We start from the raw sequence: 61,438 nt of genomic DNA on the forward strand, positions 1-61,438 counted from the left end.
CATTTACTTCGTCATCGACACCTACAGCAAGATGCTTCCGAAGTTTTTACGATTGGTTTTCCAATGTCATTGAAATTGTTCCTTTGGCATTGCTGACATCCGGTATATTGAGTGCATATCAGATAGATGAAAGGATTCGTATGCTGCTATTGTTTCTTGGTACAGTACCGATATTTTTTCCACTAGCAATAAAACAGAAGGAAAGCCAAATCAGGAAACTGCGTTTTTTTACCAATATTACTGTCGTGCTGCAAATACTGGCGATAATGATACTCGGCTTGAAAAACGGCAATTATAATGTCATTAGTTTAGTTGCTTCCTATACTTTTGAACGTTTCTTCGTGGAGGAATTTTGTTATCGGTACAGTATACCGTATACCGATTTGATGCAGTATTGCATATGCTTTGTGGAAGTCTTCACAGTATCAACGCTCAAGGAATTGTAACAAATATGAGACTTGAACTTTTTACTATTCATCTATCGCCTATATTTCAGGCGACTGTCATTCGAGGTTCAACACACTGTTCGATTATACTTGATATAAAAAATGTCAATTTTAAAAATGGTATAAAAAAATCTGTGCCATTATAGTTATAACATTGGTTGTTTTGCAACAATTGTTCGATAAATAGATTATCCCTATGATATACAAGGATAGCGTCAATTTTGCTATCAGCTTGCGAATTAATTGACATAAGTCGGAACAGAAATTTTCCTATGTATTTTATATGTGTCAGAAAGTACTGCCAATTTTCAAAGCGAGATATAAATTACAATACAATGCAATATAATATGCGAAAATCATCATTCTTTTTATCTCTTTTTCATATTTATTTTTATATAGTAGGTAAATAAAATTTGTACAATAATTTTCTTGTAACAATTTGTTACATTTTATACGATATAATTAAGTTTTAGCGAAAAAAGAACAGCACTGAACTTTCTGACACAGTTAATATAGTTAATTAATAAACAATTCCAAGTGTTGCCAATAATCTAGGATTTACCGAGACCGCTCTTTTAATGGACAAATTAAAAAAGCGCACGATAAATTGTGTATGAATTCAATTTATATAGTCGACTTTTTTACTTATAAGACTTGTGTATATAAAAAGATAATCGATTTGATCGGCCTATTTAAATATTACAGATACACAAACAAATGATTACAAGTATGATCTTTTCATAAGTATAATAACGATTGATGCTGATTTGTTTGACTTTAATATTAATATCAGTAATGTGAAGACTGTTTGTTATCTTGACTTATTATTTAGGCAATTTTTTGTCTAGAACAACTAGAACTAGGACTTATAAGAAAATGACCTATCCCGATAACGACGCCATTAAAGTACAATTGTTCAACAAAATAATTGCTCCAATTTCAAGACTTACGTACTGCAATTTAAATTTACTGTATATCAGGATTGTACACATCATGACATTTTGTCTATCATATTTTGATACGTGATCTATATGATAATTATTTTCTCCCGCAAAATTTTGCTATGAATTTACTGGAAATGTACATCGCATTTTTTAAATATAAACTTTTTCTTACAAACTTTATCGTGTTTATTCATTCAATATTATCACGATTCTCAAAAATGTTTTCAATATAAGAATTCTTTATCGATATCATAAATTACTGCACATACCAGCACATTGAAGTCCATATGTTTAATGTTAAATAAATGTAACCATTATCATCACGTTTGTTATCGAGAAGCTGTCCTTGATCTAACGAATGTATTTCGTATAATATGGTAGAAAAATTCAACGATTTTCCATGAAAATCTTCGTATTCGTGGAACAGAGTGGAATATAATCGAGATGATTTTAGAAGCGACTTTTGCTTGTCTATGTGCCTAGTTATTCTTAGCTGTTTCTAGCATCTTCATACTTCGAAGCTATTCGTACAATCGGTATATTCACCTTACTACCTATTCACCTTATACATATTATACGTATGTGTATTATAGGCACGCTTATGACACGCTATCGGTATAACTAAAGCTCATTTATTTGGAGTCTAAGTGATACGAAATTTTCACGTGTTAAAACATATAGCAAATTTATTGCATAATAAATAATTTATTATCAGAGATTTTAGTGACGCGACTTTTTTGTTTGTACTTTTTTATATATACGATTCCATTTCTTTGGTAATTTCTATCTTTCAGTTTTGGGTCCATTGTAAATTGTAAATGCTAGGATCCTTAGCAAAAGTAGCGAAGCTAAAGATATCGATATATTATATATATTCTCATATTATATTGTTTTATATTTTTATATTCTTTACTATATCGATTCCACTTCAGTGTTGCATATGCGACATATTATTACTCGAGCCAAAGACTATCTCGATTCACTAATATTCCGATATTCGGATAATTAACTCATCAAATTATCTGATTACTCAAATTCGGTTACTCATATTCGAACGATCCGAATGATTTGGGTTGTTAATATTTGAAGGGTCGAATTTATTAACGGTTTTAAATCATCCGTTACAAAAGATAGAACGGAAAATTAATTGCTCAGCGTTAGAGTTAGGCTATATATCTTATAGCTATTCCCCCGTTTCTTCCATTCAGCTATTCCTGGCTCTGAAGGAATATTTTCCACAGCGGAAAATGTTACGTCCAAAGAAATTATCTATCATCATAAATGCATAGTTTTCGTAAAACTAAGAGGTTTCAACACCCTGTATATGTGTTATCGCGTATTTTTATCACTTATTTATTCATTATATTTATATTTACTTTTATAGCTATAATTATTTGAGAGAGAAGGAGAAAAAATATGTCAAAATTTTACAAGTGCAAAAATTTCTCTAGATTGACTGCTCGGAATAATTCAGCGATCCAATTTAGCGACCCAATATTGACATCATGTGGGGCAGTTTTATCAAAGCTGGGCGATATAAAACGAGCGATTAATGGCTATAACGTGACAACAAGCTACCCAGATAATAAAACATGAGTGTGCAAAATCGCGCAAATTATTGCTGAAAACAATTTATGTATTGTTATCACAAACACGAGTCAGATCCGTTTAGGATTCATATTTATGGTGTTTTTGCAGCCTCCGAGTTCCGGGGGTAAACTGTTGCTGCAAAAATGTATCGGATATTATATAAACCATTGCACAAATTCAATACTGTTGCTGAGCATTTGCGGACGCAGCTTTACACGTTATTTCACGTTATTTGCGCAAACACTCGTCACGATCGTTTACGCACACATTTCGTAAATATGACAGACGCTTTGCTATCTGGGTATATTCCAGTGAATGAAAACTCGAGCCTCATAAAATTCGAATCATATTCAATTTAAACTTACGTTAAAAGCGAAATATATAGATTCCGTTTTATATATTTGCCATTGGCATAGAGAGAGCTAATAAATACTGTTGCGACAATAGTAATTAAACGGTAAGACGGTAAAGGCTCAGTCACAATGAGAGGAATAAGGAATAAGATAAAGGAATTAGGAATAAGGCATATTGCATCTCACTTTAATGTACGTGTACTGAAGTGAGATGCGACATTCCCTTATTCCTTATTCCTTTATCTTATTCCTTATTCCTCTCATTGTGACTGAGCCCTTACGATATCATTCTTTTATGTTACAGTTTCGCCCACTTTACTGCAGGGGGAACTATGGGGAGAGTTGACTCTAAAAGAGAGGTTTATTCATCCAACTTTATTCTTTTAAAAAAGGCGGGTGAACTTATATAACAAAGATATTTTGAATACATCAATTTTATAATATACTAGGGTGGGTCAACCCTCCCCAGTTTCCCCTAAAAGATGAAACATTTTAATTCTTAGAAATGTCCGCGCGCGTGACGTTGGGATTGAGAAATTCCGTTAATTTGGTCCGAGTTGAAATTGCATCGTAAAATTTGGCACGATAGTGCAATAGCCATCGGATTTATTTATCTCGGTCGGCGACGCGTGGTTACACCAAAAATATTTCTAATAAGACTATTTAGCGTGCGTCACGCGCGGTAATGGCTCACGGCTCACGGGCGCGATAATATTGTCATAACGAGTAATTTGTTTTTGAAGATGTAAATGAATATGCCATATGTATGCTCTCCGCCGATCAGCAGCTTCCGATTGATAATAATCTCGGCGATCGGGCAACGGGGTAACAGATGAGGAAATATCTCCGGTTTTTTCCCCTCGTCTGGAAGATGCGCGAACGATGATGAATCGTTCGCGTGAGGCCGCCGCGTCGGAGCGGAGGCGCGAGAGAAGGAGCGGCCCGATATATTTTTACATCGTTCCGGCTGCATGTTAGATATATAGAGTCGCGTTGTAACGGTTTGCAACTACGAGCCACGAGTACGCGTAGGCAGCAGCCTAAGAACGGCAATACGTTGCCCCATTTCAAACTTGGAATATCATCCGACGCCGACGGACGATTTCACGGCGCGCGGCGGGATGGTCCGATTCGAGCGAGGCCAATTTTCGTTTCTGTTTTAGCGCGAATATATACCGCTTGGAATTATTCTATTTGTCTATATTTATCACGCGGATATAAAAATATCACTGTATAGTTACGTAAATGCCGTACAGTTACGACAATTTTTCTCTCTCTCTCTTTTTCCTCATGTACGGACGTAGGTACGAATTCATTCATAGATTCGCACACTTCCAATACGCGCTAATGTCCTACGTGTATCGTTCGCCTGACGATAATCTGGCATTTTAAAGATCGCCCGCGAAGCTTCAACCGCGTCAACAGGCGGATATAATTATTGGAATATGACGATTTTTCGCAAACTTTGATCTTATATAATAGCAACATATATCTCAGACAGCACGCATGTCCAAAATCCAAATGCAAACTCCATCGGGACATATGACGTGCTGTCAACGATGTTTCATCGCTAAATAAATGCCGTGTAGGATTATAGAAAAGATCCCCGACGTACAAGGCATAGCAAGGGCTATATATCTTTACGATAAAAATGTTTCGTCGTAACGTTCGGTGAATGCCAATTTTCCCTCTAGCACGAGATCTGTTAGCCGCGTCGAAATTTATCGGTAATTGCGCGATATAACAGCGTTTGTACATACGACCTTCGCATAAATGACAACGCGGATGAGAGGCCGTGGTATTCACTTATAACATATTTCATTTTTCGTCGGCGTCGCCGCTCTATTTTTGCGTGCGTCGTCTTTCTAGCTGGTTTAGCAAATGCGGAGAGGAAGTCTTTATACTGGGACGGAAGAACCAATTCTCTTCAAGTCCGCCGTTCGTTCTCCATCGTGCGCCACTCTGGTGGTTTGCCTAATACGGTGTAAAAGTTCTCTGGTTTATAACCATCATGGTAAGAATATTAAAGAGATAATCTCGGTTTGGCGAAAAAAGAAACCTGTGATTTAAATACTCGATTCGTAGGAAAAGACTATATAAATTCCACATTTTTTAGAAAGCAATACGTAAAACGCTGTCTTATAGGTGCTACTTATAAGAAAAGTATTTAAAAATCACCGTAAAGAGATTTAGATAATATACCTCAAAATTGTTGGGATTTTTGTTTTCTTTTATTTTTTTATTTTTATTATAAATGAAAGTAAACTCGAGATTCTCCCTTGGACATTCACAGGAGGACGATGATCAAAAAGTGGCTGTGATGCGTAAGGCGTTCCAAATGTTCGACACAACGAAAAGTGGTTTCATCGAGACTATGAAAATCTCAACGATACTAAATACAATGGGACAACTATTTGACGATGGCGAATTAAAAACCGTGATCGAGGAAAATGATCCCGAAGGTGTCGGCAAAGTGAATTTTGACGGTTTTTGCAAGATTGCCGGGCGGTTTCTCGAAGAGGAAGATGCGGAAGCGATGCAGGAGGAACTGAAGGAAGCGTTTCGATTATACGATCGCGAAGGTAACGGATACATTACCACGGCTACGTTGAAAGAGATTTTAGCGGCGCTCGACGATAAACTTACTAGTTCCGATCTCGATGGAATAATCGCGGAGATTGACACGGATGGTTCCGGTACGGTAGATTTTGACGGTACGTGTAATATATCATACAATACAGTAGTATAGATTAGAATATAACAATACATTATATAATTAATGTGTCTTTTATAAGACACTCCTGATAGAACAGAAAGTGACAATGATGATGGCAAAATGACCTAAAAATCATTATTTTGCCAACATTTTGACATTATTTTGACTTTATTGTGACCAGCTGTTCTATCTGAAACATTGCTTGTAAAATATATATGTATATATGTAATATGAAAAAAAATAGTTATAATACATATATAATACCTTAATATTATATAAAACTTATTATTGAAATGAGCTATTTTATTTATCATTTATTTTGAAATTATTAATGGAAAAACTTAAACCTGTTTATAGAATTTATGGAGATGATGACTGGAGAATGATTGTACGTACATGAAAACGATGACGGCTTTACGTCGCTCGAAGAGGATCGCTAAGAAGACAATAAACTAATTTCTTAATAAAATAATATTTGTGCAAAAGACCGTGAATTTTATTATCATTAGTTAATCTTGACTTGTACGTGTATTATAATAGGTAGGACATTCGAGGAAGCGCATAAGGAAAATAGGTACATAGAAAGAGGAACATTGCGTTATAATAAGTAAATATATTCAGAAATTTGCGTTTTAGGGCAATTTATTAATTGCATTTGCTACAATAAACTGACAAATCTTTTTTTTTACATTGGATGAAAAAATAGCTTTTGGTCAAGCATCGTAATATCTAACGATATCATACATCTATTATATCTGATTTATAGGAACATTTCACTGATAGTGATATTGCACTTCGTTGGTGGGCTGGCCTTCATGCTGAATGTGGACGGTTTGAACATAGAGATTAGGCACGGAAAGGGCACCGGGGGTCAAGGGTCTGTCCAACGGGTAGCCAAGAGGTTTACCGTCGAGAGAGATAGCTCCACCGATGATTTCAGAGATGTGCTTATTCTGATAATATTGGCTGACGAATGCGTCCTGAGTTTTTTGTCCTTGACCTTGACCCAGGATGTTTTGGAAACCACCGGCGTGATATTGTCCGCTACCGGTATATCCTACACCCAATCCTTGCTGTTGTTGGCTCTGTCCTTGATAGGTAACGGGGTATTTGCCCTGGATTCCATGCTGAATACCACTCTGGACGCCCTGGTTTCCCTGGGAGTATTGCGCACCTTGGACACCTTGTACACCTTGGATACCTTGTAAACCTTGTACACCTGACTGCACTCCTTGGATTCCATGGATACCCTGTTGCAAGCCATGTACACCAATTGGTACTCCACCTTGGACTCCTACCGTACTTTGTTGGCCGTGTTGATTCTGTCCCTGCTGTCCTTGGTAGATACCCTGATGTTGACTCCATTGTTGCTGTCCTTGGATGTTTTGTCCATGTTGTCCTTGTTGTCCCCATTGTCCCTGTTGTCCATGCTGGCCTTGCACACCGTAGACGTTATATCCCTGTCCTTGGCCTACTTGGTACTGAGAGTGCGTGTACGGGTACTGTCCGTGTTGTTGAGTGTAGAGGTTAGCAAAATGGTTCCTTACAACTGTAAAGAAGAAATTGTTTATTTTTTTATGCTACTCAATAGCAAGAGGCCTTGTCTCTCTGATATCGATATAGCGTACCTTGATTCTGTTGCTGATTGATCGGCAGAGTTTCTGGTACAACCTCTACAGTCTGTTTCACACCGACTACTTTGCCAGCTTGGTGCTGGATCTGTTGATAATCCTCGGTACCAACTACTTGATATTGGCCTTGTTGGTAGGTCTGATATTGTTCTGGGACCACCGGTCCGTAGGGCACGTTTTGTTGTCCCGGTTGAGAGATCACAACCAACAGCTGAACTGGGAGTCCTTGACCTTGTTGACCCTTGGGAAGAGCCAGCCTAGCTGGGAAACCGAAGAGCTGCTGTGGCTGAAAAAATATTAACGTTTAGTCTTGCATCACTCATCGAAATAATCGTCGATGCAAAACATCTATACAAAATAGAAAGAGAGAAAAATAATTACCTGGGTGATATAGTATGGTTCTTGGGCATTAATAGCATTGTTGACACCCTGTTGAATTTCCTGAACAGACGGCCAGTCGTGGCTCTGGCCTGGTGCCTGCTGGGATTGTCTAACAATGACATTCTGTCCTTGTTGAACTGTAAAACAAAGAGATTAGACAATTTAATTGTTTAATAAAAAAATCAATGAATGTGTGTGTGTGTGTGTGTGTATGTGTGAGACGTTGTATGTATGTACGGTGGATAACCATGCAATCGAGTACATACGATTAGTTATGAATTGGTCAAGTTCGACGAATTGGTGCCTGTGTTGAGAAATGCTGATGGGTTTGCCATTATAGTCGTATTTCGGTCCCAAGTAGACGCGGACAACGGCATCAGGGACGTTCTGCTCGCTCTGAACAGTGATCTGGTATTCGTAGGGTTTGTGGTCTAATCTCTTCACTTGCGCTTGGATGTGTTGTTGCTGTTGTTGTTGATGCTGCTGCTGCTGTTGCTGTTGCTGAAGCAGTTGTTGTTGTTGTTGTTGTTGTTGGACTTGCTGTTGTTGACCGACTTGTTGTTGTTGGCCGACTTGGTGCTGAGTAACTGCATCGAGATCAACATAGTAATTGTTGAAGAGAGTTACCAGTGGGCTGATTTGAACGTCCTGGATGCTGACGCCAGGCAAGAGGATGTCGTTATATTGGTACGCGGGCAAAGAGTTTTGGTATTGTTTGAACAGTTGAATAACGTTCTGGTAAAGCTGATAGAAAGCTGGGTCGCGAACAGCAACTTGTCCCAATTCGAGAACGGAAGGAGTGTAATCGTAGATATTCTGTGCTTCGGGAGCATTGCCGAGAAGTTGACGCGCGGCGGCTTGAAGACTGCCGTAGTATCTGCGGTAGAAAATTTATTGTCATAAGTATTGCGATATTAGTAAGTTATACTGATATCAATCAGTCAAATGATCAATTGATGATTAACCTTGGGTTAACACTTCTGCCGGTTCCTTGGATAAGTTCTCCAAGAATGTTCAAACCTTGCGGCTGATAAAGAGAGAGGAAGGCGGCTTGCGGAGTGATGACATGTCCAGAGTCAATAGCTTCGATCAATCTTTGTTCAATCTTCCTGACAGTCTGGATAAGTTTGTCGTTTTTGGGGCTGAGCTGCAGATTCTGAGGACGTCCAGGGAATTCGAGTCCGTTTGTGTGACGGAGGTGCGGTTGATACGGTGCTTGTACGTTGTCGTAGTCGATGTCCTGGATTGGACCCAATCCGTTCGAGAGACGGTTCAGTTCGTAATGAGCCAGCAGTTGTTGGTGAAGATAATAGTAAATAGATCCCTGACCAATTTGACTTTCCTGATTCTGAATGCCTTGTTGTTGCGCAGGCGTTTGCTGACCGTGCTAGTGTGTTATATATTTAAAGAATGTTTAATATATATACATAAAACGCGAATTTCAATGAAACAAATTATAAATATATATTTTTTTCTTTTTATATGAGAAATTGTTTTTATTTGTATTTAAATGATGCACGCTTACCGGCAACAAATATCCAGCGAGATTCACGAGGCCGTAGTAGTTGGCGAGGCCGACGTCTTGCGTGAAGTAAGAAAGTTGTTGTTCACTGTTGGACAATTGGGCGGAATAGTTAACAGGAATTACAACTTGGTTGTAGCCTTGTGCAACACCTTGTGAAACACCTTGTATAGCAATGTTCTGGGCTTCTTGGATAATCCTAGCATCGAAATAATGCTGAGGAATGATTTCGTACAGAGGCGGCAGAACGACACCCTGCGTCTCCGGATGCTGAAGAACGGCTCCAATGAAAGCCTTGAGGAATTGTTGTTCATTAACGTGAACGCGGGCCCATGCGGCGGTTGCCAGTAACGTCGGGTAGTTCTTAGTGCCTAATAAGATTCTGTGCAGGAGGGAAACTTCCTTGCGAAGCTGGCTGATGGAGCTCGAATAGGCAGTGCCTTTTGGCTGAACCAAACCGGCCTGTACAGCGCCAACATAGTATTGGACAAGGATCGGATTTTCATATTGTTGGATGTTGTTTTGGATGTCATAGGTGGTACCAAGGATCTGCAGCTGCTCGTTTGGGATTTCTTGAGTAATCTGTTGTAGCAACAGTATAACGTCTTGTTGCTTCTTCAGAAGATCTTGATCAGCTAAAGAAAAGTAAAGAAATGATCACATGCAATCGCATTCCTCGATTTGAGTTCAATATAAACATTAATATTTGACTCTATTAGACAAGTATTTATTATATGTATATTACATGTATAAAGCTTAATAGTCTAAATCATATGAAAAGTATAGAAACGCGATAAAAGCAGCAGTATTTTTTTTCTCAAGTAGGTATTTACGAGGATTATTATACAGTGTCCTTTAATCGCGAGAAATAAGGAGAGATATAGAAAAAGAAGAGAAAAAGAGAGTGCTATAGAGAGAACATAAAGGTAACCGGATGGAACAGCGATCACTTACCAGCCTGTTGTTTCTGCTGCTGTTGCTGTTGCTGTTGCTGGGGTAGAGCCGCCCCAAAAGCTGCCAGAGCCAGTAGAACGATCGCGCACTTCATTGTGATGCCGTTAATGCCGTTTGCCGCATGCTGTCTACCGAGCGGTGCGGGTCTTTTATACCAAAATCGTATCGAACAAAGACATTATCGGCGACCTGTTGACCTACCACCGTGCAAGATTTCGCTGTCTACGCGCGATATCCCTTGTTATTTCGGATGGATCGAAGTTAATCGAAGGTTATAATGATAAAAATTCTTTTGAGCAAGACAAAGTTGCATCACTAATTATATATGGGGTCAGAGCTTTGTACCTTTATTTTTGGCAATTTCTTTCTCTTTAATTTTATACCGTTATTAGTATAACAACATTTGTATGTAAATATCACTTTTTTAGTTGTATATAAACATAAGTTTGCCTTTGAGCTTGGTTATTTTTCTATTCTCCTGTGAAAGTGAAATCTCACTTCATTAAAACAAAAGCGAGATATAAATGATTCCGAGAGACTCTCGTCTGTTTGTATAAATATTTTGGAAATCTTATTTAAATATACGTATTTTTAATATATGATTGAACAAAATCTTTGAACAAAAATAAAAATTAATTAATTCAAATCAATTTCGAGAAATTTACTTTTCTTCTTGCAATTTTCTGTAATTAAAAACACAGAGTACCTTACACAATTAAATAATTTTGGATAATAGGAATTAATTTTTTTTATCTCCCGATGTCTCGTAACAATTAAAACAAATAAATTGCAAATGAAAAAGGTATTATACAAAGTAATTCTATAAGTCCTGTAAATTTCGTAAATGAGATATTTATAGCTTCACACAATGAACTGCTATCAATTCCTTTTAATTGTTCTATTCTTGGCTGGGAAGCGATGCCATTAAATGTCATCAAATAAATTGCTGTATCGATACAAGACATAACATAGATAATATAAAACTGCATAAATTTGCACATTTATCAATTATAATACTCTGCAGCTCGGCACAATTAAACCTCATCTTTTAAGATATATATAAGAGACTCAATGTACCTAAATTGCAAAACATCTATCATATTTATGAAATATGTCCGCAAACTCGTGACAAGTGTTTGCACAAATAATTATATGTAAAGCTGCGTCCGCAAATGCCCAGCAATAGTACTGAATTTGCTTCAAACAACGGTTTATTCAATATTTGTTACACTTTTCCAGCAACACGTCCGGCGAGGTTCCATTGGTGTACACTGTACAGTTTACAATGTTTACATTATTGATAGAAATAATTAACTTACATATCTTTGCTGTAAAAGCACCATAAGTATGAATCCTAGACGATCTACGATTCATGTTTATGCAATAATGTTTGAGGCATACATAAATTGTTTTCAGCAATATATGGAGGGGTAAAAACCAGAGTGGTGTAAGTCACATTTTTTTAAATATTTTCTCGTGTGCATAGATGCAATCTGTACAATATATAAATTGCATCTATGCACACGAGAAAATATTTAAACAAATTTGACTTACACCACTCTGGTTTTTACCCCTTCGCATATGTTCACATGATTTTGCACATTCATGCTTTGCTATCAGAGGGTAAGAGGATCAAATCTGTAAATTTTATAGTTTATAATTATATATCAATTCTGTTATTTATATAAATAAAAAGTAAATATTACATTTAATTAGTTATTAGAATGTTTAAACAATATCTGTAGTAAATAATTTGACAACTGAAACATATGACTATATTTGTTACTTCACGTGCTTTTTATCTGTGCTTCAAACTTTCCATACGTCAATATTTGATAATCGCGGCTATTATCTCGTATATATAGTCTGACGTAATTCGTGTGTTATTGATTATTTTATATTGCATTCTAATTTCTTTAAAGTACATACAAATTTTTTATAATATTCTGTTGGATATATCACATAAAATCTTGAGAAAAATGAAAAATATTATTTGTTATAATTTTTATATAGTTATATAACTATAATAAAATTGCCATGATTTTGACTTATCAAGTAAGTAAGCGCGCACATGTATATATACGCATTCGCCATACATAGCTGCAGCACATAATAAAATATAACAATTAAATAGATAATGAAACAAATTAGAAACTTGCACATTATTGCTTTCTCATCATTTTTTTCGCTCATATAAAGCTTCCGCTATGAGGAATTAGCAAAATTATTAGCATATAGATAAATAGATTGGCTTCCTCATATAGAGAAAATTTTTATGAGCAAAAGAAAATGGTGAGGGAGCAATATGCAAGTTACTGATTTGCACACTTTTTTATTTTTATATAACCTTCACAGGAAACAGAGAAAAAATAAACTTAATTTAAATAAAAGTTTGCCATTTTCTCAATATATTATATTGTTTAATATATTGATACCAATATATTAGTTGGTGACTCACCTAGGATATTACAAAATATTTATTAAAAAATCGAAAATTTACATTTAAAAAAATTTTTTTAATTCAAAATTTCATAAAAAATAAACCCTTTCATCAATTCTCATCAAAATCAAAACCAACCATTCTTCAATGATACTCTATTCATTAAAAAAAATTAGCCCGATATCTCAAAATTTGCGGAAGTTAGAACTTCCATAGATATTTTTTAAAAAATTTAAACTTTTTTAAAATCTAAAACACTGTATGAATTTATATAAAAATGACAGTAAAGTGTTGTACTACCTTACTTATGTGCCAAAATGCAGCGCTGTAGCTTAAGCAGTTCTTAAGTTATAATAAACATTTAAAATTTCGGAAATCCGTACACACACACACACATATACATTATACGGGGCATTTTTAAAAGTGCAATTTTTCGAACGTTTTAGAACATTTTGAACACATCGGCATAAAAAAAAATACAAAAACGGAGCTTTCTCTATATGAGAAAGCAAAATTATATTATAGTTTATAAACTGAAATTTAAATATTGAATACAAAATCAATATAAAAATTAGTTAAAAATTACATAAATTGTAATAAAAATGATAAATTAAATTATATAAATCCTATATTTGTAAAAGTATTCAAATCTATATGTTATTTAAAAAATAATAAAATAATTTTTAGCACGCTATTAATAAATTGAATGCAAATGCAAATAAAATTTCAAATGTATAAAAGCCAATGTACGAAGAAAATATTTTATAGAAAGTTATTTTTTAATAAATATAAATAAGTTTTTGAGACACTGCTACATTAATTTCTATCCATAAAAATACACCATGTTTTTATACGTAAGTATAATCAGATTTTTAAATAAATATTCTTCTTTTTTAAATTTTGCAGCAATAACTTGATAATTTTATCAAATTTTATTTCTATTTTTAAGAGAGAGATGAGCATTTTAAATATCATTAAGTATTAATTTTCTAAACCATATATATTTTAAATTTAAAAATATATAATCTGAACTGTTATTTTTATTACAATTCCATTTATCATTTTTTAAGGTATACTTATATATGTATACATAAAGAGCACTTAAAGATTACAAGCAATACTGAGTTATCGGGATATCTATATTTGCTTTTCCTTTAATTGCAACGATATATATATTAGTTGTGATAAACTTCAACAGACTGTTGTGCGCGCGCGCACAAACACACACACACAAATAAATAATAATAATATACAATTATGTACATACATAATATATATATATATATTATACATATAGCATATTATATGTCTCATGATGTCTCATTGTATCTGCACTCCAGATATTTCAATTGTTTTTTGCTTTAGAAAAAGTATTTAAAATAAATATTTTACAAACTACAATATTTTGTAATTGTTAGATGGACTTTTCCGTGTGATCTATCTTGAAACAAAAAATCTCTGAATTAAGTTTGCTTTAACAGATTTGAAATTTTTGTGTAGTCTTGGAATATGTATATAATAGGTGCATGCTTTCCATTTACATCAAAGCTCAGATAAATCTCACTTCTGTCTTTCTTTAACATGAATGTTGAAGAACTTCTGAAGTTCTTCAACATTCATGTTAAAGAAAGACAAAGAATGTTGAAGTACACTTCTGTGACATCGAAAATTGCAATCACGGTTTTATAAATTTTTAATATGGATTTTTGTTCAATTTTTAAATAATTTATTTAAAACTGACGAGCACAATAACGAATAATATAATTCAAAATTAATATCTTAACATTTTATTTGGAACTCGTGCAATATCATTTATTGATTCCATACTTATTAAATTTTACAGTTCAGACGCTTTCGAATTTTAATTATTGACTCTTATGGTGACGGGCAGATTTCGCTGACTGACTCGGTTCATTCCCATTGTCGACTGAGGAATGAACCATAGGATCTTCGATTTGGACGATTTCATATAAGGTTTCAAAATGCGCCGACCCCTCATCGCATTGTTTTCTTGTCCCGCGTTTATTCACAGTATAATTAAAGATAGGATAGCGTTTATACACAAATTTTTACCGTATTGATTGGATGTAGAATTTTATGTTTTTTAAAATTAGTTGGCTGATGAAAGCACAGTGTGCAGAAACGTACCAACATTGTATTTAAGATATTCCCACATTGTACGATGTTAAGATATTAATTTTGAATTATATTATTCGTTATTGCTGCTCGTCAGTGGCCGTATTTACTCTTGATTTTTGATATTTATGAATCATTTCTGAGACTATAATAGCTACACTGTTTAATCATGAAAACAAAATTATACTATAATATATATTATAGGAAACAGTCGAGAACCTCCCGTTTTTTATGATAAATTTATCTTCGGAACAGCCAAAACGGTTGATATAATGTCAGCATTCTTCAGTTATCGCCGAGCCCCTGGGGCCTCTTTGGTGGTCACGAAAATTTGCCCGGGGTTATCGCCGGTGCAAAAGAAACAATTTTAAGCATTTATGTAATTTTCTTTGTTTAATTTTGTCATTAATCTTCTAATAAAGTTTTATGTTTAATTTGTGTACCGATTTGTAACTGCTTAATGTTTTCAAAAAAATTCCGGGAACTTTTGTGTTACCCCTGTATATGTAATTAATTTTTAAAGTATGTTTTTATTATTTTTACTATTTTATTTATTATTTCATAAATAATAAATACTATTTTATTTTTTATTTCATATAAATAATATAAAGTGTAATTATAAATAAACCTCTAAAATATTTATTCTTTTATTTCTAATATATGTTTAATTTTAAGATATTAATATTTTACTTTTAATATTTAAAATTTTACGATATTTACATTTTCAAATATGGCGCTTTATTCAATCAAGGATATGGCGGTATGTCACGTGACTGGTAACCCACAACATCAAAGAAGCCGAGACGCACTGTCGTAACTGGACGATCTAGCATAGAAAGAGGACACGTTGTGTGCACTGTGCCCATAGGTTTGCATAGGTTTTAATCTCGTCGATTTGAGTGAGATGAGAAAATAAGGATTGACCCATTTACGATCGAAGCATTACTTGGATACGATTTTGCAGTAGCAGATAAACACGTCGAATTAAACTGTATTTTCGTCGATATTTCGCAGTACATAGATACACGCATAGAAGTATAAGAAGAAGAAAATCATAAATTGTCGTGACATAAAAATATGGCTACCATGGGCGAGCCTCTCACTTTAGCAAGAGGTAAATTTTTACTAATCAGTTTCAATTACGCAAATATACGTATTATTATGCCATACAAATGACATTTGACGATTATTTTAACACTTACTACAACAAATTATACAAAACTTTATTTTTTCTTTGTAGATGTTAAGAGGTCTATAGAATTATTAGATAAATTGCAAAAAGGTAAGCAATTATAGAATAGAGCATTTCATGTATTTTGACAATTATCTAATTTTATAACATTGATTTTCTTTAGGAGGGGAGGTTCCTACAACAAAGTTAGCAGCATTACAAAAAGTGTTACAAAGTGATTTTCTTAGTGCAGTACGGGAGGTATATGAACATGTATATGAGACTGTTGATGTTCAGGTAACAATACACAAGAAGTATATAGCTAATGTTTTAATTTAACAGATACTCGTTATTAATAGTCATAATTACAATTGTTAATGACAATTTGTTAAAGGGTTCGCAGGATGTACGTGCATCTGCAACAGCAAAAGCAACCGTTGCTGCTTTTGCAGCTAGCGAAGGTCACGCACATCCACGTGTAATCGAATTACCGAAAACGGAAGAAGGACTTGGTTTCAACGTAATGGGAGGTAAAGAACAGAATTCGCCGATTTATATATCTCGCATTATCCCTGGTGGGGTTGCTGACAGGCACGGTGGTTTAAAACGTGGGGATCAACTTTTGTCCGTTAATGGAGTGGTTAGTAGAAATCTGTCTCTTCAATTTATCAGAAGTAACATTTTTACAATAATTAGAGATAATTTGTTTTAGTGCGTCGAAGGTGAAAATCATGAAAAGGCGGTAGAATTACTAAAGCAGGCTCAAAATTCTGTAAAATTAGTAGTTCGTTATACTCCACGTGTTCTCGAAGAAATGGAATTACGTTTCGACAAACAGAGGGCTGCTCGTAGACGTCAACATATGCAATAAATATTAGTGCAAAATATTTAATTCGCTAAAGAAATGCAAATTTATTGATTATAATGTATCTATACATCTCTACACATTTAAACTATTTATGCTTTATAGGTATAACTTGACTAACGTTCAACATTCTGATAGTTGTATTCATATTCTCATTCATCAATAAATGTGGTCTATTAACTACTAACTACATGCTTTTGTCAACTCTTTATACTACATTTAAGTGATCAATTTTGAAGTATATTAAACATTGCAATATTCGTATAATTTTATGGTATATATTGCTAACGTTGCATACGAATTAGAAATTGTTGTCATTCGTGATATGGAAGTCAATTGAATGATATAATATACAATATATACAATAGTATAATGCGAAGAGTGAACCAATAAAAAGGAAGACCTATACAAGATAAGAAACATAGCTTATGAAATAAATATCTTCTTAAAATTTTTGCCTTTATAAATAAGATGAAAAAAGTAGCGGATATAACTATTCCGCTATCGGCATTGTTCAGTATTTTTGTTATTTCGTTAATAAATGTCCATTTCTATGAGAATTTAAGTACGTACCATTTTTAGGGCCACTTCGACCAAACTCCGATTAACTTAATCATTGATTAGTCCATTGGAAATGACCAATCGTATTCGTCAATCTGCTTGAAAGAGTCTTTGCCGATTGCCAGTTGCTGTCGCGAAAAAAGTTAAAAGTTCGCCAACTCTCTTTTGACAACCGCAATTGACAAGTGTAACATGAAAATAACACTTTTCAACTAGCAGTTGCCATCGTTTGCGACTTTGTAGAATCGGCTTAAAGGGTTTCGCACACAAAAGTACATAAACTGCATCTTATGTAAATTAATATGGCGACTTTATGCTGGATGCTCATTGGTTTAGCGGTCTTATGCATTTGTATGTACTTGTTCGAAAATGAATGTCTTTAAAGCGTCTCTATATGAAATCGTTTATATTTCGTATGAAGACTTTTGAAGTGCAATTGAAAAGGTTTGTGAGGCATTCATTTAATCGTAATTAATTATTTATTTTTACACCATGCATTTAGCCGAAATAGATAAATTAATAAAAGTTTATATATATGGAATCGTTTGTATTTTAGTATGAAGAGTTATAAAGTGTGATTAAAAATGCATGGTGTAAAAATAAATAATTAATTACAATTAAACGAATGACTCACAAACCTTTTCAATTGCACTTCAAAAGTCTTATAAACAATTTCATATAAAGATTCTTTAAAAAGACGTTAATTTCCGGCAAAGTATGTACATACGAGTGTCTTATGCTAGGTCTACAATGCGAATCGTAAAGTCGTGAGTCGTAAGAATTGACCACGCACAATCGAATTTGAGGAGAATAATCGACTGTGATTGGTCAATTCTTACGACTCACGACTTTACGACTCGCATTGTAGACCTAGCATTATGCTATGCTTATGCTAAGGTCGGTATTTATAGTCGAATCTTAAGCGGGGAGCACACACTTCTGCACAACACATAATGCGTAAGCATAAGAAAATTGATACTGTACAGGGAGTCGATTGTGTATCTTGAAGTGAGGTGAAAATTACAAAAGTGAGGAAATTCACTAGCGTATCTACGATTTCATTTGTGGAAATCTAGTAAAATCTGTTCACTTTTGTAATTTTCACCTCGTTTCAAGATACACAATCGACTCCCAGTATTGTGCGTTAAGCTGGCCACACACACTTTTTCGTAACAGTAACAGTAGGATTTCGACCAATCGCGTTGCTCGATTCGAAAACGTACGGCCGTACGTTCCCGAATCGAGTAACACGATTGGTCGAAATCCTACTGTTACTGTTACGAAAAAGTGTGTGTCCGGGGCCTTACATAAGACAAAGACTTAAGGCATAAAACACTACCAAGACAGCCATTCTGCTTAGGGCCTTAAGCTATGCATTTTGTGTGCGATGGCCTTAAAGCCCTTTGCACAATAGGCGATAGCGATAGCGACAGCGACAAAGTTGCCGACAAAAAAAACTTTGTCGGCAACTTTGTCGCTGTCGCTATCGCTATCGCTATCGCCTATTGTGCAAGGGGCTTAATAGTTGCTATCGTTTGCGACGTATTGTAGAACGGCCCTAATGCTAAAACTCCATGCGCTCCACGCGGTGAGCTCCGGCAAATGCTGTGGTGGTGGACCAATCAGGAGTCAGGCGCAGATCGGGCTCCGGCATAAGAACCAGGGGCCGTATTCTGTTCCGCTAAAATCCGCTTACCGACAATTGTCGGTGTCGTTGCGCAGCTTTTACACGATATGAAAAACCTGCGCAACGACACTTATCGAACCGACAGTTGTCGGTAGGCAGGAACGGAATACGGGCCCAGGGGCCCGATTCTCTATCGACAAACGTATGCGTAAACTCTGCTCTAACAGAAAAGCTGCAAGCTTATTGGCTAAAAACTGTGCGACAGCCAATCAATTTGCAGCCTTTCTGTTAGAGCAGAGTTTGCGCATACGTTTCTCGTTAGAGAATCGGGCCCCAGATGTTATTAAACTTAAGGCCATTGCACGTAACAAAGTTTTAAGGTCTATCCAGACAAACTTGCATAGGTGCATAACTATATGCATAAAGAAACGGCATGGTCTATTTCCTTATACACATGCATATGGACCAATCAATTCTCTTGTGCTTATGTTTATACGCTATGCAAGTTTGTCTGGATGACCATTTAGTCGTAATCGTAAGGCCATAAGAAAATAGATCAATCACACTCGATTATTCTTCGAGCGCGAAAAGAATAATCGATTGTGATTGGTTTATTTTCTTACGGCCTTACGATTATGGCTAAATCTTTGTTACGTGCAATGGCCTTTAAGCAGTAAATAAGAAATCAACGGTATGGATTCGCTACCGCTTATGCTAAGACTCCACATAGACGCGGAAACGCCATGCGGCAGAGTGCGTTGACCAATCACAAATTTTGATTTTGCCGCAGGCGACTTGCGGCAGCCTTCTGATTGGTCAATGCACTCTACCGCACGGCGTTTCCGCGTCTATATGGCCTAGTTTACACCGACCGTTTGATACGCGTACCAAGTACCATATCCGTATCAAATTCGTATCAAATCTCGGTTTACACCGGGATAACCCGAGATTTGATACGGATTTGATACGGATATAGTACTTGGTACGCGTATCAAACGGTCCGGTGTAAACTAGGCCTATGGAGTCTTAGCATTAGGGCCGTGTCTTAAGGCCTTGGCACATAGAAAAACTTAAGCAGTAAAACTCAAGCGGTAAGCAAATCAGCCAATCACAGTCAAGAACTTAAGGCACGGCCCTAAGCGGTAGCGAATCCATACTGTTGATTTCTTACTGCTTAAGTTTTTCTATGTGCTAAGACCCTTAAGTTCTTGACTCTGTGATTGGCTGATTTGCTTTCTGTTTAAGTTTTACTACTTAAGTTTTTAATGTGCCCGGGCCTTTAAGGCCATTGCACGTAAAGGCCTTCACACATAAAATGTCGTAAGGACGTAAAACGTAGGCGTAAGAAAATCGATCAATCCCAATCAAGTATTTCCCCCTACTGTGGTTACGGACAGCACAATACTTGATTGGGATTGGTCGATTTTCTTACGCTTACGTTTTACGTTCTTACGCGATTTTATGTGTGAAGGCCTTAACAAAGTTTTAGTCGTAATCGTAAGGCTGTAAAAAAATAGACCACGCACAGTCGATTATTTTCCTCGCGCTTGAAGAATAATCGAGTGTGATTGATCTATTTTCTTACGGCCTTGCGATTAAAATTAAAACTTTGTTACGTGCAATGCCCTTTAGGGCCAATTTCACCAACCACAGTTAGCTTAACCGACGGTTAAAGTTAGCAGGATTGACCAATAGAAATGAATCCACCCTGCTTTCTATTGGTCAATCCTGCTAACTTTAACCGTCGGTTAAGCTAACTGTGGTTGGTGAAATTGGCTCTTAATATCGAAATATATGAATTCCACTCTCCACTCACCCCACTGCGGTCTCAATCTGGCTGCTTCAATTAAGGCTCAGTCACAATGAGAAAAATAAGGAATAAGAAAAAGGAATAAGGAATAAAGGAATGTCGCATCTCACTTTAGTACACGTACATTAAAGTGAGATGCAACATGCCTTATTCCTTATTCCTTATTTTTCTCATTGTGACTGAGCCCTTAGGTGGGGGGCATCAACCAATGAGAAATCGCGATCAATCGCGATCGCGTCATTCGCGACGCCCGCGTCGGCCGCCGGAGTCGCTTCTCTCTTTATATAGAACTCTCGTACGGAGGGTTTCTGGTCTAGATTTTTGAGGTTTGTGGCGGCTGCCGGCTGCCATCTTGCACCTCGCTCGTTTGAGAAGCCGGCCGCCCTAAAAAATCTGGAGTTTCACGCGTTCGCGCGGCCTTAGCAACTCCGCGAGTGAGTTTCGTGGACTCGCGACGAATCCAGGAATCCATCGTGTTTAATCCGATCAAGATTCGGGCTCGGAATGCTTTAGGTGAGTCCGAAATGAGCCTACGTGAATTCCTTGGTCGCGATGGCGTGTAATTTACTGGGTACATGGTACATGTGTATACGTGCCTTGTACCCCTTGCATGCTTTTGCGTGCTTTTGCCCCGTTGGCCGGTAGAATGACTAGGATGTTTATCTCGTAATTCTCGCGATTCCTCGAAAAGGGATTCTATTTTCACGCGTATGATTTTCTTGTGCCTTCGAAAAACTCAAGGTACACAGCTTTGGATATGTCCAAAATTCTAGCGCTACAATCGATAAATGAAATTATTATCGAGATAACGTGCTCTCTCTTGATCATATAGTCGGTAAAAACTCTGATTCATATTTCTGTCTGCGTATTTCCATCGTACCTATCTTTATTCCTTTATTTCTTTATTAGTTTAAAATAGAGCTTAAATTTATGGCACAGCCTCTGCATCTGCGTTTGGAGATTTTGCATCTTTTTGAGATCCAGATCTTCAAAATGTATTGTGTGTTTGTAATACATTCTAAAAATAATAGTATAAATTTATATTATATATATGCATAAAATAAATGCTACACACACATACAGAGTAAATGCTAATTCACTGTTGTCAAATCATCTATTATAAATATGCGAGTTTTTCAGCAAGCGACAAGCGACACAAGTCGACACAAATATCGTTCTTTCTTTTTTTGGCAATGAGTAACAAAGATAAAACAATACTTGCGTCGACTTGTGTCGCTTGCTGGAGAGTTTCCTCCAGCTTCTTGGTTGATTTCTTGTTTAGATTATTCTTCTTTATATTTTTTTATTGATATAAATACTCAACAAGATTGTATGAATTACTTAGGTTTATTACTGTTCTCACACACACGTAGCTGGATAGGCAAGAGAGTCGCTAATAGCTGTAAGTTTGGAATAGACAGTCGAGATAGTATACCGATCGACAAGACGCTTATCAATAATAATACTTCTGAGAGAATGGCTTTACCGAGTAGAGCACGTGTCTACGCCGATGTAAATTCACATAAACCAAGAGAATACTGGGATTATGAATCTTACGTTGTGGATTGGGGGTAAGACTTATCGCAACCAAGTGTGTCAATGATATCGCTGCCATTATAATATATCATTTTATTTACTTTTCCGTGTATATTTCTTGATGTAGGCAACAAGATGATTATCAGTTAGTGAGAAAATTGGGCAGGGGTAAATATAGCGAAGTATTCGAGGCCATAAATGTTACAAACAATGAAAATTGTGTTGTAAAAATATTGAAGGTAGGATAATTATGTTATATATCATAAATATTTACTGAAGCAGCTCAATGTAATAATTTATAATATTATTGTTAATAATAATTTTTTATTTGTTATAGCCTGTTAAAAAGAAGAAAATAAAAAGGGAAATAAAAATTTTAGAAAACCTTAAAGGTGGGACCAACATAATTACACTCCAAGCAGTTGTCAAAGATCCAGTTTCAAGGACACCGGCACTGATTTTTGAACATGTCAACAATACAGATTTCAAGCAATTATACCAGACGTTAACTGACTACGACATAAGATACTACCTCTACGAATTATTAAAAGTACGTGTATTGTTAAGTGCAATGAAGTGAACAAAATATCAGTCGATGGTGAACATCGAGATTATTGTTTTGATCGAGATGTAGGTGTATATCATGAGTCCGAGGAAGAGTTAAAAGATATTGAATTAATATGTTAATTTTTTTTATTAATGTCAAGGACATGGGACGGTTAGTACTTTAGTTTTGCTTTATGCAGTAACCATTGCATAAACTATAAAGCATCCATGTATTTATGCATCCATGCAAGATGTCGCAATCTTGGATCAAGACAAAATTATTACACGTGTTCTATCTAATAGTCTTACATTTATCTTAGCCATTTTTATTACAATTTAGAAAAGCTTTAAAAATACATGTAAAAATACATGTGAAATTTTACACAAAGGTGAAACATGTAAAAAAAATTCTTTATCATCCTTCTAAGAATTCATCAACAATTTTTTTTTTTTAATTTTGGACTCATGAATATCTGTTGTAAGCAATGTATTGAAATAGCATGACTAATGCATTATTTAATTGGACATGGAGACGAGAATATTGTAATGTTTAATAATTGTTTCCGTTTTGTTCTCGCACAGGCACTAGATTATTGTCACAGTATGGGAATTATGCATAGGGATGTGAAACCGCACAATGTTATGATAGACCATGAAAATCGAAAATTACGATTGATCGATTGGGGATTAGCAGAGTTTTACCATCCTGGTCAAGAATACAATGTACGAGTAGCTTCCCGCTATTTTAAAGGCCCGGAATTACTCGTAGATTATCAAGTAGGTATTTTGCAACATCAAAGTGTAATGGAATAAAGGCGAAGGAATTGGGAGACGGAAAGAAAGAAAAAGTAGTGGGATAATAATAATTCTAGTTATCTTAATGTGAAAACTGTCGTTAAAAACATGTACGCGCGCGCGTACGTACGTACGTACACACACACACATGCAGTGTTCAATTGATGTATATCATAAAAGAAATCGCATATTCTACATGAAAAAACTCGGTCGAAAAATCGTTTACAATTTTTAGATATCTTTAATATTAAGCGAGATATTGCAAGTTGAAATTTGAATAATTTCTCAAATCAAGCATCCTTAAATGAGATGCATGTCTGCATATTCCGTAAATGAGGAAGGCATTGTCTTAAGGAAGGCATTTCAAGACTGAATACTTATATACAACTTCAAAGCCAAAAGAACACTATTTAAAATGTCTTAATAAACTCTGATATAAAAACTAAATTTTGTTATGTTTACTTTGCTTATCGAAGCAAACTTGAGTACACAGGCATGGGGCAAGTAGGAAATCTGCTGTTGTGCCCTTGACCTAACTATGAAGCTCGCGGCACGTAAACCGCAGCTTTTGATTTGAGAAATTATTCAAACTTTAACTTCAATATCTTGCTTAATATTAAAGATCCAAAAACTATAAAAAACTTTTCGACTGAGTTTTTTAAATGTAAAATATGCGATTTTTTTATGATATACATTAATTGAACACCCTGTATACACATACATACATACATACATATATAAGCATACATATATTTCTGTAAAATGTAAATCTTTTATATATAAAAGCTAATGAGAAATATCTTGATGTCTTGCAGATGTACGATTACTCATTAGATATGTGGTCATTGGGTTGCATGCTCGCTAGTATGATATTCAGGAAAGAACCGTTTTTTCATGGACATGACAACTATGATCAACTAGTTCGAATCGCAAAAGTTCTTGGAACTGAAGAACTGTTCGAGTATCTTGACAAGTATCATATTGAACTAGACCCTCGTTTCAATGACATTTTAGGCCGACATTCGCGTAAGCGTTGGGAACGCTTTGTGCATTCGGAGAATCAACATTTAGTATCCCCAGATAGTTTGGATTTTCTTGACAAACTCTTGCGCTATGATCATTACGAGAGATTAACTGCACGTGAAGCAATGGAACATCCTTATTTTTGTAAGCATACATCTACGCCAATCTACGGGATACATTTTTAAATACTTTTTGGAATATTTGTCTGCCTTTGCAGTATCTTACGATATATTTAAAAGTATACAAGAAAAAGGAAATTATATTAATACAATACACATTTATTATTGTACATGGTCTATTTATATCTCGTTGAGTATGATATTGCATTGAATATATCCTCTCTATGTACATACGTGTAAACGTGTGTACTTGTCTAATTATGCTTTCTTCTATTTCAGATCCCATAGTAAAAGAACAGGGTCGTTTGACTATGGTGTCATCATCACCTACTCCCATGGCAGGCTCAGTGCCTGTAGGTGAGTAGCGGCCCAGGTAATGTCACCACCTTAACCTACCTCTAACTCTATACTAATTGACATAATTATAACATAGTTAACTTATATATTACAAATTTAATATTGTAAAATATGTTTTTCTTATTTCATCGAAATATGCGTTCTTAAATATGTATCTTTTTTCTAAAATTGTTATGCTCAATATTTTATATCTATCATTATGATTAGACTTAATAATAATATAACAAGCAAAATAAAACGAATACGTTCGCATATATAAATTTTTATGCCTGAAACCATGTGCAGGGATGTAGTCGCGAATGTTTGCATTTTACATTGGAATATAATCTGTATTTAAGTAAGATAAAAGAAATGTAAGTTGTAAATACATTACAAATAGAAAATATTGATTATACATATATATATATATATATATTAATAAACAGTATATATATATATATATATATACTGTTTATTTGTTATACTAACTAATTTTATACGCTAATTATTGACCAAATGTATATGTGATATTTGAATGATAACTATATATACGGTACCGGCCAAAAGTTTGGACGCACTGGAAATAAATGTAAAAAGTTGAGATTAACTGACAAAATAAAAAATGATTATGACATTGTTTTAAAAATGCTTCTAAGTTGTGTCGAGGATATGTGGAAAAACTCGAAAATTTTCGCAATGTGACGTGGCCTTCTCAATCACCGAATTTGAGTCCTATTGAATTATTATAGGATGAACTGGATCGACGCATAAAAGAAGTTAATCCCAAAAATAAAAAACAGTTTTTCGAAGCACTACAAACGGCTTGGAAAGAGATTTCAGGTGAAACACTCTTGAAACTTCTTAATAGAATGCTAAAAATTTGCGCAGCTATGAAGGCTACGTAGCCCCTAGAAAAACTTGTGGAGGCTACATAGACGCGAAAACAGGAAAGTAAAAGTTATGTGATATTTCTTATTGATATGAATACTAAAGTATATTTTGTGTTTCAATGAATCGTTTTTGTCAAATAATGTCATAATCATTTATTTTGTCAATTAATCTCGACTTCTCTTGCATTACTCCCGGTGCATCCAAATTTTTGGTACTGTATATCCAAGTACACGGTGATAATGTTTAAAAAGCAATTATATAATATCACATTCTGGCGCATTCTGTACTCGTGCAAGTCTTCCAACTCCCGTTTATCATGCCGCCGCGTTTGACATCCCCTCTAACGAATTTAAAGATAATTTTTGGCAATTATTTGAAAATATTAAGCTAGTCAAGAAATGCTGAAATGTTGAAATAGAAAATACAGTTTATATAAACTGTACCGATAATATATAAACGGATACCATTTAAAACGAACGGTTTATTCTCATTTGCCTTGAAATTAAGCGAGATAATAGACGTGAGATATATTCGTGCGTAAATTGCGCAACATAGTGATACAATAAAAGGTTTCGTGTCAAAGAGATTTTTTAACTAGCAGATTATTACAGATCATCGTGGCGTAACAATGAGCAGCGTACCGGTTCGTGGGACAAACGGATTGGAAAGCATGGAAGAAATTGGAAGTGGGTGTTTGACACTTTCAGAAGAACTGCCTCAACTCTTATAAATTCAACAATTCTGAACAGCAATTCTCAACCGAGTCCCAATCCACTACAGAATATAATGATACAACAGCAGATATTTCGTATCGCCAAGTACATTCTTCTCTGCACGAAAATCATTCTGGTTTGTAGCAACGGCTTCATCAATCCCATCGTTAAGACTGAAGTATCTCATTTTACTGTGTTTCCTTTAAAAACATACAATTATTCAAAATTTGCGACGTACTTAGAGAATCACGGGAGATTAAGGTTCTGGCGTAAAATTTATCGCGTAAAGATACATGCTCCGTCCATATTGGCCGGTGTGCATGCGATGTCGGAATCGGAGGTAGCGCATTACAATCTGCGATGCACTTTTCTATATCTACTATTTTTTCTGATGTTACTACCATGTTTTTGGCAGATCTGTAAATGCATAGAGATGCAGCTAGATTCATTTTTATTCGAAAGATGATTACTCGTGGTTACATAATACGCGCAGTGGCGGAGACTTTAAACAACCACCCTTATTCGCATTCACATACACGGTACACTCGTACACAACGGACACGCAACAAACATATATACAATTACACTTACCTTAGACCATTCGGTTTAGTACTTTTAACAATAATAAAAATGTTCGTTTATATCTGATGCAACAATAGTTGAATAAAATGTTTGTTATAGCCAAGTACACTCTTTGTGCTTTGTGAATCCTGCTCTGTGCATCCAGCGATATCTTCCGCCGTTATTAATCGACGAAAATATAAAAAAATCAATCTAGAGGCATGACCAGGCATGACATAAAATAAATTTGTATAATTGTTCTGTGATTTTTATCTGAGAGGAATTGATATGAATAGAAGCAGGTTGCGGTAAATTCCGTTTGTTACCGCACGCAAATTCACAAGCACCTCAAAGCAACAACCTCAAAGCAACTTGGCACAAAGCCTACAAACATCGACACACACACACACACATGCACACATAAGGGTGTATATGAATACCTGTTACAAACTTCTAAGGTATGTAGGATTCAAAGTAGATTAACTTTTAATAAGGAAACGCGCGTGTCCGGAAACGCACCGTTTGCGAGCAGACTGGAACTGTTGGTATGTTCAGTAATAAAAATCATTCTCATAATAATTTTATTTGCTTACATCACATTACAAAAATGTTTAGCAACATTGTCAAAACAGATGACAATAAATGCTCATAGTTGACGACCGTCATTGCACCATGCACCTTGCACTTGCGAAACATGTTCTGGTACACTATTTCAAAAATGTCATCAATTATTTGGGGACAGATGGATTGTAGCTATCTGTTTTCACATTGCTAAACATTTTTGTAATGTAATGTAAGCAAATAAAGTTATTATGAGAATTATTCCTATTATTGAACATACCAACAGTTCCAGTCTGCAGCTCACAAACGGTGCGTTTCCGGACATGAGTTCTTTATTAACCCTTAAATGCCACACCTCTCAAGAATCTCGTAAATGACACATGGGGTCTAAAAGACCCCAGCATGAAAAATGTCTCCTTACTCCGTGATTTTTTGATATTTAGTTATGAAAATTATTTTCAATGTTGTTCAAGGCTTAGAAAAGAGAATAAAATGCTTATATTGTTAAAATTTCAATTTTAACATAGTAAAAAAAATTAAGTAAACTGAGTACTGCTAAGCGTACAACCGGGTAGGTCACGCACTCAACTATCATCAATGAGAGCATGAGCTCCATTTTTGGGGGGAACATTTGAAAATATATCATTGTAAAGGGTCTGGGGTCCGCTGGACCCCGGGTGGCATTTAAGGGTTAAAAGTTGCGTCTACTTTGAACCCCCCTACCTACCCCAGAAGTTTGTAATAGGTATTCATATACACCCTGTATGTACGTGTATATATATATAAAACATACTATAGTTTAAAACAAAATATATATGTATATTTGTAAACTCGATCTCTGTGCGCTGATCAATCTTACGCCAATAATTTACACCATAAAAAGATTTACTTTCCGTGGTTATATACAATTGCCAGTATCTTTGTTATGCATTGAACACGTGAATTATTCTATATAAATATGTAAGGTCGATTCACTAATGTACATTCGAGAGGATTTGTACATCAAGATAAGACATACTTGTAAAGAATGTATAGGAATACAATACGCTCCATTCTCTTATATACTGTATCTTTTTATATAATTTTCCAAGGATTTGTCAGTTCCTATGTGAATATGAATGATGCATTAAGAAAAAAATTAATCGATCATCATTTGTATTTTCGTGTATTAACGCAATGCATATTGGTATTAAGCGGAATGATGGAAAATTAGTGAGCGTGTGAAAACGCTTTACTTTACTAGTTAAATAATAATATTTACTTCTCAATCTGAGTATGTGCCGTTTTTGCCCAATTGCGTAATCTAATCTAACCACACACAGCGCGCACGCGACACACATACACTACATACATACCACATAAACGCATATAAATTCTTATACACATATAGAAGATGTAATAATATACAGAGGAATGTAATATATATACATATATATATATATATATATATATATATATATATATATATATATATATATATATATACACGCGTAAAAGTATACGTAAAATATCTAAAAGGAATGAGATTGTTTATCTATGAATAGTTATATATAAATATTTTTTATTTATTCAATTTTCTGTCACATATTATTAAATAGTATTACTTGTATGCGTGACAGAGAATGTTTAATTGAAAATTCCTTTTACGTGGCAAGAACGGCGCACATACGTACTTGTTTATTCAAGTTTTATACTACTTGTTCATACGTTAGAGAATTTATAATAATCTAGTTTTTAGTATAATGGAAAAGGAATATGGAATAATGATTATCAAAATAAGCAAATTAACTTGGGAACGAATATAATAATTAATTGTCGCTAATAGAAATAATACATTGCGCTAAGTTTTGGCTATGATATATCTTTTTTTGCATCATGATATGCGACTTGTTTCGAAAGAGACACGATGCATAAATGCGTTTAAGATACTTTATCTTCCCAACCCTGCTTAAAGGCTAATGTTTTGAACAAATCACTTCCTATCTCTCTTCTCTTTCTGAATCTCTCCGCTTTTCATCCCTCTCTTCCTCTTACTCTCCTCCTCTTCTCTTTTCCTAATTTATTTCATTTTCTCTTTCCTTTCTTCTTTGTTTTATCTACGCTTCCCCCTCTTCTCCTTATTTTTTTTTGTTCCTATCTTCTTTTTCTCTCTTCTGTTTGTCTCCTCATTCTTTTCTCCTTTCTTATTTCCTACCTCCCGCAATAGAAAAGATTTATAAGATTATATGATGAACGGTGGTATACATTATATATATATATATATATATATATCGGTGTTTGTTAGAGTGATTTTGCTTCTAAATGTCGAAATAATTGAACAAAAATTTAAATTTGAAGTTTAATTTCTCAATTTTTTTGCAAATATGGCTGTGTTCCTAAATTCATTGCTAGCGCAGAAAATCTATAGTATACGTAACGTGTACTATAGTTTTCCAGCGCTGGAAATGAATTTAAGAACACAGCCTTTAATTCATTCAGAAATTTTAGGCAAGAACGCTGCGTTATGAGGATTCGAATCATCTTATTGTTAGCGCAATAATTGTGCAATTCCTCTCAATTGAATGATGCAATTATTCATTGTACAATATTTGCGCAATTATCTTGGGCTGTTCTCCGCTACTTTCTTTTCCTTTTCTCTTACTTTTTATTCTCCTTATTTTCCTTTTTTCCTTTTTCTCTTCTCTCCACTTTTTTTCTTTCGTGCTTTTATTTTTCATCCTTACACCTTTTACTTTTCTTTCTCCTGCATTACTCCCTTTCTTACCTAATTATAGATAGAATATTAATAAAACTAAGCAAATAAGCGTTCTATTACTTTTTATTTCATTTGTTTGCAAATAAATATCTTTAGTACATTCTGCGTAACTGCGTAACGTTGACAACATCGATCAAAATATGGTCACACACTTTTTCTGCACAAATTAATATATATACTATCATGACACAGGCATGATTAAGGTACGACAATAAAATTTGCCAAAGTGCGCGGAATTGCATTAATTTAAATTAAATGATACTGCAAGGCATGAAAGTAAGCGCGGTGTTCAATATTTTTGCGATAGCTACGAGTCAAAAGTTGTAGCTTATAAATTAGTAATATATCCAAACTGTTTTTCCTGTAAAATATTAAATACTTGTCTATATGCATGGTATAACGATAATGTTATGTAATACTGCCTGCTATGAATAGGGAAAAATTGCAAAACTAAAATAACGTTGCGATATAAAATTAAAGATTAAAACAAATACAATTTCGTTCCATAACGAACGTTAATGCCTTCATTTTTTAAATAATTTGCTCGTGCAATAGCATGTTTTATTATTATTATTATTATTATTTATTTATTTAAAGGATATGATCAATTATAAAGGATTAATGGCTCCTGCATACAGAACGGGTAGGAACAACGCTTGCTGCGCGATAAGGCCGGTTCTACATTGGTCGTATCGTGTAGCGTCGCAAGTCGTAACTCGTAAGAAATTGCAGGCCAATCACAGTCGATTATTCTCCTCAAATTCAATTAATACCGACTTTAGGCTGATATTTCATGTCGTATGACGCCGACGAATTTTTTAAGCATGTTAACTGGCTGCAGGATAGAGAAGTTCTCGAGTTCCTAGAAATCCTCTATCTTGTAGCCAATCGGTATGCTTGACAAAGCTTGTCGTACGAGCGTGCGACACATGAAATATCAGCCTTAAAATTGTGTATTTGTATATATGTACATATATTGTATTTGTATATATGCATCTGGTGACGGTGAGGTCGGTGAGCTGTCAGCCACTGTCAGCTGTCACCAACTGTCATAAGTAGCGATCTGTCTCTTTTGCAGAATTTATTTCAGTTAAATTTGAATTAGTTTTTTCTAAATTGAAATATGAACGAAATAGAAAATTTGCGACAGAGAATCAGAGAACTTGAAAACGAGTTGCGAGAAAAGAAAGATAGAGATAGAGCGACGGTAACGAGGGGAAGAATCGAACATATGTCAGATGAAGTGGTGGATTCGAATCCGTATAGGTAAATACGGATTTTCAAAAATAATTCTCGATATTTTTCATCACTCACATTACTTTAGTATATGTAAAAGATACACAGATTTCCAAGTCTTGTAAATTTGCAATTTTGCCTACTTTCCAATATCTTCCAGCCGATTGATGGCACTGAAGCGTATGGGTATCGTTGAAAATTATGAGAAAATACGAGAATTAACGATAGCTATAGTTGGAATTGGTGGTGTTGGTAGCGTAACAGCAGAAATGCTGACAAGATGCGGTATTGGAAAGGTAGGAATATGATAATACCATGTACTATACCATATATACTATATATCGCATGCTAAGGAATCACGGTTCGACATGTTTTATTACATGTTTCAGTTGATACTGTTTGATTACGATAGCGTAGAACTTGCAAATATGAACAGGTTATTTTTTCAACCGTATCAAGCAGGTCAGAGCAAAGTGGAAGCAGCAGCAAATACTTTGCGTTATATAAATCCTGACGTGGAAATTGAAATACGCAATTATAACATCACAGCTGTCGATTATTTTCAAGATTTTATGAATACAATGAGGTATCAATTTATAAATATCTCTTTAATATCTGAAATGGAATGATATTCTGTTTTACAACTATAGATTTTTATGTTGAACACTGTTTAAAATTGACATACGTTTTAGGTTTTAGTTCATTTAAATTCATATATTTTTGCAGTAATTCCAGTTTGAAAAATGGCCCAGTTGACTTGGTATTGAGCTGTGTCGACAATTTTGAAGCTCGCATGGCAATTAACACTGCGTGTAACGAACTTAACGAGAAATGGTTTGAAAGTGGTGTATCTGAAAATGCAGTGTCCGGCCACATTCAGTTTATTGTGCCTGGTGAAACGGCCTGCTTTGCAGTAAGATTTATTTTGAGTAATATAATGATTTTTCCATGGAATTAACTAAACGTATATTAGGAAAAATATTTCAAATTTTTACATGTTACAAACAAGTTTTACAGTTTCAAGATGCAAACAACAAATGTTTTATACAATGCTTTGTGACAGTAGCATCATCAGTATTTTTTTAGAAATCGTATCATATATATATAACTTTTATACATAATTTCCTGTTTTCTTAGTTTTGCATAAAAATATTAAGATAAAGTTATCCAAAAATCAGTAGTTAATAAGATATTTTATTTTGACGTAAACTACGAAATATATTATTCATATTTTGATTACCTTACTTTAATAACTTTTGTGTACAAAATAATGAGATGAATCAATTGTAAAGAAAATACAGTTGCTTTTAAAAAGAAAAGTATATAATTGCAAATTGTATATTTAAAGAAATTATATGCTTATCTCAAGTAATTGCTAGTTTTCTTTACGATTGATTTATCTTATTATTCTTCGCATAAAAGATTGAGATAAAAACATTAAAAAATGAATATTTTATGAGAATAAAACTTTTTAGAAAATATTTAGCTCACAATCACTAGAAAAATCTGTGTATTATTTAAAACAATCATCTTATTAAAAATTGATCATTTTCTTTTCTTAAAATTCTATCATTATTTTATAGAATTTATTCGCTAATCATTTTATTGCGCTGTATTTGAATTTTCAGTGTGCTCCACCTTTGATCGTAGCATCTAGCATCGATGAAAAAACGTTGAAACGCGAAGGAGTATGCGCTGCATCATTACCTACCACGATGGGTATTGTAGCAGGCTTTTTGGTGCAGAATGCTTTAAAGTTCTTACTAAAATTTGGAAAAGTGTCTCATTACTTAGGTTACAATGCTATGGAAGATTTTTTCCCTACTATGACTTTGAAGCCAAATCCAAATTGTGATGATGCACATTGTAAGCAAAGGCAAAAAGAATATTTGGCCTTACCAAAAATCCAACAAAAACAAACTATCGTTATCGAAGAGAAACCCGTACACGAAGATAATGAATGGGGTATATATAAGCGAATAGTTACAATCTCTACTTGAAATACCTTATTTATATCCTCACATATTACTCTTAACTAAATATTATTTTTCTTGCTAGGAATATCCTTGGTCGATGAACGTAGTGGTCACTCAGATGAAAAAACACAAATGTCATCAACTCCAGGTGTGCGACATGCATATACGGTATCAACGCCCACATATGGAAACAATTCGGAAGAAGAACAAACTGTTCCTGAATCCACAGGATTAAGTTTAGAAGAATTAATGGCAGAAATGAAATCAATTTGAAAATAATTCAATGTAGATATAATGCCGCATTTCATATTTAAAAAAATTTTCATCTATTCTTTTACACAATATCATATGTATTATAAGTTGTACTTTACCACAGAAGTAATTTTTGAATAACAGCGCACGATTTTACGTAACTGTAGCAGTTTAATATGGTTAATAAAAAGATGAATTATGGAAAACGCACATAGCGTAATATTATTTAATTTCTATAATTTAATATTGGAGCTAAAATTAATTTTTTTTTTTTTGGAAACATTTATATTTTTAGATATTGATTAATAGTATACAATAGCAAATTTTTTTATTTTAAGATATTGCATAACAAAAGCAAAAGTGTTATACGTCAAATTTTTCAAAACATACAGATGGTCCCTCTTCTTCATACTCTTCCCTCGTTACCAAAAGATTAGGAAATATTGAGTCTTGTGAAAGTTGTTTTCCGCCATACCACGCGTAAGTAATTGGACTGGAAAAGTAGAACAAAATTATCTCATTAGGTTTTTTTTTTACAAAATATGATGTAGCAAATGGAACATTAATGTAATACTTTTGTGGTAAGTAGACGTTCACAGGGTATTCGGCTGGAGCTAAACTTCTAACTTCTTTGTAGACTCTGTCTTTAAATCCTGGAAACTTTGCGTTACCACCAGTAAGAATAATATTGGATAGAAAATGAGGCCACGTTTCTTCGCTGCAAGCCTTTATAGAATCCATAATAGCTTCTGGGATACCCATTTGTCGAATGCCAACATCCGATGGATGAAATAATATTTCTGGTATCGTAAATCTCTCATTAGTCAAACGTAAAATTTGTTGCTCGTTGGATGGCTCTGGATCCTTGAGGTATCCACGTCGCAGAGTTGTATAATCTGGCAAAACATAATCCTTAACGATGGTATTATTCTCCAATTTATATTTGGCTTGTTCCATATCTTTAAAGAAATCTTGGGATACGAAACAACAATCCTCTTTCACTTGATTAATTACATATGTTTCATCCATAACGTGCAGCTGACGATAAGATATTATCTCTTTCAGGTGATTTGTTAAAAGTTTGCCACCCACATCTATTCTTCGTATTCCTTCTTTTATCTTGGCATCATTAACATAAGGGATAATGTACGTAAAACTGTAACCACTGTCCACTACTATACAGCATTTTGTAGTAGGATACTCTGCTCTATAATTATAACATGAAAGACTTGCTGCGTTTATCCTTAGAAGACTGTGACATTCGTATTCCTCGAAAAAGATCTCTGTCATGGCTTCTTGAATACTTGGGAAGTTAAATATAGGTTCGGTCACTACTACAGACAGCTGATTTAAGTTAACCGAACAAGACTCTTTTGAGAATATATAATCCCATACTGTTTTCTGTATATCCCAATTCACTAGATAACCTTTTTCGAAGGGTAAGATATAAAATAGCCCAGAAGCATCCCTGCATTCTTCAATTTGGTTTCCTATGAAAGGCCTGCGACGTTCGCTCTTTGCTTTCATTATGCAATTTGGAACTAGTCTGAAATATTTTCATGGATTAAGAAATAAACACATTATTGCTGAATGTACAAATTTGCTTTAACTTGGCATACTTACTTGGATATCTCGCTGGCTAAACCAACTTTTGCCGTGCAGGCACCGTTATCAATAATGAAAGTAGAATTAGTCATGTTTAAAAAAAAAAATGGCAAATAAAATTTTAAATACAATTATATGTCAAGCTCTCAAGCAGTCAAGCTCTTCACTCTTTTTTCACAACAAAGACTAAAGTGACGCTTGGGGAGCATCCCATTTGACCACGGTGCGATTGACTACAGCCACTCACAGCCCCCAGTGGCGCCCAGTGCCTGGAGTTTTTCCATTGGACCAATCAGATATTTTTATTTTAAATCAGCCAATTGATGACGTGGTCAATCGCCCTAAACTGTTTTGCTTTCGAAATACATGTGGTGTCAAAAGACGCACGCTAAATAGTTTTTAAAATTTGAATAAAATATTTTTAAGTGTTTTCCAGATTTTCGAAATCTTTTTTTTTTTTTTTTTTCCCCACAACTTTGATACCCTGTATTTTGAAAATAAAACAGTTTAAGGCATATGTAGGATCTTTTCTTTCTAAAATAAGTCATGAAATATCTCTCCTTCAAATTTTTTTAGGAAACACTCAAACACCAAAGAGTAAAGCGAAACAGGAGGGAATAATACATATATCGGTAGTGACCCAGTAAGCTTCTAAAAAATATTATTTCGTAATATAATTTTTTATAATCCCAGGTAGCAAAGTGACGTCAAATGACGTCAATAAGACGTCTTTAGACGTCATCTTTGCTACTTGGGATGTTGTTAAAACATTTTTAAAAACATTACACGACATATTTTTTAAATTTAAATATTATTACTCTAACAGTGTCAGTGAAGTCAGTGAAACAGTTCAAAATTGCTTATAAATTAAACTTAGAAATAACGTTGGTAAAGGGCTCCGCACGAGAATTTCTCCGTACTATCCGTAAACGTAAACTTGCTTTTTTTAATTCATTTGCAAGAAAAACACATGCGTAAACATTCATACATTCTGCTCTTACAGAAAAGTTGTAAGTCAGTTTTGGCTGTCACATGGCTTTTAACTTTAACCAGTCAACTTGCAACGTTTCTGTAAGAATAGAATTTGCGCGTACGTTTCTCTTGTGAGTAAATTCAAGAATCGGGCCCCAGTCTGCCCCAGTCAATGCTGGTCAACGCATAAAAAAAAATCTGTAACCGTGAGAGAATTAAGTGTCGTAGCGTCATCTTGGGATCTGAAGCTCATGGATACGGATTTCTTCGTGTGTTCTAAAGTTTACGTTTACGGAAGTTGTTATGCGAAGGCTCTTATACCTATCTACGAAAAGTGACACGATAATTACTAGGTCAATTGGAGTTTTCCAGTTTTATTTACAAACTTATATATTAATTTATGATACATGCATTCTAATTTATTGTAATTTTTATCTTATATAGGAATAGGTAATTCTTTTGCAACTAATACCAAGATCTGATCTACACTGAGACACCAATTTGCTATATTTTTGGAAACTTTGCACCAATGTTCACCGTGATGAGGTTCTGCAGCGATACATCTTTTCTTTACATCTTCTTGTTGCTCTTCCGTACCATTCAGTAATTCAAATTTGTAAAAATATGCCCATGCATCTCCTAAATCAGGATCTATTTTTACCGTCCTGTTGAACCAATCTCTACACTTTGAAATCTTATGTTCGCACCAAAATAATCTGAAAAATGTGTACAATATTCGCATTATTTCACAAAGAGAGAGAAAGAGAGGGAGAACTAAACTATTTAAAATATAAAAATACTCAACTATTCTAAGTAAACTTTGAACGAAAACTTACTTCGATACCGCCAGAAGAACGTGTGGATCATGTTCGCATTTTTTAGTGGCATCAATACTTTTAGTTTTTCGTTGAGGTCGCGGTTCCATAAAAATTGCCTCTGCATAAAGTAGACCGGATGTAGGACATTCTTGTAGTGCCTTAGCCATTAGTGTATTGGCCATGTCGCGCGCGCCACCGTTTCTTAATTCATTCCGTATAGCTTCCAGCCATAATTCTGCATTTTTAGGATTCTTAAGTCTCGCTTTCTCCAAAACTGAACGCGCTTTAGTTACTTGGTTTTTCTTGTGCTCCAATCGCGCCAGCAGACACCACAAAGGTATCGAATTTGGACATTTTTTGATCTGATCACAATAAAACGTATGAAAGTAAATATAACATTTCTTTGTATAACATTTCTTGCATTATTAAATTAGAGAAAAGTCACTTACCGCTTGATTATACGTTTCTATCGCTTTGTCTAAATGACCCTGCTGTTCCTCAATTTGACCTTTCATTAACCATAATTTAGGAAAGTCGTCAAAGGCTTCTAGAGCTTCCTTTAATAGATGCAACGCTGCGTCAAGATTATTAAGGGCCCATTCCAATTTCGCGCTTTTCATCATTACTCTGGGCGTCGGTGCGGATGCTCTGGCTTTTGCCAATAAACGTCGCGCTCTCTCATATTCTGAGTTTTCAGATTCAAGCTTCACTGCCGCCAGCCAAATCTCTTCGGAATTTGGATTAGCTTGAAACGCGAGAGATAAGATACCTCTCGCTGCTGGTACATCGCCCTGAAGAAAAAATGAAATTGGAGATAAGAAACGATGATTAAAAGAATTAAATAAAATGGAATTAATGATAATTGTGCACATGATTACATGATGAATCTACTTACTGCCAGCCATTTTGATTTAGCACCCATCAGCCAAAGCACTTCGCTCTTGGGACAATGAGCAACTGCTCTTTGTAATAAAGTTTCCAAGGATTCTCGCGTGCCGTATGTCTTTTCGAAATAAGCGGCGCGCAACCAAATTGATTTTTTACTGGGAAATGCCGTTAACGCATACGCATAGACAGCTCTGGCGCACTCCAAGGCTCCTTGTTGGGCGCACTGCAACCAATAAATATTATATCTCAGCATGGGTATTAATTTTCGTGCATTTATATCGTGCGTTTGTATTACATAGAAAATTACAAAGAGAAAATTACTTACAGTCTCCGCATCCTCCATCCAAGTGTGTTTCCGGTCTTCCTCTTCTACGCCAAAACCAATAATGGCTTTAACGATAACTTGACAACAGTGTACCGCTCCTGCTTTTTCAGCTTCCATAGCTTCCTTGAACCAATGTTCTCTGTTGATCTCTACCCCATTCACGCTCAACGAGGATATAGCACGTTCGATGATCTTCTCCACCATGTGTTTGTTGCCATTTGCTTCCTCCAATTTGGCAGCGGTAGTCCAAATTTGTCTATCGGTTGGGATATTCTCTCTGGCTTTGTTCAAGACTTTTCTCGCGTTATCGTAAGTCTCCAATCTAGCAAGAGCGAGCCACAAGTCCACGCTCGTCGGACAGCACTCAACCGCACGACTGAGCAAGATGCGCGCGTCCTCGGGCTCTTCCAACTCAACGGCCGCTTTCCACAAACGCACCGAATTTGGGATATGTTCCAGCGCCTTTCGGTATACCCGGCGCTTCGCTTTCACTTCTATCTCCAAGTCCGCGGCCTTTATCCAAATTCTGACAGACGTTGGAATGTGACGTACCGATTGTGCTATCACTGCTTTCGCCGTGTCTGGCGGTTGCAGTCTCGCAGCTTCCAACCACAGATCCTCAGAAGTGTTGTTTACCTCGCATCCCTTCATTATTAAGTTTCTCGCTGCTTGAACCTTTCCAGTCACCTCTTCTAGACGCGCAGACGCGATCCATGCAGGAGGATGATTAGGGTTAGTCTCCCGTACGGATTTTAACAATAATCGAGCTTTCTTTATGTCGCTACAAAGATAAAGATATCGTGTGTTAAATATATAAATATAATCCATTTATAAGTTTAAGTTTTTTCAAGTTACATACGTATATAGTATATAATAATCATCCTTACTTTATGTCACCACCATAAGTAGGTATCATGCTCTGCAAGTCTGTAAGATATCCTTTTGGATCAACCACGGTTTGACCTTCCACAGAATCGGATACCTGATTCAGCTTGACGTTCATCAATGTGTTTCTGGCCTGTCCGATCTTTCTTAGATCAAGATCTCCCGTGGGAGTCAACATACCGGGTGTTGCCACACCTGGCATCATAGAGGCCAAACCGCTAGTTGGATCAATACTGGTGGACGTCTCGCCTCCTAAATTTCTCGCCAGTACAGAATCTGGTAACGGGGTGAATTTCTCTGCTCTTGGATTACGCTGTTTACGATTTCTGGCATCTCCCACCTCAGGAACGTTTTTCCATTCGTCCTCGGTTACGTTAACCAATTCTCTTTTCAGATCTGAGAATTGCTGTTGAATCTTGGGACGTTCCTGACGATAGCGCTCCAATTCCTCCCTGAGGCGCTTCTCTCTGTATTCCTTACGTTTTTCATCCATTCGTTTGTCAATAGCTTCATAAATCGCATCTGCTTCTTCGTCATCTTTATCATAAGGATCCTAGCAGGAAGATGAGAACGTTATTATTTATTATCCGTAATTATTATCGGAGACAGCTGTACTTACCTTACTGAAAAGAGAACCTCCATATCCTGAAAATTCATCATAATTTGAATCGTTCAAATCCTCTTCATCTTCCTCCTCCTCCTCCTTCTTTTTCGCACGTTTCGTAGGTGGAGCGTGTCTGTCATCTCTATATTCAGAAGAAAAATTATTACGTACGATAAAAATCTGTAAGTCTGGCATTTCCTTATTTGTACAAAAATTGTAGTTTAATACTTACGAAACGTCATTGGCATCTCGAGCAGGACCGATATCAGACCGTGTTGTAAATCCTGTTGCTCTGGTGAGTAGAAAAAGTGAGGTTAATTACACATAACACGATCGTTAACTCATTGTAGTTGATATTAGAGACAAATAATTGCAAATGCTATATATTGGGTCAAAACTTACCCTCTACCAACACCGGCAACATATCCCAAGGGTGCAGGTACACCTAAAAAATGCTTTTTATTTCGCGTATTCAGCGAAACCGAGGGAACCGCCATCTTGACGTTATTGATTCTCTATTTTTCTCTCTCTCTCTCTCTCTCTCTCTCTGTTTAATTCCGTTCCTTATTCCGTTCGATGGCACATTGGTCCGGTCCTTATTCCCTGTTCCCTTTGCCTATTGTAATGGCTCCTGCACCCCCTTAAGCGAGGAGCACACACTTCTGCACAACGCATAATGCGTAAGCATAAGAAAATTGATTGGTCCATACACATGTGCATAAGAAAATAGACCAATCAAATTTCTTATGCTTACGCATTAGCGTTATGCAGAAGTGTGTGCTCCCCGCTTTAAAGGCCATCGCACACAAAATTGCATAGGCTGCATAAGCATAGCATAAGACCGCTGGACCAATGAGCATCTTATGTAAATTAATATGGCGGCTTTATGCTGGATGTTCATTGGTTTAGCGGTCTTATGCTACGCTTGTGCTAAGCTATGCATTTTGTGTGCGATGGCCTTAACTTATTGCTATGTAAGCTATGTTGCACCAGTTCAGCCAGTGCAGCTAAAAGAAACAGACGGCATGTTTTTCAATGTGCACGTTGTGCATCCAGCTTTTAAACAATTGTAATTATATACATATCATCAAAGCTGCATTTTGGTGGTAATTATTATAATTTTCAACGTATCAGAGACTTGCGATGTAAAATTTTTCTTATTGCATTATAAGGAGCGCGATAAGAGCTTCAAGAATTCTATAGTCAGGTTATTAATGTATCTTATCTCAGACTTATATTTTCAGATAATAAAGTCCTACGTTTGTCGTTTGAGAGAATCAGATTCCTTATATTGTTTAAAAAGTTTAAAAAGTTGCAAAAATATTACAATAAGAACCATGAGTTGTCAGAAAGGAAACGCTAGTCGTTCGAGGCCTCAAAGATACCAAAATCACACGTCCTTTAAAAACAATCTACATGACAAATCTCAAAAAACAAAGCTAATTAACAGCATTGAAGTTAATAATGTATGCGAGCGTTGTAAAAGAATAATAGAGTGGAAAATCAAATATAAGAAATATAAAGCGCTTAAAGCTCCAATGAAGTGTACCAAGTGTGAGCAGAAAACTGTGAAACATTCTTATCATAATATCTGCTTGCTTTGCGCTAAGCAGCAAGGAGTTTGCCCGAAATGTGGACAGAAGAAGGAAATTGTAGAAGGGAAACCTAGTAAAGAAGAACAAATTAAACTAGATGCTGAGTTTAAAACAATTCTGAAAACGATGTCAGAACGAAAACGAAGAACATTCTTACGTTATATCAGTCAATCGAGTATGTAGTTTGTGTGTTGCGTATTGAATTATTTAACAGAATTTTATTTATGTATGTATTATATACGTAATAGGCATAAATGTATGTTTTCATGTAATGAGCAGCGCTTGGTCTGCTTTTTTTTTTTTTTTAGCAAAAAATAAGGAAAATAGTAAATCTTGTACCCCTGGATTTGACACCGATACAGATGGAATTGACAGCAAAGATGGAAATGAAGATGAAACAAGTTCGAAGAGAAGAGAAGATTTATTAATGAAACTAAAATCGTTAGCTGTAGAAGACGATGATGACATTGATAGTGATACTGATGATGAAAGAGATGTTGATGTTAACAGTGATGTTGAAGATTTGTCGTGATACAAAAATATTCTAAATAAAGAGTTTTTAAAATATAATCTTTTTATTTCGTTTTCATAATAATAAGTCACTATAAATATTTGAGCATGTTAAACATATATCGATTGTTGTGAACATATCAACTTGAAGTTTACACCTTCATATTTTATTAATAATTTCATAAAGATCATTATGTCATGAAAAGTTTTTATATTATCGTTTAAACTGGTTTTTATAGATTTTACATTTTATTATGCTTTTCACATACGTCAACTAACAATAAAAATGGAGGACAAAGAAAAACCAGGAATGTTAAGTTGTACCATAAAAGGTGAACTACTTAATAATTAGTTATTTTGATAACAATACAAACTACACGAATTGTCCCTTTTATATTAATATATAAATTTGTGAATGTAGGTCCTGGTCCAGTTTACAAATTGCCAACGTTAATTGGCTATAGTGGCCATGATCCATCTCGGCATAGAAGTCCAGCGTATAGTATACGAGCTCGAACTGGTATCAAGTCTTATGTGATAGGACCTGGTCCTCATTACGATGTCAGAAATTTAACAAAATCTGGGCCGGACAATCCACCTGCTTACACAATCAGAGGAAGGAAAGCATGGAGCTGTGAGTACAAGAAGGTTCCTTCTTAACTACAACTTGAGAGATGCAGGAAATTAATATTAATTCATTTAACTTAATATTTTGTAGTGCAAGACCATGCTCCAGGACCTGGAGCATACTCCCCCGAGTTGTGCCCACCGATGAATCATAGTCGTAGAGCACCAGCTTACAGTATCAAGTCACGAGGAATGACTAAGTATCTGGATGAAGGGCCTGGACCAAATTCGTACTATTTGCCAACGTGCATAGGGCCCAAGGTGCCTGATAAACCTGCTCAGGGTGCATTTTCCATGTAAGAAAACGTGGCTAGATCTGTTGCCATTCAATTGAATATGCATATGCGACAAAATCAAAATCATCTCTTTGTTGTCTATTATATCATATATTTATATTTATAATATAAATGTATTTCATATCTTTTCAGGATTGGTCATCGTAAGACACGCGAAGAAATTATGGGTCCAGGCCCGGCTGCATACATCAAAATAAACTATGATACGATAAAACGACGGAGTCCGGCGTATAGTCTAAAGGGAAGACACATTTTATTAGAAAGATATGACGGTCCGGCACCAATCTTTTATCCATTGTACGATACGCGAAAACGTTCTCCTATGTATTCATTTGGTATAAAGCATAGTGAATGTACCGGAATACCTATGACACAGCTGGACGAGGATTAATTTTATAATTAAAAATTGTTATCGTATTTTTGGTATTTGTGCAATAAATCTCGAATCTATTGTTGTCGGAGGTTTGGCATTACGTGTACATTACATTACATTATATTAAGGCCTTCGCACAATATAAGGAACAGATGTTAGCAATTAGGACCTAGGACTAAAGAATCAGAAATAAAGCTGGATGAGCTGGATGATGCACAATGAAAAACACAGGCAACAAAAACAAAGAATAACACGGGTACAGAGTTTTAACCTATCGGAAGCCGTGTATCAATGCTACATCAGCTTTTGGATTTCTTATTCCCTAATCGCTAATATCCTGTTCCTTTATATTTTTAAATTCCTCCTTCCTATTTGGCGTGTATGTGAAGCTAGCGTCTCATTTTGCGGAAAATTATTGAGAGTTCTGACTTCCTTTTCAATAGTTCTAGAGTTACTGCTAGTTTAAACAAATTGTTCTGGCCTTTAAAGCCAAAAACGCGTCAGTACAAACTGAGACGCTAGGTTCACGCAGCGTCTCACTTTGTCCTACACAAGTTCCACCACTGTATCTCATCAGATTTTGCGAGATCTATAGTTCTATAACAGTTCTATAAAGAGTTCTGCCATATAAAAGCAAAAAAATCAATTATAAAGTACTAAAAAAAATTACAATGTAACGAGTATACCGAGTTGAGACGCCAGTTGAAATCTCGGAGTTCCGATTTATGTAAAATATTTTTCGAGTAGTTCTGAGCATATTGAAGCATTTCTTAAAAAGTTCCGAGCGTTAGAATATTTGTGTTATATTTTAAAAAATTAATATTAACCGAAAAGTAATCATGACGGAAAACGATGAAACGCTATGCGAAATCTCGGAGTTCCGGTTTATATAAAATATTTTTCGAGTAGTTTTGAACATATATAGAAGCATTTTCTAAAGAGTTCCCGGCACTAGTAATGTTGTATAATTTTAAATAAATTAATGACGCTTGAAAGTCAGGAATTTATCGAGAATAGGGTGAGACGCTGGCCGTATTTCGACAGTTCTGCGTGTCCTATTACAATTTTCGTGTAGTTCTGAACGTGTTCTAACGTTTTCTAAAGAGTTCCCGGCGATAAGCATTATTTAATCATTTTTTAAATATATGCTCAGAACTACTCGAAAAATATTTTACATAAACCGGAACTCCGACATTTCAACTGGCGTCTCAACTCGGTATACTCGTTACATTGTAATTTTTTTTTAGTACCTTATAATTGATTTTTTTGCTTTTATATGACAGAACTCTTTATAGAACTGTTATAGAACTATAGATCTCGCAAAATCTGATGAGATACAGTGGTGGAACTTGTGTAGGACAAAGTGAGACGCTGCGTGAACCTAGCGTCTCAGTTTGTACTGACGCGTTTTTGGCTTTAAAGGCCAGAACAATTTGTTTAAACTAGCAGTAACTCTAGAACTATTGAAAAGGAAGTCAGAACTCTCAATAATTTTCCGCAAAATGAGACGCTAGCTTCACATACACCAGAAAAAATCACAATAATTTTTTGAAAGTGTGACCATTTCCGGAATTTTTTGTTTTCGAAAAATCCCCCTCGATACACGAGAATCACGATCCCAAAAAGTAATAAAAAATCCCAAAATTTTGTTTCAGACCAATCCTACGAGCTGAATCACGTCCACCGTTTGTGCTTGCGCGAAAAAAAAACGTCTTACGCCAATGCACGCAGCCGCTACATTTTTTTGTATTTTTTCTTCTTTATGTATGTTTTCTTTTCTGCAAAAGACACTCTTTACAATAAAAAAAGATTCAACTTAATCGGTCTAATAGTTTTCTAGCAATCCCTCATAATTATTGGACCACTTTTCAGAGCCGAGAAACGGATATGACCTCTTAAATCAAGCTAAAAATTACCAAATCGTAGCCCGAAAATTAAAAATGGATTTACTAACACTGCAATGTACTGAAGAATGATCTTAATCCAAGAACTCGCAAAAATATTTTTGATTACCGATTTTTACAAATTAAAATTTACAACGTTGTGCGTACAATTACTTTTACTATAATTTTTAATTTTTATTATATATTCTTGTTTATTTATATAAATTATAAATGGGGATTAAAAGAGTGGATGTCGAGTGACGTTCGTCCATTTGCATGTATGCGACGCTGTTTGCGCCGCCGCGTTTATTTCTGGACTTAGAATGTATATCAAGAGGGTGGCGATGGACGGCGGGAGGGTGCGAAGGGAAAGACGTGAGAGATAGGAGCCACCTTTTATTCCAACGTTTTCCTCTTCCTAAGCGTCTAAAGTCGGAATCAATTTCTTCGACGCCACCTGCGCTACCGTCGTTTGGAATTATTTCGTTGGGGTGACACGGGAGATTGAAAATGGTAACAGCAGGGGTGATTCGGGACCCCTCTTGGCTGATCCAGAAAAATTACACAGATCGGTGTAAAAGCGCAAGTTATATATCCGGAAATTTTGATATTCCTTTTGAGTGGTAGAGATATCTCAGAAACTTTTCAATACTTCTCAGCTTTTTAAAATTAATTACGTATTGTAGAAATTGGAAATACAGTCTCTGAATAAGATGTTCATGATAATATCAGGTCATGAAGAAAATGATTTAAATTAAACTGAACTTGTTATAAGGAAACTAGAAAATTATGTTATTATGTGAAAAGTAGATTTTTATTCCTAATATGTGGCTCTCTATTGCGCGCAGAACCTAACGCAATATAATCGAGTGACTTTAACATCTGACGATATCTTATCGGATAAACCATCAGCCTCTTTGTCGATTCATCCATTTACACGCAAGAAATGGCGATGATTAGCTATATTTTCGACTACCCGGTGTGCGGCGCGGTGCATAATAACGACGCGGCGTATACAGTCCGGTCCGGATGGTATAATACGTATATAAATCAGAGCGATATCAGAACGCCGGCTTGTTTCACGTGCCGCGCCAACCGAGATGCATTGCATCCACGGCGGAAGGCGTGATACGACCCGCGCTGCAACCGGCGCGGGACGAGGGGGAGGTAGGGGCGGGAGGGGGAGGGAGGGAAAAGGGTGTGTTTGTGTGTGTGTGTGTGTGTGTGTACGGGTGCGGCTGTTTATGGTCACCGAAGAGAGGAAACCGTGTGGCCTCCTCTCGGTATCCGACCAGAGTTGACCGGATCTTAATGAAGATGCACGTTCAATTACCGTTCATTCCGGAATTGTCCCAGCGTGCATGACGTGCTATCGGATGAAAATAGGAGTAATGGTCATCTCCCGACGCGCGTTCGACGAGAGAGTTCTAGAGAAGGAAAGTTGAATTTTAGCGATCCCGCGCGCAATCGCAACATCCGGGAACGGAAGAAAAAGGGGCGAGGAGCAAATGCAATTTCGATTCGAGATTCGCCGAGTAACTTCATCCGCTCCGATCCTCCGGCAATTTTGGAATCGATCTATCGACGGGGGCATACGGTTGTAATTTCGATACCTTTTTTTGTGTCATTTAAGGATCGCGAGAATAATTCCGAAGTTACGCGCGACTCTTGTAATTTAATTTTCGCAGATGAACTATCTGGTGTAATTAACGAAAACGAATTCGAGCTCGGGGCCGAGAGCCGCGGGCGAAATTTATCGCTGTTGTCACTCGACTGTTCTGTCTGTCTCTACCACCTCGCATTGTCAATGTTAATCGGACTTATTGTTTGTTTCATGGCAAATTGTATACCTATCGCGCGGCGCGCGCGGAAACCCGGCAACCCTATAACTCCGCGAGTTCGAGCTCGCCCTTTATCCCCCCTGCGAGAAAGAGCCGCATCGTCGTAATAATCCACCGCACTTCCCACCTACCGCCCCCTTCTCTCACGCACAATCGCCACCACTCGCGGCTGTTTTGTGCGTGCACCCGGTATATTACGTTCTCACCCTTAATACACTTACGCGTGCACAAAGAGTTCCTCGCTCTTTATGCCCCCTCCCACCTCCCCCTTGTGATTTTCACGGGGGGTAATATTCTCTGCTCTGAAAGCGACCCCTCTTTCGAGGACGACGGCGCGCGAAGGGAATCGGGGAGCGGGGAAAAGGGAGAGCTTTTCGATTCCCGACGTTCGATACAGATGGCCGCGAAACGAAATTTCGATTCGGTGTCGGGATCAAAGAGGATTTGTAGTGCGGACATCGCACACGGGCGGATATTAACGGAATGAAATGCCCGACGTGTTTATTCAACCTTCAAATGCATCATGCGCTCCGACCGACAACAAAATAATCAAGTTTATTAGACATAGAGAGAGAGAATGTTAAAAAAAAGATGAAATAATTTTATTTATTTGAGTTATCGGAAAAAAAATCTACTTGAATAAAATCGCGTTTACAAAATTAAATTACGTTTAAATAATACGAAGGGGAATAAGTAAATAATTCCATTAGTTATAGTTACTTTTAATAAAAAGTTATATTCTTTAGGATATAAGATGCACTTTTTTTGCAGGCAAAACGTAAAAAAATTGCATTAGAGAAAGAAAGAAAGAGAAGGAATGTCTAAAGAATCTTTAAGAACGGGTAGGAATTATCATTGGCTTTTGAACATTATTATCTATTCTACTTGAAGCGATTATTTACGCGGTTTATATTTCAGCGGCTTCCGGAAAAGCGGCGAAAGATTATATTCCACCGTGATAAACGATCACGGCCATATAACTTCATGTTAGTGTTTTACGAGGAAGACGCTCGCTCGCGCGTTTTATCATACCGCCAGTCGCGATCATATATGTATTTATTAATGCGAAATTATGCCGAGCGATATACACACTGAGAAAAAAAATTGTTAATCCCAAGAAATATTTAGTCCGATACGTTCAATTAAACATTTTAGTTAGTTAACTAAATATTAGTTGTTTCAACAATTTATTTCGTTTCTTTAATCAAGAATTCATTAATTCAACTATTGTTTAGTTAACTAACTAAAATATTTAGTTGAACGTATCGAACTAAATATTTCTTGGGATTGACAAATTTTTTTTCTCAGTGCATTATCCGCAAAAAAATCACGATTTGGAGGAAAAAGAGTTCGTAACGAACGCGAGGTTGAAGGATAGAAAATAAACGATAGATATGGAATAAATAAAATAGACAAAAATTTATTTTTGCATCTCCTCTCCCTCGAGCTCAGCGCCCACATTCCTCAGGTTTGATGGTGTGTGTGAAGCTAGCGTCTCATTTTGCGGAAACTCACAAATTATTGAGAGTTCTGACTTCCTTTTCAATAGTTCTAGAGTTCCTGCTAGTTTAAACAAATAGTTCTGGCTTTTAAAGCCAAAAAACGCGTCAGTACAAACTGAGACGCTAGGTTCACGCAGCGTCTCACTTTGTCCTACACAAGTTCCACTACTGTATCTCATCAGATTTTGCGAGATCTATAGTTCTATAACAATTCTATAAAGAGTTCTGCCATATAAAAGCAAAAAAATTAATTATAAAGTACTAAAAAAAATTACAATGTAACGAGTATACCGAGTTGAGACGCCAGTTGAAATCTCGGAGTTCCGATTTATGTAAAATATTTTTCGAGTAGTTCTGAGCATATTGAAGCATTTCTTAAAAAGTTCCGAGCGTTAGAATATTTGTGTTATATTTTAAAAAATTAATATTAACCGAAAAGTAATCATGACGGAAAACGATGAAACGCTAAGCGAAATCTCGGAGTTCCGGTTTATATAAAATATTTTTCGAGTAGTTCTGAACATATAGAAGCATTTTCCAAAGAGTTCCGGGCATTGGCATTGTTGTATAATTTGTAAATAAATTAATAACACTCGAAAGTCAAGAATTCATCGAAAATAGGTGAGACGCTGGCCGTATTTCGACAGTTCTGCGAGTTTTATTATAATTTTCGTACAGTTCTGAACGTGTTCTAACGTTTTCTAAAGAGTTCTGGCGATAAACATTATTTAATCATTTTTTAAATAATTTTTATCGCCCGAGAAAGACGCATTTACGGGTATATGAGTGAGACGCTGTAGGAAATCTCGGAGTTCTGGCTTATATAAAATATTTTTCGTATAGTTCTGAACATATAAAAGCAATTTCTAAAGAGTTCCGGGCGTTGGCAATGTTGTAAAATTTTTAAATAAATTAATAACGCTCAAAAGTCAGGAATTTATCGAAAATAGGTGAGACGTTGGCCGTATTTCGACAGTTCTGCGAGTTTTATTATAATTTTTGTACAGTTCTGAACGTGTTCTAACGTTTTCTAAAGAGTTCTGGCGATAAACATTATTTAATCATTTTTTAAATAATTTTATCGCCCGAGAAAGACGCATTTACGGGTATATGAGTGAGACGCTGTAGGAAATCTCGGAGTTCTGGCTTATATAAATATTTTTCGTATAGTTCTGAACATATAAAAGCAATTTCTAAAGAGTTCCGGGCGTTGGCAATGTTGTAAAATTTTTAAATAAATTAATAACGCTCAAAAGTCAGGAATTTATCGAAAATAGGTGAGACGTTGGCCGTATTTCGACAGTTCTGCGAGTTTTATTATAATTTTTGTACAGTTCTGAACGTGTTCTAACGTTTTCTAAAGAGTTCTGGCGATAAACATTATTTAATCATTCTATATGTTCAGAACTATACGAAAAATATTTTATATAAGCCAGAATTCCGAGATTTCCTACAGCGTCTCACCCATATACACGTAAATGCGTCTTTCTCGGGCGATAAAAATTATTTAAAAAATGATTAAATAATGTTTATCGCCAGAACTCTTTAGAAAACGTTAGAACACGTTCAGAACTGTACGAAAATAATAATAAAATTCGCAGAACTGTCGAAATACGGCCAGCGTCTCACCTATTTTCGATGAATTCCTGACTTTCGAGCGTTATTAATTTATTTAAAAATTTTACAACATTGCCAACTCCTGGAACTCTTTAGAAATTGCTTTTATATGTTCAGAACTATACGAAAAATATTTTACATAAGCCAGAACTCCGAGATTTCTTACAGCGTCTCACCCATATACACGTAAATGCGTCTTTCTCGGGCGATAATAATTATTTAAAAAATGATTAAATAATGTTTATCGACAGAACTCTTTAGAAAACGTTAGAACACGTTCAGAACTGTACGAAAATTATAATAAAACTCGCAGAACTGTCGAAATACGGCCAGCGTCTCACCTATTTTCGATAAATTCCTGACTTTCGAGCGTTATTAATTTAATTAAAAATTTTACAACATTGCCAACGCCCGGAACTCTTTAGAAATTGCTTTTATATGTTCAGAACTATTCGAAAAATATTTTATATAAGCCAGAACTCCGAGATTTCCTACAGCGTCTCACTCATATACACGTAAATGCGTCTTTCTCGAGCGATAAAAATTATTTAAAAAATGATTAAATAATGTTTATCGCCAGAACTCTTTAGAAAACGTTAGAACACGTTCAGAACTGTACGAAAATTATAATAAAACTCGCAGAACTGTCGAAATACGGCCAGCGTCTCACCTATTTTCGATGAATTCTTGACTTTCGAGTGTTATTAATTTATTTACAAATTATACAACAATGCCAATGCCCGGAACTCTTTGGAAAATGCTTCTATATGTTCAGAACTACTCGAAAAATATTTTATATAAACCGGAACTCCGAGATTTCGCTTAGCGTTTCATCGTTTTCCGTCATGATTACTTTTCGGTTAATATTAATTTTTTAAAATATAACACAAATATTCTAACGCTCGGAACTTTTTAAGAAATGCTTCAATATGCTCAGAACTACTCGAAAAATATTTTACATAAATCGGAACTCCGAGATTTCAACTGGCGTCTCAACTCGGTATACTCGTTACATTGTAATTTTTTTTAGTACTTTATAATTAATTTTTTTGCTTTTATATGGCAGAACTCTTTATAGAACTGTTATAGAACTATAGATCTCGCAAAATCTGATGAGATACAGTAGTGGAACTTGTGACCTAGCGTCTCAGTTTGTACTGACGCGTTTTTTGGCTTTAAAAGCCAGAACTATTTGTTTAAACTAGCAGGAACTCTAGAACTATTGAAAAGGAAGTCAGAACTCTCAATAATTTGTGAGTTTCCGCAAAATGAGACGCTAGCTTCACACACACCTATTTGGCCTTATATTTTTGATTGCGCGGATTGCGCCGCGACGAATACAAATACAGGCACACAAAAAGTACAACAAAAAGGAAACGGTGGCGCGATCTTGCATCACTGGAGAGAACGTTCGCGTCAAAAATTATCAACGGATGTTACACCGTAGTGTAATACGTATGTATATGGCCTTAAAAAAAAAGAAGCAGAAGGGACGTTTCTGATTTCTAGTGTGATTAGATAAACTGAATACATTGTCAAATGATAATTAATGTGGAAGAAATGCATGTTCTAAATCATTGATGGAGATTAAGGATGTACTTGCATTATCGGCATCAATTTGTACAGTTTTACAGTTTCTAGCTGGCGTGTGAGTATAATACGATAACAAATAACCTTGATAATTTACTAAGCATTTGATTTTTTATTTATTTAAAAAATTTATTACCGTGATTTGTATATATATATATATGCCTTCCTTATATAAAAATTTATTTAATTTAACGTTACATATCAATCTAGACGATTAATTTCTTTTCGTATGACCCATTCATTTACGTATTTTTTTATTCGAATGTAATTTATCGTATATATTATTTTACTTATTTTTTACTCAGCATAACACTGACATAATTGCACATTTTGTTAAAGATTTAATAAAATGTTAAATTAATACTTTTATCGGATCTTATGAAACTACATTATATTTTACCATGTAGTAATAGTACTAATAGTTAAATTCTATTGGATTTGTCTATCAAACAAAGTCAATAAATTTTCTTGTACTTACTTAGATTGGTATGCAAGAAATATATTAGAAATGGTACAACTGGGGATAGCTCGGGATTGGCCTTTGTGACGTGTTTCATGTCGTACGTATCGTAATATAATTAAGCAATATTTGCCAATATTAGTAAATAACGACTTTAATTTAGAATTCTATTGTTATCATTACAGTTGTAGTCTGTGGCTAAGATATGGAATACTTATTGGAGATTCATTCATTATATCTGTAAATATATTTGGAACAATATTACAAATATGTTATGTATTAATTCATATTTTATACAATGTAAAAAGATCAACTACTATTAAGCAGTTTACAGTAGCGATTTGTTTGGTTTTGCTTGTATATCTGTACAGTATTTATCAAAGAGACAAAGTTTTAGCTGAGAGATATGTAGGATTTCTTAGTTGCAGTTTGACTATATTATTCTTTGCATCGCCATTGATATCACTTGTAAGTATGAAATAACACATCTTGTTATATGTATTCACAAAATCTTATTGAATAGTTCAATTAATGAAACTTTTGATTAGATAATTGGTCTTTTCTTTTTTATATTATACTAATTTTTATTATATATATACTGCATCGGTAATCGATAGTTGTAAATTTGTTATAGGCACATGTGATAAGAATGAAAAGCACAGAAAGTTTACCATTTCCAGTCATAATGGCCTCCATGATAGTATCCTGCCAGTGGTTCGCATATGGATGTCTGCTCAGTGACCAATTTATACAAATACCAAATTTTATGGGTTGTATTTTGTCAGCTTTTCAACTTTCTTTGTTCTTGATTTACCCAAACAAACGAGCAGATCAAGCTTATTTCATATGAGAAGATTTATCATATATTTTGCTCTATGGATTAATCAGATCGATTAATACTGTATATAATGAAGTATTACATATTATAAATCAATAATTTTTCATAAAGTAGTATATTTTTATTTTATCCTGTGCTATATATATATATATATATATATATATATATATATATAAGTTTGTATTAATTTATTAATTTTTCATGTTACACATAAGTAGCTCTTAATAATATACATATATTAATTGTTTGATTTTTTCTACATCAATTTTATTCAAGTGCGAAGAGATAAATTCTTAATTTTGGATCATTAAGTCTTAATACCATTTCCAAACGAAGGATTCCGCACATTTTATAGGTGGTTCCGATTAAATTGGCTGAAATTGAAAAATGTGGTTTAGGTGGTGCTGATCAAAAGTTTCCACGGGTCAAAGTCCAAAAATTATAACTATAGAAAATACGAAGGTTTAAAGTGAGTGTCGTTGGAGTTTTGGAAATGCTTGTTTTTGAATACATAATGTATAGTGTTAAATTAATATATCAATGTTTAAAATATATAATACTTAAATAAATATATTACAATTCTTTGTAAATGCATTCTGATTTACTTGGAATAATGTGTGCTTTAAAAATAATGCACTATCACGTTCCTTCGCTTTTTCAAACATTGCACCCGTTGGTAGAAGCCATCAGGTATTCAATAATAGTGATGGATAATTCTTTCTTATATTCGGAAGTTAAACGCATGCCATTATTCATGTCGCAATGCTCCATTTTGCCTTCAGATATTTTAAAAGACTCGCTCACAAACTTTTGTACATATGTATATCATGATACGCAAAAATTCCGTGATTGATGTATTTACGTGATTCTCGACTCTTAAAAAATAAATTGATTTAAATTTCCTTAATTTCCTCAATTTTAGCCGTGTCATAAAGCCATTATTTTATATTTTACATTAGCAATTTATACCTGTAAAACTGTAAAGATTAAAATATTCTTTTTTCAAGATTACATTTTATAAGCATGCAGTCAATGTGTTAGAATATTATAATGTCAAATTTTAAATACCAGTTAAACATATATATTTGTTTTCTTATGTTTTTGCACCTTATTCACAAAAAATCTAATATATTTAATATACATACACTCTATGATTCTTTATTTATATGATATAATAATTTTTAAAAACTTGAAATAATATAATACAGCACATATATGTATTTGCAAGCATGAGACACACTCACATAACGTCCATTACATAGGTATATTAAATATATCGCTTTATGTACGCTTATTAATCATGCATAAATCAAGATAATAATATTCAGTAATGATATCTATATAATATTCACTTATCTATTTATTCATTTGTTATTAAAATAATAATTCCATAATAATACAAAAAGCCATCTTACATGACTGTCAAAATATAGTATAGACAGTACACAGATAATGAAAGAGAAAAAGAAAAGAATAAAAAATAATAGTAATAATACTGAAAATAAATAAAAAGTAAAGCCACAATAACACAATAATAGATATAATAATTGCAATGAGTGTTATATCGTAATTAATAAAATATCAAGATTAGAATCAATTTCTAGAAAGTACTTATATGGATAATATTTATGATATTTCATAATATAATTATATTGCGGCTCGTAAAAAAAAAACAAATTTTACCTATCTCTGTCTTACTTTCTCAAATAAATTATATTTAATCAAAATTATTTATTTATAGAAAATAATTTGAACATTAGACAGATCTTAATCTCGAAGTATAACATGTATTCAAATATAAAAGTATTAATACTTTTCGAAAAGTATTTATAATTTCTAAATTACGAAAAGTATTAATAAAATATAAATATTCATTAATTCCTAATTTGCTAGATATGACCTTAACTATGTCTCATCAAATGACGAGACTACTTTAACATTGTTTTTTTGTGATTTAAAGGATTCGATACCATCTCTTGTCACAGAAGTACCAGTAACATCCAAGTATTCCAATCTTGATGCATTTAAAGCCAAATGGATAAGACTCGAATTTGTTACACGTGGATAATTTCTGAAAAAGAACCATTTAAAGTATATTCTATTTATTTTTCTTGAGTTTTTAAACTTTTCGGTATTTCCTGTCAAGTAAATCAATTGACTTACCTAACGACTAATGTTTTAAGATTTGGATTATTAGATATCCGTCTATCTTCTCGTAATATTATCATTCCTTGTGGAGCAAGGAAGCTATTTACAACTTCCCTATCGCAAGTATCGCTTCCAAGTGCACAGATTGCTCTATCTGATATCAAACATCGTTGAAATCCATAATTCTCAAAAGAAAATGCATCCTCGACTAAAAACTAAATTAAAAAAATTCTTTTTGTTATCAGGCATTTTATACTAAAAAAAAAAACATGTACTTATCGTTGTATTCAATACTTATAAATATACTTTCTTCAAATACCTGTGCTAGATTGCCGTCTTCAAAAATGGGTAATCGCAAAGCCTGTTGTTGTATAACCGCTTCGGGCGATTCTTCATTTCTCCATGTAGAAGGACATTCCAAATAGAGATGCGTTAGAGTTTTAGTACTACTAAAACAACCAACTTCACTATCTCCAAGTGCTGTATCCCGTAAGTCTAAAACCTAATATAAAACATAAAAATATCTCTTTTCAGTGGAAATAAAATGTCTTTCCAGTAAGATTAAGCATAAGAATAATTGCTATAGTATGAATTAAAATATACATAAATAAGAAAAATATTATACCTCTAATGTCTTGAATCCAAATCTAGTTGCTAAACTAGCATAAGCAACACACTCGCCCAGACGGTGACACGAGTTCAATCTGAGTTCCTTAAGTTTTGGTATTTTGCTGATAACTAGTAAGGAATGCGGCGTAAACCATTCACAATTACTTAAGATCAAACACTAAAAATAATATTAAATGTTTAATACTATACAACTGCTGTAGATTATAACCTACAGCATAGAGAGAGAAACGATGAATAAATATCATATATATATATATATATATATATATACATGCATACATGTGTATTTATTTCATCATGTCTCGAAATAATTTTTTGTCCATATAGACAAATTTTTATTTCAAAAACTAAATATGTACATAAAAATCAGAAACAAAATAATTTAATTATTGAAAAATAAATCGAGTGTCAAATATATATTGCAAGTAAATGTATTTCATAGTATCAAAAATACAGAAATAATGTACTATTTTGGACGTTAAAAGATCTATATATGTATCTACATATAAAATATCAACTTACTGTCAAATTAGGCATGTGAAGATCCATTTTAAAAAAATAAGACTTATTATTCTGTAAGTAATTCATTTTGCAGCCTTTTAATGAAAGCTTTTCGATAGTACATGGAAAATCTGTTATATGAATCTGTAAAAGTCACATTGTAGTAGATTAAATATATATTCTTTTATGATAGAAGGAAAGAGAAAGACAAAAAGAAAATAAACACCTTCTTTATATCAATAAACATTTTAAACACAAGAATATGATATGACATTTCTATAATATACCTTATCTCCATTGATGTAATATTCTTCAATGATCAATTCTTTAAGTTGGTCGCATAGCGTTTTCATATTGTTAAAAAATTTTTGTGTAAGAGATGAACCTTCGCGACAAATCAGATTGCCACGTATTGCTAGACTCATTGTTATTGGCTGTAAAAACTTCATGTACTGATTCAAATCATCTAGAAGTATAGGGTTTGTTCGAAAATCTACTCTTCTCCACAGAGTTCTGTCTTGCGCTAACTGCGCAAATCTTTGACAACATCTGTGATTCAAAGAAACCAATTATAAACAATCATAAAAGATATAATATAGAAGATATGATAGAGATAAATGCAACTCACAAACTGATCGCCATGAGATCTTGCGGATGTAAATATTTCAATATATTAAGTAAAACATCATCCGAGAATTCAAGAATGTTTAGAGATGATGTTGTTCCATTAAAATTTGCAAATTCTTCAAGTTTTATACGTTTTGTATCTTTGCTACTAGATGGTTCAGGAGAAAGAGACTTACTGCGCTTTATTTTCATCTTCTTCCTTTACCTGTAAAATATAAAAAATAAACGTTTTTAGAAAAATTACCGACATGTATATTGTATAAGAGAACGTACAAATAATTCATGATTCTACAATTTAGAGAAGAGACAATCTTTTTTTGCTATACAAGTAACTATAAATATCACGAAGAGTAAGTAAAAAATTTTAATGCGTGTACATAAAGCATAATTTAACTATGTTTTCAACAATATTTAACTATATTTTATTCTGTTTTTTTTTCTATAATTAATATATTTCAATTTTTTTGGTAAAAAAAGCTGTTCTTGCACATTTGCTTTAACAATGATATAACTCGTAAATTGTCATTTTTAGTTGTTTGCAAAAGAATAAGAACTTAATACCGAAAGAAAAGCTAATACGTAGCTACTTTTATTCTTTTACAATCAGTTATTATACCATAGGCCATAGGCCTGTTTGTTTTAGCTGAACTTGTTGCACGGTTCATCTTTCCTCTTCTCCTTTTCTCGTGCTGGAGAGAAAAGGAGAAAAGATGAACTATGAAGTTCAGTTAAAACAAACAGATCTTATATCACTTTTAAAATTAATATTACAAAATTTTAATGATTCAAAACATTCAAATTCATTTTCTGGAAAACTTGGATAAACGATATATGATAAATAATATTCGCTTAGAAAGAGCCTTTGTTAAACAGTAATTATAAACTTTGCTGCATATTTTCATACAGAGTTAAATAAAATTGATCAGATTAATTTTTTGTATTAATAAAAGGAATACCAAGACACAATAAAAATTTAATTTATTAAACTTGAACTGCTGAATAATCATTTAAATCATTTTTCTTAGAAATAGTAAAAAAATCTTAACCAATCACATGTATATAGATGGTAACTGCTTTCCTATTCCGTAACTCTAAGGACAGTATCGTTATCGGTTACATTGTCGGTGCTGAGCTTTTTTACCATATACAGACGGTCGATTGTGTACTTATCTTGAAAGAAGGTAAAAATGACAAAAGTGAATAGATTTACTAGATTTCGACAAATAAAATCACAGATACTCTAGCGAATTGCCTTATTTTTGTAATTTTTAATGATCGTTTAGTTCTACATATAAGAAAAAAATTACTTTTACACTTACTTATTTTCTTTTTTCTCAAATTTTTTTTGCATAAACATTTTATGTATATTTAATATAAAAAAACACAAATAAGCAATGTTAATTTCATCTTTACCAATATTCAATGTCAAGTAGTCCTTTCTAGGTTTTTTTATTATAAACTAATATAGAACAGCAACGTGCGATTGATTGTAATCTGCTGGTTAAATCTTTTTCACTAAATCTGAAACTTTGTTATGAGACACAATTGTAAGAAAATTACTAAGGCCAAATAGTTGAGTAAAAGTTCTATCTATAATATTCAAGACATAAAATATTATGAAATAAATCAAAATTAGTTTGCGAAATGAATATAAGCAAATGTACATAATATATATAATAAAAGCAGCAATATATTTATAGGTTAAACTTGGCAGCCACGCTGGTGACGCTGGTGCCTACCTAAACCATGAGCTGACAAAGTGATATTACCTAATCTCCCATAGATACAAAAAATAAATATTTACTTTATAGAAAAAAGACATTTCCATATTTTTGATATATCAAGACATCCTTCTATTTAAATGACAATTTTTTTTTAGTTTGTAAACAAAGGAGGTATTAAAAATTACTTAAAACATGGAGATTCAATCACTCTGAATAACACTGACTAAACTTTTGGCTGCGATTATACGAAGTTCTGAAAGTATGAAGGACAAAGCTACTTTTTAAAAAACTCACAATCTTCATAAATAAATAAATAAATAAATAAATATATATATATATATATATATATATATCCTTTCTCTTCTTTTAATTTCTAATTTCTATATAAGAATGATAGGAAAGCTCACACATCAATATGGACAGAATTCAATATAATACATATAAATAAATCGTTACGTATCACGCATAAATCTTGTTTTTCCGTCGCACTTACCCCACGAACGTTTTAACACAAATGCGTAACTTGACGCTTAGCACAGCGTCACTTTCGAAGCCAAATCTTATTCGTGTAATGTAAGTAAATATGAGGAAGCAGATAATAACCACACAAGAACGGTTATGCTGACATTTCGTGATCAATGAATGAGTATGCCATTGCCATTGTTGTGTTTGTCAAGGATGAACAGAAGGGACGAGCGAGACGTCAGAAACTCCAAACAGTCCGAACTCCAAATTGATTTTGGAGACCTCATGTGGTGGAAGCCCGAAGCCCGAAGCTCTGGAACTCTGGACGGACCTCTGGATAAAGGACCACTGGGCTGCGTTCCAAAATCTGTAGAGCTCTACAGATACCACAGCGCATGCGCATGTGGCTTTGCACACAAAATTGCATAGGCTGCATAAGCATAGTATAAGACCGCTGGACCAATGAGCATCTTATGTAAATCAATATGGCGACTTTATGCTGGATGCTCATTGGTTTAGCGGTCTTATGCTACGCTTATGCTAAGCTATGCATTTTGTGTGCGATGGCTTTAAAGGTCAATCCAGACAAACTTGCATAGCGCATAAACATAAGCATAAGAGAATTGATTGGTCCATATGCATGTGCATAAGGAAATAGACCAATCCGTTTCTATATGCATATGGTTATGCACCTATGCAAGTTTGTCTGGATAGACCTTAAAAGTTAACCGACGTTTGTGGAACACTGATGCTTATTTCTACCAATGTAGATTAACTTTAATCTCGGTTCAACTTACTTTCTATCTTTTTCTAACTCTTGAACTAGGAAAAGATGACAGGTAAGTTAAACCAAGATTAAAATTAACCTGCTTTGATAGAAATGGACATGAACCTAATATCTGTTCCTTAGGGCCAATTTCACCAACCACAGTTAGCTTAACCGACGGTTAAAGTTAGCAGGATTGACCAATAGAAAGCAGGGTGGATTCATTTCTATTGGTCAATTCTGCTAACTTTAACCATCGGTTAAGCTAACTGTGGTTGGTGAAATTGGCCCTTAGGCTGAGTTTCCACTGAGCGCGTCATGCGTTGCGTCATCCGAATTGTGCGGGGGCCTTAGGGCTGTGTTCCAATATTCACTGCCAGTTCTGAAAATCTATAGTTTACGTGTATGTGTACATATGTCAATTGTCATACATACACTGTAGCACTTTAGTTAATTAGAGTGAATTTTGTAACGCAGCCCATCGTAGGCCGTCGGTTAACGATGTTATCGATCGGTACAGTCGATAACATCGAAATAGTATCTTAATCCTTTCAAAGATGACTCTATTCAGTTAAGGGTCGGCAGGAGACCCAGGCAAACTCAGGTACACTCAGATGCACTTTATGCACTAAGTGCACGTTAAACTGCACTTTATTCCGTATTTTATTTTATAAATTTTTAAGAGCAAAAATTTATAATAAATAAAATACGGACTCGCAGCGAATCGCAGCTAAGCCAACCCAACAGAGGTCTCCACCGTGTCTCCTGTCGACCCTTAAGCCCGGTGTCCACGATGCAAGAACTGTGTCCAAGTTTCGATTTAAGCCAATCAACTTGCAGCTCTTATGCTCGGTGTCCACGATGCAAGAACTGTGTCCAAGTTTCGATTTAAGCCAATCAA

The 61,438-nt window shown here is 34.6% G+C and overlaps 12 protein-coding genes and 1 long non-coding RNA gene across 21 annotated transcripts in view; 8 read left to right on the forward strand and 5 right to left on the reverse strand.

Annotated features, from left to right (window-relative positions):
- The window catches only part of LOC139822791 (uncharacterized), a 3,877-nt gene extending 2,312 nt beyond the window's left edge, over nt 1-1,565 (forward strand). For all 3 annotated transcript variants that reach the window (XM_071794819.1, XM_071794818.1, XM_071794820.1), the window contains one exon: nt 1-1,565. This exon is cut by the window's left edge and continues 6 nt beyond it. In XM_071794819.1, the coding sequence (XP_071650920.1) occupies nt 1-446 (446 nt within the window). In that variant the 3' untranslated portion in view covers nt 447-1,565.
- A 3,637-nt stretch (nt 1,566-5,202) lies between these two features.
- On the forward strand, nt 5,203-6,534 carry Tpnc25d (Troponin C at 25D). The gene is made up of 3 exons (XM_071794824.1): nt 5,203-5,347; nt 5,627-6,047; nt 6,407-6,534. The coding sequence occupies exons 1-3, from the start codon at nt 5,345-5,347 to the stop codon at nt 6,433-6,435; spliced, it is 453 nt and encodes a 150-aa protein (XP_071650925.1). The 5' UTR covers nt 5,203-5,344; the 3' UTR covers nt 6,436-6,534.
- A 139-nt stretch (nt 6,535-6,673) lies between these two features.
- On the reverse strand, nt 6,674-10,811 carry Hex110 (hexamerin 110). The gene is made up of 7 exons (XM_071794802.1): nt 10,538-10,811; nt 9,587-10,218; nt 9,027-9,448; nt 8,328-8,938; nt 8,062-8,198; nt 7,678-7,966; nt 6,674-7,598 (listed from the first exon to the last, which is right to left on the reverse strand). Exons 1-7 carry the CDS (start codon nt 10,629-10,631, stop codon nt 6,823-6,825), a joined length of 2,961 nt encoding a protein of 986 aa, XP_071650903.1. The 5' UTR covers nt 10,632-10,811; the 3' UTR covers nt 6,674-6,822.
- A 5,099-nt stretch (nt 10,812-15,910) lies between these two features.
- On the forward strand, nt 15,911-17,336 carry Veli (L27 and PDZ_signaling domain-containing protein veli). Its single transcript, XM_071794822.1, has 5 exons — nt 15,911-16,227; nt 16,354-16,395; nt 16,469-16,581; nt 16,679-16,924; nt 16,997-17,336. Exons 1-5 carry the CDS (start codon nt 16,191-16,193, stop codon nt 17,153-17,155), a joined length of 597 nt encoding a protein of 198 aa, XP_071650923.1. The 5' UTR covers nt 15,911-16,190; the 3' UTR covers nt 17,156-17,336.
- LOC139822796 (uncharacterized) lies at nt 17,196-18,225 on the reverse strand. The gene is made up of 2 exons (XR_011734589.1): nt 17,723-18,225; nt 17,196-17,552 (listed from the first exon to the last, which is right to left on the reverse strand). It is a non-coding gene; the product is annotated as an uncharacterized lncRNA (long non-coding RNA).
- Nucleotides 18,226-21,463: 3,238 nt separating this feature from the next.
- Nucleotides 21,464-27,262, forward strand: Ckiialpha (casein kinase II subunit alpha). Of its 5 annotated transcripts, XR_011734765.1 has the most exons (9): nt 21,464-21,660; nt 22,493-22,718; nt 22,811-22,922; nt 23,021-23,233; nt 23,812-24,006; nt 24,840-25,191; nt 25,446-25,539; nt 26,252-26,342; nt 27,005-27,142. XR_011734765.1 is itself a non-coding variant. In XM_071795927.1 (8 exons), the coding sequence occupies exons 2-8, from the start codon at nt 22,624-22,626 to the stop codon at nt 27,121-27,123; spliced, it is 1,164 nt and encodes a 387-aa protein (XP_071652028.1). In that variant the 5' UTR covers nt 21,464-21,660; nt 22,493-22,623; the 3' UTR covers nt 27,124-27,262. The 5 variants fall into 5 exon arrangements, 4 of the variants coding, with proteins under 4 accessions (XP_071652028.1, XP_071652029.1, XP_071652031.1 ...); XM_071795927.1 differs by lacking the exon at nt 26,252-26,342 and having other exon boundaries at nt 25,446-25,523; nt 27,005-27,262; XM_071795928.1 differs by lacking the exon at nt 26,252-26,342 and having other exon boundaries at nt 22,521-22,718; nt 25,446-25,523; nt 27,005-27,262.
- Nucleotides 27,263-31,969: 4,707 nt separating this feature from the next.
- Nucleotides 31,970-34,657, forward strand: Uba5 (Ubiquitin-like activating enzyme 5). Of its 2 annotated transcripts, none has more exons than XM_071795924.1 (6): nt 31,970-32,249; nt 32,380-32,515; nt 32,609-32,805; nt 32,946-33,132; nt 33,848-34,184; nt 34,278-34,657. In XM_071795924.1, the coding sequence occupies exons 1-6, from the start codon at nt 32,107-32,109 to the stop codon at nt 34,466-34,468; spliced, it is 1,191 nt and encodes a 396-aa protein (XP_071652025.1). In that variant the 5' UTR covers nt 31,970-32,106; the 3' UTR covers nt 34,469-34,657. The 2 variants fall into 2 exon arrangements, with proteins under 2 accessions (XP_071652025.1, XP_071652026.1); XM_071795925.1 differs by having other exon boundaries at nt 32,108-32,249; nt 32,320-32,515.
- On the reverse strand, nt 34,644-36,292 carry Arp6 (Actin-related protein 6). Its single transcript, XM_071795926.1, has 3 exons — nt 36,071-36,292; nt 35,022-35,993; nt 34,644-34,940 (listed from the first exon to the last, which is right to left on the reverse strand). The coding sequence occupies exons 1-3, from the start codon at nt 36,142-36,144 to the stop codon at nt 34,811-34,813; spliced, it is 1,176 nt and encodes a 391-aa protein (XP_071652027.1). The 5' UTR covers nt 36,145-36,292; the 3' UTR covers nt 34,644-34,810.
- Nucleotides 36,293-37,370: 1,078 nt separating this feature from the next.
- Nucleotides 37,371-41,143, reverse strand: Prp6 (pre-mRNA processing factor 6). The gene is made up of 9 exons (XM_071795923.1): nt 40,947-41,143; nt 40,777-40,836; nt 40,560-40,686; nt 39,943-40,493; nt 39,056-39,836; nt 38,738-38,953; nt 38,292-38,633; nt 37,861-38,204; nt 37,371-37,740 (listed from the first exon to the last, which is right to left on the reverse strand). Exons 1-9 carry the CDS (start codon nt 41,039-41,041, stop codon nt 37,461-37,463), a joined length of 2,796 nt encoding a protein of 931 aa, XP_071652024.1. The 5' UTR covers nt 41,042-41,143; the 3' UTR covers nt 37,371-37,460.
- A 375-nt stretch (nt 41,144-41,518) lies between these two features.
- LOC139823414 (uncharacterized) lies at nt 41,519-42,709 on the forward strand. Its single transcript, XM_071795933.1, has 3 exons — nt 41,519-41,650; nt 41,789-42,314; nt 42,448-42,709. The coding sequence occupies exons 2-3, from the start codon at nt 41,882-41,884 to the stop codon at nt 42,669-42,671; spliced, it is 657 nt and encodes a 218-aa protein (XP_071652034.1). The 5' UTR covers nt 41,519-41,650; nt 41,789-41,881; the 3' UTR covers nt 42,672-42,709.
- Nucleotides 42,710-42,769: 60 nt separating this feature from the next.
- On the forward strand, nt 42,770-44,040 carry LOC139823413 (ciliary microtubule associated protein 1A-like). The gene is made up of 4 exons (XM_071795932.1): nt 42,770-42,981; nt 43,071-43,283; nt 43,368-43,572; nt 43,705-44,040. The coding sequence occupies exons 1-4, from the start codon at nt 42,936-42,938 to the stop codon at nt 43,961-43,963; spliced, it is 723 nt and encodes a 240-aa protein (XP_071652033.1). The 5' UTR covers nt 42,770-42,935; the 3' UTR covers nt 43,964-44,040.
- Nucleotides 44,041-52,231: 8,191 nt separating this feature from the next.
- Nucleotides 52,232-54,266, forward strand: Slv (sugar transporter SWEET1). The gene is made up of 4 exons (XM_071794542.1): nt 52,232-52,436; nt 52,861-52,938; nt 53,024-53,306; nt 53,473-54,266. Exons 1-4 carry the CDS (start codon nt 52,369-52,371, stop codon nt 53,686-53,688), a joined length of 645 nt encoding a protein of 214 aa, XP_071650643.1. The 5' UTR covers nt 52,232-52,368; the 3' UTR covers nt 53,689-54,266.
- A 541-nt stretch (nt 54,267-54,807) lies between these two features.
- On the reverse strand, nt 54,808-60,094 carry LOC139822633 (uncharacterized). 2 transcript variants are annotated; one of them, XM_071794528.1, is made up of 9 exons: nt 58,996-59,536; nt 58,636-58,752; nt 57,584-57,787; nt 57,243-57,504; nt 56,977-57,099; nt 56,450-56,611; nt 56,144-56,326; nt 55,840-56,039; nt 54,808-55,747 (listed from the first exon to the last, which is right to left on the reverse strand). In XM_071794528.1, exons 3-9 carry the CDS (start codon nt 57,772-57,774, stop codon nt 55,582-55,584), a joined length of 1,287 nt encoding a protein of 428 aa, XP_071650629.1. In that variant the 5' UTR covers nt 57,775-57,787; nt 58,636-58,752; nt 58,996-59,536; the 3' UTR covers nt 54,808-55,581. The 2 variants fall into 2 exon arrangements, with proteins under 2 accessions (XP_071650629.1, XP_071650628.1); XM_071794527.1 differs by lacking the exons at nt 58,636-58,752; nt 58,996-59,536 and adding an exon at nt 59,800-60,094.
- Nucleotides 60,095-61,438: the final 1,344 nt, after the last annotated feature.

This window comes from Temnothorax longispinosus, chromosome 12, assembly GCF_030848805.1.
Source record: "Temnothorax longispinosus isolate EJ_2023e chromosome 12, Tlon_JGU_v1, whole genome shotgun sequence".
Classification (NCBI taxonomy): Eukaryota; Metazoa; Arthropoda; class Insecta; order Hymenoptera; family Formicidae; genus Temnothorax; species Temnothorax longispinosus.

Bases quoted from the DNA above. Each gene is read 5' to 3' on its own strand.
- Hex110 (XM_071794802.1), bottom strand. From the start codon at position 10,631: ATGAAGTGCGCGATCGTTCTACTGGCTCTGGCAGCTTTTGGGGCGGCT. The intron at 8,939-9,026 runs GTTAATCATCAA...TTTCTACCGCAG, and splicing joins GGCAGAAGTGTTAACCCAAG to ATACTACGGCAGTCTTCAAG. The intron at 7,599-7,677 runs GTACGCTATATC...TCTTCTTTACAG, and splicing joins CAATCAGCAACAGAATCAAG to TTGTAAGGAACCATTTTGCT.
- Slv (XM_071794542.1), top strand. From the start codon at position 52,369: ATGGAGATTAAGGATGTACTTGCATTATCGGCATCAATTTGTACAGTT. The intron at 52,939-53,023 runs GTACGTATCGTA...TTATCATTACAG, and splicing joins TTTGTGACGTGTTTCATGTC to TTGTAGTCTGTGGCTAAGAT. The intron at 53,307-53,472 runs GTAAGTATGAAA...AATTTGTTATAG, and splicing joins CATCGCCATTGATATCACTT to GCACATGTGATAAGAATGAA.
- Uba5 (XM_071795924.1), top strand. From the start codon at position 32,107: ATGAACGAAATAGAAAATTTGCGACAGAGAATCAGAGAACTTGAAAAC. The intron at 32,806-32,945 runs GTATCAATTTAT...ATATTTTTGCAG, and splicing joins GATTTTATGAATACAATGAG to TAATTCCAGTTTGAAAAATG. The intron at 34,185-34,277 runs GTATATATAAGC...TTTTCTTGCTAG, and splicing joins ACACGAAGATAATGAATGGG to GAATATCCTTGGTCGATGAA.
- Veli (XM_071794822.1), top strand. From the start codon at position 16,191: ATGGCTACCATGGGCGAGCCTCTCACTTTAGCAAGAG. The intron at 16,228-16,353 runs GTAAATTTTTAC...TTTTCTTTGTAG, and splicing joins GCCTCTCACTTTAGCAAGAG to ATGTTAAGAGGTCTATAGAA. The intron at 16,396-16,468 runs GTAAGCAATTAT...GATTTTCTTTAG, and splicing joins ATTAGATAAATTGCAAAAAG to GAGGGGAGGTTCCTACAACA.
- Tpnc25d (XM_071794824.1), top strand. The intron at 6,048-6,406 runs GTACGTGTAATA...ACCTGTTTATAG, and splicing joins CGGTACGGTAGATTTTGACG to AATTTATGGAGATGATGACT.
- Arp6 (XM_071795926.1), bottom strand. From the start codon at position 36,144: ATGACTAATTCTACTTTCATTATTGATAACGGTGCCTGCACGGCAAAA. The intron at 35,994-36,070 runs GTAAGTATGCCA...AAAATATTTCAG, and splicing joins TTAGCCAGCGAGATATCCAA to ACTAGTTCCAAATTGCATAA. The intron at 34,941-35,021 runs GTATTACATTAA...CTACTTTTCCAG, and splicing joins AACGTCTACTTACCACAAAA to TCCAATTACTTACGCGTGGT.
- LOC139823413 (XM_071795932.1), top strand. From the start codon at position 42,936: ATGGAGGACAAAGAAAAACCAGGAATGTTAAGTTGTACCATAAAAG. The intron at 42,982-43,070 runs GTGAACTACTTA...TTGTGAATGTAG, and splicing joins GTTAAGTTGTACCATAAAAG to GTCCTGGTCCAGTTTACAAA. The intron at 43,573-43,704 runs GTAAGAAAACGT...ATATCTTTTCAG, and splicing joins GCTCAGGGTGCATTTTCCAT to GATTGGTCATCGTAAGACAC.
- Ckiialpha (XM_071795927.1), top strand. From the start codon at position 22,624: ATGGCTTTACCGAGTAGAGCACGTGTCTACGCCGATGTAAATTCACAT. The intron at 22,923-23,020 runs GTAGGATAATTA...TATTTGTTATAG, and splicing joins GTGTTGTAAAAATATTGAAG to CCTGTTAAAAAGAAGAAAAT. The intron at 23,234-23,811 runs GTACGTGTATTG...GTTCTCGCACAG, and splicing joins ACCTCTACGAATTATTAAAA to GCACTAGATTATTGTCACAG.
- LOC139822633 (XM_071794527.1), bottom strand. From the start codon at position 57,774: ATGAAAATAAAGCGCAGTAAGTCTCTTTCTCCTGAACCATCTAGTAGC. The intron at 57,100-57,242 runs GTATATTATAGA...TGACTTTTACAG, and splicing joins ATTACATCAATGGAGATAAG to ATTCATATAACAGATTTTCC. The intron at 56,040-56,143 runs GTATTTGAAGAA...TTTTTAATTTAG, and splicing joins AAGACGGCAATCTAGCACAG to TTTTTAGTCGAGGATGCATT.
- LOC139823414 (XM_071795933.1), top strand. From the start codon at position 41,882: ATGAGTTGTCAGAAAGGAAACGCTAGTCGTTCGAGGCCTCAAAGATAC. The intron at 42,315-42,447 runs GTATGTAGTTTG...TTTTTTTTTTAG, and splicing joins ACGTTATATCAGTCAATCGA to CAAAAAATAAGGAAAATAGT.
- Prp6 (XM_071795923.1), bottom strand. From the start codon at position 41,041: ATGGCGGTTCCCTCGGTTTCGCTGAATACGCGAAATAAAAAGCATTTT. The intron at 40,687-40,776 runs GTAAGTATTAAA...TTCTGAATATAG, and splicing joins CGAGATGCCAATGACGTTTC to AGATGACAGACACGCTCCAC. The intron at 37,741-37,860 runs GTAAGTTTTCGT...CACATTTTTCAG, and splicing joins GTTCTTCTGGCGGTATCGAA to ATTATTTTGGTGCGAACATA.